At 33.9% G+C, this 72089-nt stretch overlaps 4 protein-coding genes and 5 pseudogenes across 5 annotated transcripts; 3 read left to right on the forward strand and 6 right to left on the reverse strand.

The window, feature by feature from the left end:
* The first annotated feature begins 10 nt into the window (after nt 1-10).
* Nucleotides 11-5434, forward strand: LOC120161321 (annotated as a pseudogene).
* Nucleotides 5435-7371: 1937 nt separating this feature from the next.
* LOC120161053 lies at nt 7372-12094 on the reverse strand (annotated as a pseudogene).
* A 99-nt stretch (nt 12095-12193) lies between these two features.
* Nucleotides 12194-14164, reverse strand: LOC120161314 (annotated as a pseudogene).
* Nucleotides 14165-15663: 1499 nt separating this feature from the next.
* On the forward strand, nt 15664-17598 carry LOC120161054 (annotated as a pseudogene).
* A 586-nt stretch (nt 17599-18184) lies between these two features.
* LOC120161313 (dol-P-Man:Man(7)GlcNAc(2)-PP-Dol alpha-1,6-mannosyltransferase-like) lies at nt 18185-28593 on the reverse strand. The gene is given in 24 exon segments (XM_039171591.1): nt 18185-18419; nt 18502-18595; nt 18764-18829; nt 19515-19614; nt 20158-20240; nt 20452-20520; nt 21072-21139; nt 21253-21339; nt 21424-21495; nt 22023-22126; nt 22215-22278; nt 22623-22694; nt 22859-22917; nt 23887-24004; nt 24125-24180; nt 24541-24627; nt 24748-24793; nt 24911-24952; nt 25040-25125; nt 26857-26951; nt 27429-27590; nt 27888-27930; nt 27933-27960; nt 28180-28593. Coding segments are annotated over 24 exon segments (2013 nt in total). The 5' UTR covers nt 28411-28593; the 3' UTR covers nt 18185-18338.
* A 10708-nt stretch (nt 28594-39301) lies between these two features.
* Nucleotides 39302-62311, reverse strand: LOC120161167 (nucleoside diphosphate kinase). Its single transcript, XM_039171431.1, has 6 exons — nt 62288-62311; nt 47797-47803; nt 40742-40799; nt 40306-40354; nt 39736-39967; nt 39302-39647 (listed from the first exon to the last, which is right to left on the reverse strand). The coding sequence occupies exons 3-6, from the start codon at nt 40790-40792 to the stop codon at nt 39533-39535; spliced, it is 447 nt and encodes a 148-aa protein (XP_039027362.1). The 5' UTR covers nt 40793-40799; nt 47797-47803; nt 62288-62311; the 3' UTR covers nt 39302-39532.
* On the reverse strand, nt 42817-46382 carry LOC120161055 (annotated as a pseudogene).
* Nucleotides 47461-55466, reverse strand: LOC120161166 (protein VASCULAR ASSOCIATED DEATH 1, chloroplastic-like). Its single transcript, XM_039171430.1, has 18 exons — nt 54991-55466; nt 54482-54541; nt 53524-53574; nt 53379-53444; nt 53159-53254; nt 52964-53065; nt 52462-52562; nt 52183-52334; nt 51081-51121; nt 50885-50972; nt 50648-50734; nt 50339-50393; nt 49777-49843; nt 48953-49052; nt 48426-48487; nt 48300-48339; nt 47880-48181; nt 47461-47720 (listed from the first exon to the last, which is right to left on the reverse strand). The coding sequence occupies exons 1-18, from the start codon at nt 55186-55188 to the stop codon at nt 47463-47465; spliced, it is 1926 nt and encodes a 641-aa protein (XP_039027361.1). The 5' UTR covers nt 55189-55466; the 3' UTR covers nt 47461-47462.
* Nucleotides 60413-64962, forward strand: LOC120161165 (serine/threonine-protein kinase D6PKL1-like). Of its 2 annotated transcripts, XM_039171429.1 has the most exons (4): nt 60414-60629; nt 61492-62067; nt 62140-62827; nt 63938-64962. In XM_039171429.1, the coding sequence occupies exons 2-4, from the start codon at nt 61542-61544 to the stop codon at nt 64818-64820; spliced, it is 2097 nt and encodes a 698-aa protein (XP_039027360.1). In that variant the 5' UTR covers nt 60414-60629; nt 61492-61541; the 3' UTR covers nt 64821-64962. The 2 variants fall into 2 exon arrangements, with proteins under 2 accessions (XP_039027359.1, XP_039027360.1); XM_039171428.1 differs by having other exon boundaries at nt 60413-60629; nt 61492-62827.
* Nucleotides 64963-72089: the final 7127 nt, after the last annotated feature.

Here is a 72089-nt window from a genome sequence, read left to right on the forward strand (position 1 = left end):
TCCTACTTCAATGCAAATGCCAATGCATATGCCTTTACCTATGGGAAATGCACCTCAGGTGCAGCAACATGTCTTTGTTCCAGGTCTTCAGGCTCATCAATTGCCACCTCAGGGAATGATGCATCAGGGTCAGGGCTCGGGTTTCTCGCCACCGATAGGTGGCCAACTTCCTCCCCATTTGGGAAGTTTAGGAATGGGTATTGCCCCTCAATATCCTCAACAACAGGGAGGGAAGTTTGGTGTTCCACGTAAAACTACCACTGTGAAGATTACTCATCCTGATACTCATGAAGAATTAAGGCTTGATAAACGGACAGATACCCATGCAGATGGTGGGGCATCGGGTCCAAGGTCTCATCCTAATGTGCCATCTCAATCTCAGCCAATACAATCCTTTGGTCCTCATTCAGTCAACTATTGTTCCAATTCAATGTTTTTTCCGCCACCAAGTTCTCTTCCATTTATAGTAGCCAGATAGCAGTTAATACACAAGGACCAAGATTTAACTATCCTATTAGCGAGGGTCATCAGAACATTTCTTTCATGAACTCAGCAGCAGCCCATGGTTCAGTGCCAGGTAATAAATTTGTATATGTTGCACATGGTACGTCAAATCACCTAATATGGAGCCTACAAATGATGTACATACTGTTTGTCCTCTGTTCCATCAGGTTTGGTACAGGTTACTGTTAAGCCAACCATTGTTTCTGTTGGAGAAAGGTTGTGGATTCCCCGTTGTCAAGTAGCTTGCCTGTTGTTGAAAAGGTTAGGTCCCTCAAACCTTCAATTCCAGCTAGTGAGATTAGCTCATCACAAGCTCAACGAGACTTGGATGCCTGTCAGGGGAGCTCTATACAACAGCCAAAACCTGGAACTGAGTCTTTAACATCCAAGTCATATTCAGCTGCAGCTAAACAACCTGGGTTAATTCCAAAAACTAATTGGATGAAAGCCTGCCATTTAATTTCGTTTCCCCTACTCCAGCTGCCACATCTGAGGAGTCTATGCCAGTTATTGCTAGTAATGACGGCAAGAAGGATAATTTGAGTGGGTTCAACCCCATAAAAGATAATCAGAAGAAAGCCAATCAGGTATTTCTCTTACTTTTGTTTTCTAACAACGTGTTATGTTTTGTTTGTATGTATTTAACTTCTATTTTTCACATTGTTGGACAGTCTACATCAACATCTAGCTTGGCTTCCGACACTGCCGAACATGGTATGCCCTCAGGTTGTGCAGTTTCTAAAACAGTAGAGGCTAAAACAACTCTAACATCATCAGTAGTTGCTGATGTTTTATCACAACATACCAGGGAATTACCAACAGTTAACAATGCTTCACGTCCTTCCTTAGAGCGGAAGGCAGAAAGAAAGACTGAAGTTTAACCTTAGCTCAGATGTTTCTGGTACTGGAAGTAGTGTTGATAGCTTTAACATGGTTCGGCATGCGAAGACAGATGGTTCTTCAATGCTGGATGAACAACAGAAACATGAAATTAGTGTAATTAAGGGTGAAGAAGGAAAAACTTTACTTGAAGAGCAATTAACAGACAATTCTACTCTTGAGATTCCTTCACATTCCGTTCCCCTAAAATCTAAGGAGCTTAAGTCTAATAAAGGATCTGCTTCAAAGGCAACAGCTACCAGCAATGTACCTACCTCAGGAACCTCAAAATATGAGAGAGTCCCTGATAGCAGGGATGGCTCTCCCTCTAGAGTCATTGGCACTACAGATGTTGAAGGTTCTCACATTGAATATCATTGCTTCTGATGCTTCTTTAAGTGTTACCAGTAGCAGTGAAATAACTGTTTCTAATTCTGTTGCATCTGACAAGCAGTTTGATACCATCCCAGTTCTTGATCCCTCAGAACCAACTTCAAAATATGAAATGGAAGGTGTTCAGGTGCCTAGTTCAAAGGAGAGACATGTGCTAAATCTCAATAGGACAAGGAGTAATACAACTAGAGGGAAGAAGAAAAGAAAAGAAATTCTTCAGAAAGCAGATGCTGCTGGAACAACTTCTGATCTCTATATGGCATATAAAGGCCCTGAGGAAAAGAAAGAGACAGTAACACGTGCGGAAAGCAATTTTGTTGGTCAGAATTTGAAGCAGACATCTTGTGAGACCCTCACCTTGATGCCATAGGAAGTGAGAAGATATCACAGAATAAAGCTGAACCAGATGATTGGGAAGATGCCGCTGACATCTCTACGGCAAAATTAGGAACTTCAGGTAATGGTGAAAGGGCCCGTGGAGGGCTTGTAAATCGTGAGAAAGGTGAAAGCAGAAATATAGCGAAGTATTCCAGAGATTTCCTCCTTAAGTTTGCAGAAAAGTGTACTGATCTTCCACCTGGATTTGAGATTGCTTCTGATATTGTAGATGTCTTGATGGTTACCAATGCCAATGCTTCTCACTTTGTTGATCGTGATTCATACAGTGGTAGTGGAAGAATAATGGATAGACAATTTAGTGGAGCTCGACAAGATTGTCGTGCTAGTGGAATGGTCGATGATGACAGATGGATTAGACAACCCGGTTCTTTTGGCCCTGGAAGGGATTTGCGTTTCGATCTTAGTTATGGTGCTGCTGTAGGTTTTCGGCCTTGTCAAGGAGGTAACTTTGGTGTTCTTAGGTACCCACGGGGACAAGCACCTCTGGCATATGTTGGAGGGATCCTTGCTGGCCCAATGCAACCTATGGGTCCACAAGGAGGAATGCCACGCAATAGTCTTGATTCAGAAAGATGGCTGCGAACTGCTAACTATCAGCAAAAAGGGTTTATTCCTTCTCCACAAACTCCTTTGCAGATGATGCACAAAGCTGAAAGGAAGTATGAAGTGGGTATAGTATCTGGTGCAGAAGAATCCAAGCAAAGACAACTGAAGGCCATTTTGAACAAACTAACTCCACAAAACTTTGAGAAACTCTTTGAGCAAGTAAAAGCAGTAAAAATTGACAATGTAGTTACTCTCACTTGTGTTATCTCACAAATTTCGACAAAGCTCTAATGGAGCCTACTTTCTGTGAAATGTATGCGGATTTCTGTTTTCATTTGGCAGGAGAGTTACCTGATTTTAGGGAAGAGAATGAAAAGATAACTTTCAAGAGATTGCTACTAAACAAGTGCCAGGAGAATTTGAGAGAGGAGAGAGAGAACAAGAAGAAGCAAACAAGTTGAGGAAGAGGGCGAGGCTAAGCAATCTGAAGAGGAACGAGAGGAGAAGAGAATCAAGGCACGAAGACGAATGTTAGGTAACATTAGACTTATTGGGGAATTGTACAAGAAGAAAATGTTAACTGAGAGAATAATGCATGAATGCATTAAGAAATTACTTGGTGAGTATGAGAATCCTGATGAGGAGGATGTTGAGGCTTTGTGCAAACTAATGAGTACGATTGGAGAAATGATTGATCATCCAAAAGCAAAGGTACATATGGATGCTTATTTTGACAGGATGGCAAAGTTGTCGAACAATATAAAACTGTCTTCTAGGGTTAGATTCATGTTGAAGGATTCCATTGACCTGAGAAAGAATAATTGGCAACAGGAGGAAAGTTGAAGGACCTAAAAAGATTGAGGAAGTGCACCGAGATGCTGCACAAGAGCGACAAGCACAAACCAGTTGGCATCAATGCTGCTGCAAGAAGAGCACCCATGGATTTTGGTCCAAGAGGGTCTATGTTATCTTCTCCTGGTTCTCAGATGGGTAATTATAGAGCGATGCCAAATCAAGCTCGTGGTTTTGGTGCTCAGGATTCTCGCATGGATGATAGACAGTTTTGAGGCTAGGACTTTGTCGGTTCCCTTGCTCAAAGACCAATGGGTGGTGATGATTCTGTTACTTTGGGTCCTCAGGGAGGTCTTGCTAGAGGGATGTCATTTAGGGGGACCATCAGGAATATCCAGTACTCCCTTAACTGATGCTTCTCCAGCTTCAGGAGATTCTAGAAGAGTGGCCACTAGTTTGAATGGTTTTAATTCTAAATCAGAGCGAGCTACTTATGGTTCTAGGGAGGATCTAATTCCAAGATATGGGCCTGAGAGATCTGCAGTGCCTACTGCATACGCATACTTGAATTCCCAGGAACGGGGCATGAATTTTTTTAACTGGGGTCCTGATCACATCTTTGATAGATCTCCTACCGCTTCATCTGCACGAGGACAAAGACCCAGTTCAACTCAAAGTGTTCCTTCCGAAAAGTGCTGGTCTGAGGAGCACCTGCGTGATATGTCTATGTCTACAATTAAAGAATTTTACAGGTATCTCCTTGGCCCAAGTGTGATTTAGTGTTTTCCTTATCTAAACTTAGTGTTTCCCTTCAATATATTCATGTACAAAGTACAAACACAAACACATACATTTGCATAAGAATGTATATATTCTCTACTTTTAGCAGAAAAATTGATCTGTAGAACTGCATCGAAAAAGTTTGTTTACTGATGGTTAGCTTCAGGATCTCCAATATCAAATTTGCGAGATGGTCTAATGTTCTGACTGAAATTAACATGCCCAACTGTTGTCTTGTCATGTTTTTACATTTAGAAGCAAAAATGTTCAAGTTTTTATTTATCTTTAGATGACTGATATCAAGGTTTTGTTGTGGACAGTATGGTTAAGATATTGATAATGTGCTTAATTTGGGTAAGTAGTACAATCTCGAACGGTAATCTTAGTGTTATAGACATGTTTATATTGTTGTCTATAATTAATTTACAGATTACATATGATTACCTGGTTGAACTTATCAAAGTGCTTGGGATTTTTCTTTTGATTCTTACAGTGCTAGGGATGAGAAGGAAGTTGCTTTGTGCATCAAAGACTTGAATTCTCCAAGCTTCCACCCCTCAATGATTGCTCTTTTGTAACAGACTCTTTCGAGAGAAAAGATGTGGAACGTGATCTTTTGGCCAAGCTACTTGTGAATCTGGCTAGGTCTCATGATGGTGTGCTGAGTCAAGTTCAACTTGTTAAAGGGTATGAAGATCAATCATTTGGTATCAAACATTTTGCTAACAGGTTTGGTAATAATAACCATTTGAATTTGTTTCCTGATTCAGGTTTGAATCTGTTTCAGCACACTAGAGGATGCTGTAAATGATGCTCCAAAAGCTGCAGAATTTCTTGGTCGTCTTATGGCCAAACTAATAATAAAAATGTGGTATCCTTGAAAGATATTGGACGTCTATTATGATGGTGGAGAGGAGCCAGGGCGTCTTCGGGAAACCGGGCTTGCCGGGGACATTCTTGGAAGCATATTGGGAGTAATTAAAACAGAGAAAGGAGAAAGTGTGTTTAATGAAGCTCGAGATAGCTGCAACTTGCGGTTGGAGGACTTTCGCCCACCAGATCCTTACAAATCAAGGTTATTAGAAACTTTTCTTTAGAGGATAATAGTAATAATAATGATTATGATGATGGTTCTCAGTTTTGTATGTTTTTGCTTAGAGGGAGTTGAAAGTCTAGTGCTTCAGGGTTTTACACATGGTGGATTTCTTCTTCTTGGCCACGTTTTAAATTGTTATTTCTTGTAAACGTTCAATGCAATCATGGAAAGATCAATTTCCTTTTGCTTCAAAAGATGATCTTGTTACTTCCACCATTGTATAAACCTTGGATTGAAGGCATATTCAACAACTTAAAATTCTCGGAAACAAAGGTCTTTAGTATTACTTTGAATATACGTATAAACTTTGTTTGCTAAGTAAGAGATTGAGCCATAAAAGGGCCACTAAAACAATTTGGTTACATAAATGTCATAACCCAAGGAAAAGCTTAATTATTATAAATTCTTGGGTAAAGTATACAAATGGTCCCGACTATAGAGTGTTACTTTGTTGAGTTCTTCGACTATTAGAAGTTACAAAATGGTCCCCGACTATAGGATGTTTTGTTGAGTCTTTCAACTATTAAAAGTTACAAAATAATCATTAGACTATTATATTTCAAACTTGTTTTTTTTGTTAAAAAAAATTGACGAACGTCTGAATTTATATTAATTTATTGACTGAGATATAATAAAATCATATTTTTAAATGTCTGTTGGCATCATTGTTTCTTTTAAGCACTATGTTGATGAAATAATATTTCAAGTACTGACTTGATGATATAATGTAAACGGAAAGTCTATTCATAAAATACAATTCAAACAATTCTAGTCGGATTTTATCATATCCCAATCAACAAGCTTATGTCTTGCTAAGAAGACCACCAATTTTTTAATAGAAAAGATAAGTTTGGAACATAAGAATAATCAGGTGATTATTTTATAACTTTAATAGTCAGAGGACTCAATAAAACAATATCATATGATCAGAAGATCATTTTATAATTTTTAACAGTCAATGGACTTAACAAAAGAATGTTTATAGTCAGGGGACTATTTTTGTACTTTACTCAATAGTTTATCATGATATAAAAAGAATTAGTAGAAATATATATTTAAAATTAATAAGATAAATAAAAATTAAACAGAACAATACATCTTCAAATAAGTAAATATTTCTTCTCTTTATTCTAATTAAATTATGCAAATAATAACAAATTACTAAATTAATGTAATACTAACCCTTATTAAATTTCAAACCACTCCGTTCTTACAAAAGGAAAAAAAACAATGTCGCAAACTTTGACCTCAAGGTTGACATGTTGAGAAATTAAACATAACGACTTCACCAATATGTTACAAGCAAATCTGAGTTGAACTTGGAAAGTCATTTCCTCTGTTCCAGCCATTGAGGCAAACAACTAAAAGTTGTACAAATCCTCAGCAGAAAGAAACATGCATTTATTAATCATAGGTGATAATAATCAAGGACGAAAGGTTTTGTATACACACAAACGGCTGGCATGCTGTCAGCTGGGCTCCTGTCAACCCATAAAAGCCCAAAAAAAGGGTCAGAAATTGCAACACATTATCTTCATTTTAGCTTTTTCATTTGTCCCTGTAAGCCAAAAGCACTTTTGTTTCACTGTAATATTCCAGGTCCGATAACTCGAATGAGCCTTCTCACAATGCCAAATTCCAAATTCTAAAATGAACTTAGCTTAAAGGACTTGATATTTTAAAACATCAGAGAGACAATCAGGTCAAAGTTTTGGTTGTTTTACAAGATTTTACCAGTGTTTGTTCTAAACAATGTTAATTAGTTGGCAGGATATGTTGATTCCACATGCATCTGCATTATCATTTTTACGCATATATCAACCTAGCTGCTAAGCATTAGCTTGTTTGAGTACGTATGGTGTGTTTGAAACATGCCCTATACAATCAATCAAAGCACTCTTTTTTTGAGGAAAGGAAACAAAACTGATAAGTCGGAGACACAGGTTTTCCTTAAATAATTGAACATGGGAATATTACCTGCCTCAACCACCACCAAGTCCAGCAGTACTACCTCCTGTCAAAAGCATGGTGACGAGGGATGTAACAGCACCACCAGTAAGGTCACCACCACCACTATCCACACTTAGAATCGCATTGCGCATTGTGAGAATACTCCCCATATGTAGCCCCATGCCCCCGCTCGATGGCTTGGATGAAACAGAATGTCATGGCACCAGTTGATGTAATCTTTGATAGGGCCTGCTCCACAAAGCATTACAATATTTTTTTAGTCTTTGAAATCTAAAGTGCCATCAGAATTGAAGTTTCAAGACATGCAATCAGTTTTCAAGAATCTCACAGATGTATCAGCAGAAGTTTGATCATCATCACAACCACTGAAGGAGATTACCTCTCACCATTTGTTCCCTTCCATAAACCTGATGCAGGACGATGATCCTCCCATACATACTGTCCAACCCTGGACAAAAAACAATGCATCAACTTCTGGTCTTCAAAGTCATCAAAACATAGTTAACCATAAACTAAACGGCCCAAGGATACGAAAAGCTTATGGGTCAACCCTAGACAATAAATAGGTCCTTTCAACACAAAATACACTTTTTTCCCAACATGCAAAACTAAATTTCTTCTCTGTGGAATGGAGATTCTGTTTCTAACAAAACTAGTAGGGAATCTTGATTAAAAGCTAATGGTACATAAGCATGTTCAGCAGCAGCAAACCTGTTCATTCTACAAAGGAACGGTAAAATCCAATACGGTTCCACTATGGCAAGCAATGAGTGCGTGAAGCTTAACCCGTGAGGTAGTGGTCGAACAATAGTTGCATTTATCTCATCATCAACAATCATCCCTTGAGTTTATAAATCCAAAGGACAAAGGGTCTCATCATAACCGTCGACTTCATCACCATTGTAATTCCGTTGCCGTGAACCGTGACCGGAATAGTGAAACAACAGAGAATCGCCAGGTTGACAACCTTGACTAGCCAATATAACGCCATCCTCAAATTATGCTTCGTTGGAAGCCTGTAGGGATCGGTTTCTTCTTCTGCATTGGGAAAAAAATGTTAGCACTTTTAATTATTTAATTCAAATACACAATTAAGAAAGCTTGAGTTAAAACCATAAAATAAATGCATCATACAGAAAGGAAAGATTCCTTGAGGTAGCTATCACCTTTATGGTCAAAATTCGATTTTTAAACCCTAGAATTTACTGCCCGTTCATATATTGATCAATAGAATTGATTCCAATTCGGACAAAAGGTAACAAAATTTAATGATAAAAAGAAAAAGGAAAAAAAAAAAAAGAAAGATTACCGGTGAGCATGAGAATGGAATCTTCGGGTAAACCTGTTGACGAGAAGGTAACGCATGCACTTGGCGTCGTTAATGCAACCCTTGAGCTCGTGCCTCGAGTATCTATACGATATCCCACAGATCACCGCCCTTTTCCGACCGCGCGCGGGGAGGGGCACCGGGAGGCGTGTGGTTAAAGGGGGAAGGGGGAGAAGAAGATGACGGAGGAGGCACGTGAGAGGAAGGAGCAGGCGGTTGAGAGAGGAGGAGGGGTGGATCGAGGGTCGGCGATGTTGGTAACGGCTTTGAGATTGCGCAACGGATGGATCGGGCTCCCTGCGGGAGCTGCAAAGGGGTGCGGCATCCGGAACAGTCAAGCGTCGGCGGTGGGTAATTGTGGTACATGCCTGGCCCTGGCGGCTGATACATCCTCAAAATCTCAGGTAAATACTAAAAGAAAAAAAGAAGAGAAAATTACTTGCAAATTTTGGTGGGGGGGGGGGGGGAAGAAAAAGGAGGAGAAGAAGAAATGAGCGTTGATTGGTACGCAGTTGGAAAGGAAATTGATTAAAAAGACTGCGTTTTTATATTTTTCAATGACAGATATTTCTTGTGCATCGTCTGTCATGCATGCATCCAATATTTCTTGTGCAAGGAAGGGCCAATTATAAAGGAGCTTACCTAATTTAAAATTAAAATATTATGAAAAATGGGTGTGATCGAAACTATGATAAAACATATATTTAAATTGGATTAATTTAAAAAATGACATTATAAAGAATATAATATTTTAACTTGTAACTACAAATGTTATAAAAATATAATATTTTAAGTTGTTTAACTTAAATACTATATTTTTAATAATATTTTATATCGCGTTTATTTATATCGTTTTTAGTCACATCCTATCCGTTGCAAAACAAAACTCCCTAAAGGATGGGGATCCTTGTCAATATGGATGTGAGCCTCTCAACATTTTACTCACTATTTGGAGTTCATATCAATCAATGAATTTTTGGGCAAATAATTCCAACGTCTAGATTTATTTTGAACTGATTAAATTTAATTTTCGTTAAAACTGATTAAACTTTCAAAACATACAAAGTGTATTAATAATTAATACCAAATAACATAGAGCCATCATACTTATTCAGTAGTAGTTAAATTTGAATCAATTTAATTTTATACTGACCTTTTTGTAAATATTTAAAAGTTAGAAGATAAAACTATATATTTTTAAAAAAAATTGTAAGATATCGATACCTTGGAAAGGGATCGATATCTTCTCAAGCTTCAATGTTTCAATATCTATTTTTTTTTAAATTAAGATTGAATACCTTAAGAACACACTTCAATAATTAAAATATATTAAGTACACCAAGGAAAGGATCATGCTGTAACACCTTATACTGCCTAATTTAGCACATCACATGAATCCAACACGAACATGCAAGTTCAAGCTTATATAATTCATAGACCATTTTAGCTAGTTTGCACGAATCAATTTATTTAAGTGATTAAAAGAATTGTTGTTGTTCCTAGAGATTATGTGTTTGAGCACCAGCGACTGCAAGGATGAATGAGTGTTCATTGTCAAATAATTAAGAATATTTAGAACATATATTATTTTATAATCATTAATTTAATAAAAAAAACAAAAAAAATATTAAAAAAAACCCTACTCTCCACCTTGATCGTTATGACTGTCTGGATGATGCAACCTACTCGATCCTGCTTCGAATCCTGTATTTGATAACCTACACCATAAGAAATAGACAAGCCAAATTTCAAAATCAGTGATACTTAAATTACAATAATAAACAAGAACAAATTATATACATTAAAATGTTCTTTCAATAGTCGCAACCAACATCATAACACACTCATTTTAAGACACTATCAAATCGTAGCATCACATATAGCTCTAGGGAATCATTACGCACTTTATTCATTCTTTCTTGCAAGTAGAATAATGGTTTAACCCATTTCAGATGTTATATCCTACTACTATCATAGTTTAATTTGTGATTTCATATTCCGAACTCTTTATGTGTGTTCATTGATTCATATCATTTTTAATCATAGAGGATCATATTGGTTATTTTCATTTAACATGGTATCAGATAATACGACAAAATTCATTTCATACATATGAACATTTATTTTTTATTATCCTTTTTTCACAAATTGATATGATTTCTATAAAGTTACCTTTCATAATCATTTTTACTAGATGTCTCATTATCATATTCTTATCAAGACAGTGATTCTCATGCTAATTTTTACTAATAAATATTCGACATTTCAACCATAGATTTACAAAGTTCACATAAAGATCATAGCTAACAATATTTAAGGCTTTAACATATCTCATGCATTGTCCTCAATACATGAAACATTATGTGAATGGAATGCAATGGCAAAATGTATCAATACTAAAATGACATGGCAAAATTAAAATGCAAAGAAGAATTAAAAACAAAGGGAATGAAGAAACTCCCCTATAGCGTTTGGCGATTGGTTTGTTGCTTCAATCGCGGTGGGCAATGAAATATGGACCGACTTGCCATGGCAACTCCTGATTTATTATTTTAGGGTAATTCTAATTTTATTATCCCGGCTATCAATTTTCTTTCGTTTTAGTCACTCAACTATTTTTTATTTCAAAATTATATCTAACTTTATGTTTTCGTTTCACTTTGGGTCCCCACTATAAAAAAAATTAACGGTGATTGCCACCATAAGGTACTGCACGTCATCATTGAGAATTCTTTTAAAAAAATACCCCATCAGCAATTTTGTTAATTAATTTTGTAACGACGGGTGTCCAAAATAAAATCAAAACATAAAATAAGGTATAATTTTGGGGGGGAAATATTTGAATGATCAAAATAGAAAAAAAAAATTATAGTTACGAAACTAAAGTATAGTTTACCCTTTTTTTCATTATGATGGTATTCCAACCATATAGGTACCTTTTGATATTTGATAAGCAAGCGCCTTGTATTGCTCCCGATGGTGACATCTGCTGCTGCATGAACCACATGACATGTTAGGAAGATGCTCGGTCTCTGTTTCTTAATTTGGACAGGCAAAGGCGCAATGCTTGCGTGTTGGTCAATAATGTTCAAGGAGACAGCAGCAAGCAATGTTGCCTGAATAAGTTAAGGCTCAGCATTCGGCAATGAACGTTTGTCCACACGCACACGGTTAAGGAAAACCAGACCCCCCGTGCACATGAAAGTCGGTCAAATATATGTTGGTTGTACTTAAATTGCAGAAATGTACACTAATACTATCAAATGCATTACATAAATTCTAGATATATGTTCTGCTCAACTACTAATAGGCCATATTTTGAAACGATACATTTTTATCGACATGTCGCCATAATTGTTGCCGTGGGAACCCTACTTTGCCTTACACTGCAGTGCAGCATACCGCATTGTAAGCAGCACCATAGCCAAGTCAAAATCGCCACTGCAGACCAGACAATATGAAAGATAGACTCTCGATAAAGCTTATGTAGGGTCAGGGCTTAGTCTCTCGATAAAGCTTATGTCGGGTCAGGGCTTGTGCATCTTGAAGCCGAAAACTCTGGGGATGTAGCTTTGCGTTGGCTTTTGTGGCATTAGGTGCGGATACGTCATCAGAAATAGATGTGGAAATGTAGTTCCAAAGTAAGCTCCGTCGTTGTCTTGTTAATACGTCAAGGAAATGAGCTGTAAATCAAAGTAATGCAACTATGATTTGCTAACATCATGATTTTCGACACCACCGTATCCGACACCAAAATGCAAAAAAAAAAAAGGAAATTCAAATAAAAAAAAGACATCATTTTTGAATAGATATTGAAGTGTAAAAAAATGACTTGGAAGGAATGTAGTGAAATGCACACGTCCAAATAATGTCAATTCTGATTGTCAGGATAAAAATGTACAAGGGAATTCGAATCACCATATCAACATTCAATACTCTACGATAAAACATTTACGATCAATGCAAGTGCCGGCATGATCTAAGAGACCCAAATGATTATACTATCTTTTCAAGGAATCAAGTAATCATATAAACGCTAGCAGGGATAACTTAATATGCAAGGACAAGGAGGGTAGTGCAAAACAAAAATAGTACATGAAATATAAAGGATACTGCCTTGAAATTTGGATCGAGGGTAATATATATCTTCACACTTTGGACAGTATATTTTCACGGTACTTGAAGGAGGGATATCTGACTGACCAACTGGAAGGCAAGATTGTCCGCAGCAATAAACTCTAGGGCATCTTCCAAAATCATAGTTTCTGTATTTCTCCAACTGAGAAGTTTCGAGTAGAACTTTGAGAACGAGACATGACAAGTCAATAGAACGCAAAGAGAACAGGAAAATCGACGGCAATATTTACCATGGCTGACATTCCCTTGCTAGTTAATATGTATCGTACGTGTATAAGGCCATACAACATCTCAGCAGCCGATTCGCTATCTATATGGGGGTCCCAATTAACGGAACTACCAAAATTAAGTAGGCTGTCTTGCACCTTATTTCCCAGGAAATTTTGATCTACTCTTCTAAATTCTTTCCCGGTCAGAATCTGCATGAGGATCCAAAACCGAAACTATCCAACTCTAGAACCCTTACCCCAGATAAAAGATTTATGGGCAAAGGAGACAAACATTCACTAACAACAGCCTAAATTTCGGAACTCAAAAGCAACTCCTCAAATAGATAAAAAATTATCCAAAATTTATACATGAAAATCAAGTCAGTAAAATGCTTACTGTGTGAAGATTCAACATCCAATATCAAATCAAGGGCGTATTCGTAATACGGAACTTGACTGCTCAACCCGCAAAGATTAAAGTCATCTTGGATGTATTCTTCATCAACTTCACAAAAAAACTCATTGCCCCGCAAACCACAAAACCATGAGATCCAAGACGTGTCATCTCCATCGGAAGCACTAATATCTGATTCTTCACTGTCAGTTTCAGATTCCTCTGCAATCAAGGACAGGAATTACCAGGTATTAGAGAAGAACCTCACATTTTATATTACTTGTTTATATCAATAATGTCTGATGATCTGAGATTGTTAATACAAGCATGACAAGAAAACTGTAAAATTTACCATAAGAATTAAAAACACAATCCTAGCTAAACATAAATAAACAAAGGAATCATATAGCCTAAATCAAACTTTCAAACATGGAAATACAAGTACATTTAAACACCATTGTTCTATCACGTCAAATAAAATAAGCCATTAACAAAGAAGGAAAGTGACTGAAAAGTAACTAACCATAGGAACATTTGGCTTTGGAACGTGAATCGCGATGAGATAGCTGGGATTTAGCGGGGAAGCTGAAGGAACAGAGGGTCTTCCTTTGTCTTTGCTGTTCCTCAAACCCCTCGAAGTGGATGGGGTAGGCTTGTCTAGATGTTTGTCGAACGCATCGTTTATGCGCTTCCGATCCAACGGTCCTCCTCCTCGGTCTCTATGACTATGCATAACTTTCCTTGTATTTCCACAACCCCAAATTCCAAAAGCTCCCGACTTTAATTTCCAATATCAATGCAGAGAAATAAACGAATATTTAATCCACAAAATACAGTTAAAATGATTTTAGGATCAGATTTTATCATATCTAAATCAACATGTTAACATCCATCTTAGACGGTCATCAATTTTTTAACGAAAAAATAACGAGTTTAAAACATACGAATCATCGAATGACTATTTTATAACTTTTTATAATCAGATGACTTAATAAAGTAACTTCTTATAGTCGAGTTACCATTTATATACTTTACTCCTAGAATTATTGGATTCCCATGAACAGCCTCCAAGTACCAAGCCCATAGAAACCGAGCTTTACCTCTAAATTGTTATTAAATAATGTATATGTCACGTACTATAATCATTTTTTAGCCAATGGAAATGAATTGGGAACGAAAACCTATGCAAGGAAGTCAAGTATTCAAGTATAGGCCATTCTCCAAAGGGTCATTTTCAAGTTTCCTTGAAAAATATACTAACTAAATTGAATTGGAGAGTGGTGCAGTTTATCATCTGTGTTGGGGTGGATTTCTTTTTCATTTAAAGGGAAACAGAAAGAGAGGTAAGCATGCTGATGTTGAAGTTGACTCTATCAGTACTGTAGGGTGGGTTTGTAGGGCTGCTTGTTTTACTTGATAACGGTGTGTTGTTGCCAAAAGGAAAAAAAATAGATTGAATCGACGACAGATTGATATAATAAAATAAAGTATTAGATTTCTTAATTAAGTTAAGAGTTTAAATCTTGATGTTTTTTTAATGAAATAACTTAGATTGAGAGGATTGCCATTATTTCTATAGTATACAATCATAATTAATCAATTAATAGATCGGATACCGATACTTATATTAAAAAAAGAGCTGAGATTAAAGCTTAAGACCAAGGAATCAAAGCAAAGGACCGTGACATTCTTTTTCGATATACAATTATCCATGAAATCAGAAGGATCCCGCTTCAAAGCACCGTCTAATATTCTAATATATATATATATATATTTTCACTCGGATCCTAAATCTGTATAAAATAAAATAATTACATCTTTTAGTTCCATACGAATTCAAAACGATGAAATAAGAAGATATTCTAATATTCATGTTTTTTTTTCCTCTTTAAAGTTGACCTTTGATGGGTCTAACTTATCCGACACTATTCCACTATCTTTAACATCTAAATAGTGCTTTGTTTGGTCAAAAAATAAATAAATAGTGCTTTGTACACGCGCTGTCGCTTCTCGTGCTTCACACTAATCAGTATACAGTTGACCTCTAAAACCTATTAGTTTACTATGATTTTGTTTTTGGTACAACAAAAATCCATTATGATAATCAAACATTAGAATTCAATGGAGCCGACGTTCACATTCACCGAATAGCGTGTGGAACTGAACTTAAGTTTTACATTGGAGGATTTTGCCGTACTTTTTGCCCCTCTGACAGCTCAAAATAAAGTGATCCACCATGTCGTTGACAAAGGAGGGAACAAATAACTCAGGCTTGATTAGAGTTTCAGTGCAAACAACGAGTCCTGCAACACCTAGAGCGGCCGCGGCGGTGGCTACACCCCAAACGAAATTCATAAAATGTGTGGCAGTTGGAGATGGAGCTGTGGGAAAGACTTGTCTCCTTATATCTTATACAGGCAACACTTTTCCAACTGTATGTTATGAACATTCCTCTTCTTCTCTTCTCTTCTATGAATATGATCCTACATTTTCATCTTCCTTTTTGTTTTCCTGCATTGAATGTGTTTGTTGAATTGTAGTAATGGGATTTTGGGGGGTACTTTTGTTATGATTTACAGGACTATGTTCCTACTGTTTTTGATGACTTTAGCGCCAATGTAATGGTTGATGGTCTGGCTGTCAATTTAGGTCTCTGGGATACTGCCGGTATATGCTCCTTTGCTTTCATAGTTTCTTTTACAGGTCTAATCGTTCAGCGTGGTGAGCTTAAATATTGCTAGTCTAGATGTTTCGAATTGCTGAATGTTGTTAATTCCTTGTTTACTGGATAACGGGATGGTTAACTGTGAAGTCTGATTATTTCGAATTCTAATATTTGATATATCGGTATGCTTCAGTATGATCACCCAAAAACAATATGAAAGATAAAAATCACAAAGAATATGGAAGTTGAATGGATGAGGTCGTTTTCATTTGACATCCATAGTTCCATTACTTATCTTCTTCAAATCTTCCAATGGCCTTTTGGTATCAATTATTAGTTAAACATGCATCATGAAATGAAGAGTGTCGGGGATGGATCGAGAGGTGTTAGGGGTACGGTCGCATCTCCTGAAAATTTCAAATTCTTATACAATTTAAGTATTTTCTTTATATTAACTATTGATGATTTAATTTCACATCCCTTGATTACCCTCTCCGCCCTTGAATAACTGTCTTTCTAAATATATTTGTTCATGGACTTCATTATATGTAGGACAAAGTGGATTTCATAAAGTTGATGCTATAATATGCTCAGGTCAGGAAGACTAACAGATTAAGGCCTCCAAGTTACAGAGGAGCTGACGTGTTTCTTCTTGCTTTCTCCCTCATAAGTGGACCTAGCTATGAGAATGTATCTAAAAAAAGTATGTTTCTTTTTGTTGTTGCTTTTCCTTTTAAAGTTTAAATCCTCAGTGAGTGACTGAGTTCTCTTCTCCTTATGCTTAGCTCATGAAATGTGTTCGTTACTTGTTTCTGATTCCCTTGCATGTCTTTATGCTCCTTGTTGTGTTGGAGAAGTGCGTCCCAGAGATGAGACATTATTCCCCGTCGGCTCCAATTGTTCTTGTGGGAACCAAACTGGGTGATGGATTCTCTCCCTCCTTGATGTATTGCTTCTGCAGATGGACGGTTCCATATCAAGTCCTTTGCTTATCGATCAAGGTTCAAGATTCTCAGAATAGTTGAGCCATGTCTGATGAAAGGGGAAAAAAAAACCCAGAGCTGAATAATATGAACTGCTCTCTATTGTCTTTTTCCCCACTTCTTACATCTCATAGTCAAAAGATTGCCTTTGCTTTTGTTTCTCTATAATCATTTGTTTTTCGTCATCATATTCTCACGTATGTTCATGATCTTCTAGCTACAGCCTCTATTTGAATATCTATCATGCATGGATTTAATTTTACTGCAGATTTAAGAGACGACAGACAGTTCCACTTGGATTATCCGGGGGCGTGTACTATTTATACAGAACAGGAACCTGTTCATTCTTTCATTTTGTTGCCGGAATCTGAAACTGCATACTACATCTGATAACAATAGAAATTGGGGAAATCATTCATAATTTAGTACACGTACGTTGTAATATAATACTTGATATCTTAAGTTCTGTTGCCAGGGTCTTGAACTAAAGAAGCAAATAGAAGCAGTGGCCATATAGTGCAGCTCCAAGACACAGCAGGTTCTCATACCATCTGTGTTCAAATGGCAAAATTTACCCATTAAGCACTGCAATGCCATTTGATTTGAGATCTTCTTTCTTTGGGTTAAAGTTCATTTGAAATAAAATTAAGAGGTTTATGTATTGAAAATTGCAGAATGTGAAAGCTGTGTTAGATGCTGCTATCAAGGTGGTTCTCCAGCCTGCAAAGCGACAGAAGCAAAAGAAGAGACCAAGTATAAGCCGTGTTCTCTGAACAAATTCCCAGGAGGAGAACCAGTGTGAAGTTGACTATGTGATCTTCCTTTTATAATTATTATGTGCGTTATCTTGTTTATTACATTCTTTTTCGTGTTGATTTTATTGAGTGCTTCCTTCCCTTCTGAAGCAGGAAGAATATGCAACAAAGTGTAAACTCCATTTGTTTATCATCTTCTAGAACTCTTAAGAGTTTGGGTTTTGTAAATTGGCTGCTTTTTACAAGGATTTGATGTGTACGAAAATTGCTGCTTTTTGTTTTCTTTAAAAAAGGTCGATTGCTTGAAAAGTTCAAAATACTTGTTTATATAAGATTAAAAAAAAGGGTTTAGCCCATAAAATGTTACATACCCTAAACTCGGAATGGTTAACTTATAGGTGCAATAGCCATTTGAAAAGCAATGTTGAAATATTTCATACCGTTGGTTCTCTTGCCCATCTGTCAGATAATGAAGAAAGCATAAGATTTAACTGCAGTGCAACTTAGTTTACGAGCATCCGGACCAAGGTCTAAGCATCAGCTCTTCATTTTTTATGTTCCCATGAATATACACTTTGGGCTCTCTATCCTGCACAGAACATTTGGAGTTTGAATATTTAGTGGTGATCTATCATGCTACAAGTTTACTATGCATGATTTGGATTCCTTACCAGGAGGATAGGTGGAAATGCTGGCTGGACACGAAGTCTCCCAAAGCCATTCACATAAAATAAACATTTGTACCCATCAATAGCTGGATGTTCACTGTTAAGGAGAAGTATGAACAAGGCCATGAATTCTCAATGATATATTATTTTGGTAAATATTTCCTGTCTTGGAAATTGGCATTTCCCGTTGATAAATGCTCATTCTTCAGGCAACACATTCTGACAGGAAGAATATTTATTAAAATACTCAAAAGTGGGAACTCACTTTATAAGATAGGTGAAGTTTCTCAGGTAAAATTCCTCGAGGGCAATCTCTTCTTCTTTAGAGTACCTGAATTAATAATTATGTAAGAACATTCCAAGTAAAGAAAGAATGACAAGTCCAAGAAAATAACACAAAATATGGTGCTTTCAGAAGAAATTTGACAATAGAACAACATAGAAGTAAGCTTCTCGACCCAAAGCTTTACAAGTAACCTACCAGATCAAATTTGTCTATATAAGAGGCATATGCAGTCGCTGCTGTTTTGAGGTTACCAATAAGTGAATGACAGAAGCTAAAAAGAAAGTGGGGGAGGGAGGGTTACAGCCGCTTGAGCGTTTTTCCTATATCCATTCAATTTTATTTTAAACTGTTTCAAGTATTCTTCCTTGATCTCAGCAAAATGGTCTAATAACAGTTTTGGAATTAACAGAAGATGGTGCATGAATCAATATTCCTCACAGGTTAGCATTTCCAGTTTAGTAACACAAGTGATGTTATAGCCTTCTAGCACCATAGGCAGCATAAAGCCGTACAAGGCTAATATTGCTAGGCAACTATAATCTCACCTGCAACATAAGCCTATTACTCATACTACAAATTTCACAATAGTGCTTTATTAAGATGATATTTTGATGCTAGACCTTATCTGATGACAGCAATTCCCACTATAGCAATGAAGTTCTATTTTCACATCGGTTAACCTAATTTTATGATTCGTGTGTGACATAAAAACTCATGCAAAGGAAACTACCTCCATGGCAATTCATTTTCACAGAAAAGGGATATTCCATTCATGGCAGAAAATGGATCAATGTGAACCCAGAGTTCGTTGGACTTGTTAGAAAGATGGCCTGTTAGATGATGAACAGTGCAGAAAAAATCAGCAAGCCACAATGAAGAAATATCCAAAAACAGATTGAAGAGGAAAATAAAATGTTTACAGCCAAATAAATTTTAGTTGAATGTAAGGACAACGAAAAATAGAGGGGGGAGGTGGATGTCATCAAAACAAGAAGGATATATAACTTTATAGTCGACTAGCCTGACCTGCACAAAAATTACTGAAATAGACGCGCACACAAGCAGAAACTCTGAGACACATGAAAACAAGCTTCCAACCTCCTCCACTAAACCCATAGCAATACACAAAAACATTGAAGGAATAATGCACAAGCACACAGAGAAAATACTGTTATCTTTAACTACATATGCTTTATAGCCAAAATATATGCCACATTCCATATTTTCTTTATTTTTCTTTTCATATTAGATAAATCATAAGAACTCATCAGAAGGGATAAATCAAGTACACAAGTGGTAAGTAATACAAACACATGAGAGCACTTATGTGCATGAGCGTATTTGCCTTTGAGAGAGAAATAGGAAGCACTCACCAATCTGATGCAACTCTTTTAAAGCATAACCACTGGGATAATTCTCATAGGATGCCATGAAAGTTATGATTGTGCACCCTAGACTACAAAATAAAATAAGTACATAAAATGAACTTAGAATCATATCTCAACCATCCATAATGTGGGTTCCGCAGAGAACTTAATGATACCCAGAAAACCACACGTTTATGGATAAGGACCATAATTGTACAAATCAGTTGTAGTGACATGGTTCTCAACAAGGAAACAAACTTATAATTTAAACAAAAAGAAAAGGGGGAAAAATCAACAAACCTAACTAAAAGTAATCCTAGCATGATTAAATTGAGAAGTTTCCAGAAGCTCTTCTTCCTGTTGTTGTAGCTGTAACAAGAAGACGGAGTAAATTATGTATTTTGCTAACATAAAAACAATTGAAAACAAAAGGAAAATCACATGGTTCACTCATAAAGAAAAAGCATCACCATGCATGACTACCAAGAGCAAGTTAAAAGGTCCTCCATAGTTTAAGTCATAATGAGTTAAAAACTCAAACTAGTACATACACAACCCACCCTGCAATCAGCCTCCATTGACCAGATCAGTTTCCTTTGGCTGCGAAATCCAAAACTTAACACAAAATTTAAAATAGACGCAAAAAGGGGAATGCAATCAATTCAACAATCAGTGTTGCAGGATCATCTGTATCATATCTTTGATTATCCAGGATAACTAAAGCATGACTAGTACCTACAAAACCTTACAAGATTATTATATCTTTACGTACTGTGTTCATGTGCTTGGATTTTTTTTTTCTTAAATACTTCTTTTAAATTCAGAAGGTTCCCATATAAATATGTGAACTATTAACATTTATTCAATTGTTTCCAATAGTTTAATCTTCAAAAAAGAAGAAAAGGAAAAAAACAACATACATTCTGCTTGCTGCAACTGCAGCAGATAAGTTAAAGATCGGAATCGAGCTGATAATAAAACGGAGTTCCTGCACCATTAAAAATATGTGATTAGGCAATTGGGTGGTAGCTTAGCATGTGTGCGTCTATTTTAAATAAATCGGGAAGCAAGCCAACCATGTATAAATGTACATTACAATACCTTGTGAGGAAGCTTAGAATAAAGTACAACAAACGAAAGTGCCGGTAAAACCAGAGGAAGAAGCCTTCTGTCAAGTAAGACCCCAAGCTACAAAATATAAAAATAAAATAAAATGCAGTAGGCTAGAATAATAATGTAGTATAACTTTAATATTATAAGTTCAACTCTCACCATGAAAAGCGGATATGCAGCGAGTAACGAACGAGGCAGAGCAGAAGTAAAATACCAGTGAATGGAATGTGTCTAAATAAAGAATATTATCAAGGAATAGAGATCAAAGAAAAGAGACAGATAAACAAGCACAAGCACACATTATAAGATAATTTTTAAACATTCATATTCAGATCAACAAAAAATTGAACATATATTCAAAAGAAGGAAATAAGAACTAATTGTGCTGATGGCAACCAATAAAGATTAAAGCTTCAAAAACTAGCAAAGCCAATAAAGTAGGTGACTATGCATGCAGGAAGTTCACACCCTTAGCCAATAACATGAGAAAACATAATAATTTCCAAAGAATGCATAGGAATAGACTGGAGACTTCTGTAATAATTGCTACAGATTCCATTAGTGCATGGCAGACGTAAATGTAGAAGATGCATAAAGAGATACCTCGTATCTTCCAACATCTAATAAATTAGAAATTATAATAGGAAAGATGTTATAAGTGGAACTAGTTAACCACAACAACCAAAAATATTGATTTTGCTATTTCAATTTTTTTTTTAAATGGATTGAGGTAAAGGAAAATCTTGAAAAATGGATACACCCCATTCAGAACTTCGATTAAGAACAGAGTTGAACCAAAAAACTTCAAATTCAGGCCAAAGAAACCTCTTCCACATGATTGAATCAACCAATACGGTGAGACCTGAGCTGAGAATAAATTCATAAGTTGATAACAGTTTATAAAACCTTAGTCAGAAGCTTTGATATTTTATAAGAGCAGAACAACTAACCTATACACAAAAGAGTGGTCAAAGTGCAGCACTTTAATGCTCTCCAAAATGAAATTGACTTGGTCTGTCATTCATAAATAGAAATCTTATAGTCAGCACAAACTAAAATAAACAATTAACAACATGATATGAAATCCAAATATATAACTAAAAAAGAACTAAACAATATCAGAGAGCATAATCAATTGATTCATAATAGAGAGCAACGGATAACATGTATTTCTAGTGAAGCTTGTGCATACAGCTATGACAGAAATTGACAAGACAAGAAAACTGTGTGATGCTACACACGTTTTGGACAAACTTTAATCACCATTTCCCAAGTGAAAGTGGAATATATGAAAGAGAAAGAAAGAAAGAAATTGTGGGGGGGGGGGGGGTTGGAAGGTACAGTAAACGACAACCTACCAACAAAAGCTCCAGGCCAAGAGGACCGAGAAGTAAGATTATATCACATCGAAAGATGGTTGTAGCAAAGATCTGTTCATTAAGAATGCAGAGCAAAGTAAGATGATACAAACAAGCCAAAATCGGTAAGCCATGTCCACAAATTACAAGATAAAGCACCTAAAACTGAAAGCAAGTTGTATCAGAGATCATGAAATCAACAAGCCATGGTAAGCTTAAGCAGTCAGCACATATACCAGATAGTTTAAAGCAGCATAAAAATTCCCCTTCAACCAATGCCCGTATGCCAAATTTACTGCATAAAGGAAAATTATAAGTTTCATCAACTTCTTCACAAGAAAAAGAATAGATAAAACTCAAAGAAAACCAGAACAACCTTCATTGTGAGACAGAACTTCTATTTGATTAAAAAAAGTCTTGTTTTGTTTCTTTTTTCTTTCTAAACATCACTTTCAGCTTGTAAAGAACTGAATATTCCAAACCAGAAAAAAAATTCCACCTAACAAACTTAACCATTTCAATCCACATTGCCAATCATAAGTCATGGTAACCGGCTCAGGAAGTATAATCACTCTTAGGTGCATGTTGAAGACAATTAGTCTGCCCAGCCCTCTAGGTAGTAAAACTCTTTTCACAACAAAATACAAGTTCATAATTTCACCAATTAAGTCTTAGTTCAGTGGCCCCATTGCTGCTGCTACAACCCGGAGATTGTGGGTTTGAGCGTGCTTAAGCACACAATTAACTCCAATTTAGCTTTGGAGGGTTATAAGTATTTTAAGCATTGTATCAAAAACAAGTTCATAGTTTCAGCAAATAAATAGTAAATATAGCACAGTGAAAACCTTTTCCTACTTTTTTATAAGTTCTTTTAATTTTTGCATTAATTGTTCACCTTTACAAAGCTAAAGGATTATAATAGCATTTTGAATAAGTGACTCTTCTGACCCAAATTCAACAACTTTAGTAGCAACACTATAACTTAAGTCATAAATCTACAGCAGCAAAAAGTTATATGGTAATACATGCATGTATATGAACCTTTGATCACTTCAGAACAATTACATGAGCAGACATCCCACTTATAGAAATGAATTAACCCATTCTTGTCTTACACATAAGACATAGCAGGGTTCCTTCCAATTATCACCTAATTGACAAAACTATCCAGGACCTTAGGTAAACTATAAGGGTGAAAAGTAAGTGCATTCCTGTTAATAACATAAATGGGTATATAGAAAGTTAAACTGCAGGAAGCAATCACCTACACCCAGAGCTAGAATATTTGGAAGTGCACGAGAGCAATAGAACAGCAGGTGAAACTGAATCACAGTAAATATTACAAAGAACACTTCAACTTGATGTCCAAACTTGTTTTTGACCTGCTTAAACAGAAAATAAACACCAATGATTGGAACTCTACAATGACAAATCTGAGAAAGTTAAACCTAAAAGTAGAACAAGTAGAATAAATGAACAGCATGAGGGAAAAAGCTACATACCTGAATACGCAAAAAACGTAATGTAGATAGTATGATGCAACCCAATGCCAGACGTACTAAAAAATTAAAAAAAATTACATTGACTCAGTAACTGTGGGCAAATATACATGCCAAACCGGCAAATTCAACAGTTGAATAAACACCAAGAAAAAAAAGTTCAAAAAAATTAATAGCATGAATAGAGAACAAATGTTAATGATATAACATTTTACAAGAAAATGCTACAAAATCTTATATTATTAACACAAATATCTCATTGAATGAAAACAAAAATATGTTCCCTTTTTCTTCTGCTAGCTGATCCTGTGATTGGCATCCTTGACATAGCATGTCTTAAAAGAATTATAAGGAATTACAAAATTCAGTTAGAATTAACAAACAAAGATCTATCAGCTAAGAGTATTCAGATGACTAACCAATTATAAGACTATAAATCTTTGGCAACTTCAGCAGTTGCACTGCTAATACAATTGGAGATGCGAAAATTGACACAAGCAATGCCCCTGAGAGAAAAAAAAAAGCATCATACAATGATGTCCAAGTTTATCAGAGCGGCTGATTCAAAGTAGTTTTAAACGCAAATTTTCTTAAACTCACTCATTCTTACAAGCAACAAAGCTTACCGATAAAAGTGCGAGGAACAACACCAGGAAACTCCAAATGATCATACTGATATCAGAATCAAAACAAACATAAAACTAAGCACAAAATTAAGAGATATTACAGAGAAAACATAGTTTTAAAGTGAGAAATAAAGAAAAGAATATATGGAGAAGGTAAACTTACGTTATCTAAACGATGCCGATGATAAAGAATATCATGCATAGCCTTAATCAAAAAATAATAATGAGATTTTACTAGCGAAAATGAAGAAAAAAATAATTCAACGGAAAGAAATCAAACAAAGAAGATTACCTGAATGTTGAAGCTTTCTTCAACTTTAGTGTAGGGCACCATGAGCACATAAAACGCGGCAACAGATCCCAGAAGTAAATCGTAGCCTATCAAAACCAGAAGTAAATAAACTCAAGAAATACGAAATATACGGTTTCTGAAGGAATTTAAAAGCCGAATTTTACTATAGAGCTGTAGAAATTTGGAAGCCATTGTTGCGCCTTGTGCCTGCAGAGAGAAATGGAAGAGACAGATGTCTAAAAGTAATGATGTTGGGTTAGGTTCAAGTTAAAGTACACTCAAAGCTGGAATTGGATCTAGGAATATCTGGGCTTTTATGACCCCAAAAGAATTCTACTCCCCAAAGTGAAATACATAACTGTTTTTTTTACAAAATAAATATCAATAATTTTAATTAAGATTGTAATTACAATATTGACAATGCGCATACACCCTTTAGACACACACAATTATTCGAGTTCAGGACTTCTAACCTTCATTCTTATCACCGAGGTCACTTGATGAATACCAATTAAGGTCGTGTTTTGATACATATATGATGGTTTATTTTTATATTAAAATATGATTATAAAATAATTTAATTTTTATAATTATTATACAGAGAGATGGATCAAAGGGGGCAGATGAGAGCAGTCGTCCTCTTGAATTTTTTAAATTCATATATATTTTAAATATCTTCTTTGTATTTTTAATTAATAATATGTTTTCACCTCTTATAATTGTATAAGTTCATCCCCTCGTAAAATTTTAAAAATTTGCTCCCTAAGATAAGATCTTACGTTTGTCCTGATTATACTAAGGAGGCTAGTTTGACAAACAAATTAGAGAGGGTAATTTGACAATTTTATTATTCTACTAGGGTTAGGGGTGTTCAAACTGTCAAATCGATTAACCGACTGAACCGAATTACCTAAAATTTATTAATTGTTTTTTTCAAAAAAAATTAATCGAATCAAACAAAGTTCAATTAATTCGATCGATTTTTGAATTAACTGAGATTTATAAATAATATATATTATATAGATAGGATCCAATTACGTTGTGTAAAATAATATATTAACTATTAAATATTTCCAATTAATTCAATTTATTCAGTTAATTAATCAATTACAAATTGAATTAACTGATAACCGAAGTTTGAATAAAATCTTTAACCATTAATCGACTGAACTTAAAATTAACAGGCCGATTAACCAAAATAAATTTCGATTCGATTGGTTAATTCGATTAAAATCGAAGCTTGAATACCCTTATTTACTATGTAATTTTTTTCATAATATAATTTGATATATCGATGAAGATAATATTATTAAGAGAGTCAATTATTAATTTTAAATATAAATAGTAAAATGAATATACAAAATTAAAATAAATTGAAACCTAAAAACCAATGCGGAAAACATCCAAACAGCATAGGATGTAAGTGGAGTTGCCCAATTATCTAGATAAGATTGAATGTTATTTCTCTAACATATAAAATGTGAACATTATTTTATAACAAGACATGATTTGGATTCATTTTTGTTTTGTTTTATAGAACTTAGAAATGGCCGACTTATGATTGTCATTTCTCGTATGAAATATATATGCTGCATGCACAATCTAGTGTAAGAAACGCCGGATGCATAAGATAATGACCATCCATTCTGCAACTGTATATTCATCTTAAAAATAACTACCATATATACATACATACATATGTATATGTCAAAAGATATAATACATTATTTATGATATTATAAACCCTAATTAGAAAGAAGTAAAGGCTTCATTCTCAGATGAATTAGAGTCATCAGATGGAGAGTGGTTGTGTCTACCTTCATAGGTTGTGATCACCATTCTACAATCCTCAGACAATCGTTCAACTCTCTTCTTCACTCTACAGTTGTTGTGCGTGCATCGATAATAGCTTCTGCACCAAACAAGACATATGTGAATATAAAGCTATAACCACATTTTGAAATGAAAATATATGATTGAGTGATGGAACAAACAAGTGCGCATGCAGCAGTAGTCAGCTTTTCTTTAACATGCATCTATTTTAAATAGCTTCTTCACACTTCACAGGCTGCTATAAGTCATGATGCAAAAAACTGTGTCAGAAACCCATGCATGTCCATTTGTTCTTTGATTTCTTTTTTTGATTTTATAGGATCGTTTCACATAAATGTTTAAGCGAACTCATTCGTCCCCTCATTCGAATACCGTTGACAGAGTAACGATAAAAACTTAGCAACCCGTAAGTTTAAAGTTATCGTTTGATCAAACCCATTGGAATGCTTAGCAATAACCCTGTACTGTAATCTGAACATTCTCATGGTTTCTGAAGAGGGAATTTATGAAGCATGTAAAAGTGAGAAGGAAAACATTAAAAAAAGCAGTTATGTACCTTGGATGAAGGCTGTTCTTGACAACCTTCTGCCCGTATTTTCTCCACTTGTAGCCGTCGTCTAGCACATCCACGTCGCTTCTCGTCTGGAAACAAAATCTTGGTTCTCTAAGCTTTCTCCTAACCTTCACTTTGTTCTTCTCCAAGGCTGAGCTCCTCCACCTGCCAAAACCCCAAAGCTGCTTTATAAGAGCCACTATCTATTTGATTCGGGCATCAATGCGACTTTCTCATATCAAAATCAAACTGCTACTTGTCTTGTTCATATTGTGTACAGAAAGCATCCCATTAGAAAGCTAGGGCAGATCGATCTAGATTCGGGGAAGATCTTAAAGGATTGTATACATCTAGGGCATAATATGCATGTAGTTTTGTTGAGAAACTATTTCCAGTGCGTTGATACTTGAAAGAGAAGATGACCCATAAAGAGAAGAGAAAAGAGATAAGAAATCAGAATACCATGAGTTATTATTTGCATCCTTGGCGTTACTGGCGTCGTGTACAGCTTTGGAACGGGATCTAAGGTCCCTACCTAAAACATTTTCCCACACCAACAACATACATATATAAGACCAGAAATCTAACACCGCGAATTCCAAGAAAAATCATACAGAAACAGAAAAGTAGACAAAATCCACATATACTACTGAAACATGAAAAAAAAAAAAGACAGTATTCAGCTTAGGGAAGAAGACAAAGGGTTGTGTTTGGTAAAACCCAATTTTCATTGAGCCTAGCTATATACATATACCTGGTCGTTATGGGTGAATCTGATGGCGGTGGGGGAATTGGTGGTATTACTAAAAGGGGAAGTACTGAGAGGCTGAGATATAATTTGATGAGAAGACAGAGAGGGAGCCATGAAACCCATAACTTGGTTCTCTTCAAATTGTATAAACCCAGTTCCATGGATCGCTTGTGGAGTAGTGGAGAACGAGACTTGCAGCGCATAATTAGGGACTCCTCTTTCTCCTCCTTCCATTTGCTTAACAAAAAGGGAAGTCGTCCTCACAAGATTGCTTAGTAATTGTTTGTTTTGTATATAGTAATAGACCGATGGAGAGCTCTTTGGAAACGCAACGCCTGGTCTGGTCAACTAGTAAACGCAACATACAATCTTTCTCCCGGAGGTTATGTTTTTTCTCATCTTGTAGATCGTGCGCCAACACTTGCCCGGCTTTCACTAAAAGCACAGTGAAACCAAATTATTAAGCGGATAGGCAACTATCAAAGGAAAAAGAAGGGAATATAAGAGTGCATATTACTCATGCATATAACTGTAAGAGAGCTGGTTCAATGGGACATGTATATCATTTTTCTATTGACTATCTATATCTTTTTATACGTTTTCTCTTAATTCTTCTTTTCATAGCTGGATATATCAAGATGCATAATTAGAATAAATTTTGGGCCTTGGAAAAAATGAATTTTTTTAATTATCTGAGAAGAAAATATATGCAATAAAAATAATATATAGTAAATATATGCATTCACAGATATATTACCTTAGAATAATATCAATCCAGTTAAAGGGTTGTATAGAGAATGATATAGCAGACGTTTTAATTGATATATATATATATGTGTATGTATGTATATAATGTGTGGCACATTTTTAGCCCTATAGATATAGGGTAGGAGCTGCACTTGAATTTGTTCCTCCCCGACCAACCAATATAAATATTTATTTGACCATATATATATCATGCACTAAAATTTATATGCTCATAGAGATATGGAAAATGTATGAAGAAAGCACTTGTTTTATCACATAGCCTAAACTTTTTTATTACTTTTTTTTGTATAACTAAATGGTGATATGTGTCAAACACTCAATTAATCTAAATAAAATTAAAGAAAATAAATTGACACATTTGAGGTGAAGAGAACCAAACCAAGGATTCCTTGCCATTAAATTTTATATTTAAATTTGTTAAATAAAACTAAGAAAATTTGGTATTAAGTTACAGAGAAAGGGGATTCCATAACCTTTTAAACTTTTTATTATTATTTTATTTGATAAACATAAGTTTAAAATTTAAATTTAAACTTCGATGAATTATAACAAATTTCATACTCAACTTACTGCCTAGGTGTAGGAACACTATTTAAGAGGTTTCTAGATCAATTATCTTCTCCCAAAATGTATCGATTTATTTTTTATTTTATTTAAACCAATTGGATGCTGATTGGGTCACTTTTTAACTGGTATGAATAAAATTAATAAGAAATAACACTTCAACCTTAAAAATTGATTAAACAATATTAATGATGCTTTTACAAAAGAATAGTTTGATAAATAAAAAGGAAAAGAAAAAATAGGTTAATGATATTAATGTAGTTTATCTTAAAATTTATAGATTTTTTTTCATAAATTCTAAATCTAATCCTAATCTTATTTAGAGGAAAGAGGAAGGGAAGTGCTCATCGTGAGTATAGAATTCATAACCTAAAGGATTATATGGAAACAAAAATAAATAATTTGGCCAATGCATATAATACACTGAAGAATGAAATTAATTAGTGAAATGGGTGTGCCTTAATTATGTTATCTTAAAAATTATTCATACATTTAAGCAAAGGTGTACAAGTGGGTAGGGGTAAATAAAACTTGATTTTACTCGACTCGATTTTTTTTTTAATTTTGAGTTATTTGAGTCGAGTTATTTAAGTTATTCGAATCATTTCAATTTTTTATTCGATTTTCGAGTTCCAGTCTAGTTGAAATTTGAAAATTTAAAGTCACTCGAAAACTAAAAATTTGGATGAGTATTTTGATAGTTTTGCGATTTAGTCCATGATTTCCTTATTCCTTCAATTTCTTATTCATTTTAAGTCCATTTTTTACCAAATTTGAACCACATACTCCTAAATCATCGTAGAATATACCTGTCTTTTCAATTACTCTTTTTGATATTTTATATTTTTCAATTTAATCCCTCAACTTTTAATGATTTCTTTATTTCTTCAATTCATCATTCATTTTAAGTCCTCTTTTGACCAAATTTGAACCAATGCAATATACCATTATAGAATATCCATATAACTTCAATTCCTTTTTTTACTAAAATCGCACTCCTTTTAAATTTAGCTTTTAACTTTACATTTTACTCAATTTGGTCTTTTGGCTGCAATTGTTTGTAAATTCATTCTTTCCACTAATTCTTTGACTCATCTATATTATCATCTTTACGTTACTCTCAAAAAAATTTCTTTAAAATATAATATTGTAAATATATTTTATATTTTTAGATTGTATTTGAGATATTAAATAACATTATAATATGAAAAAGAATATGAAGAAATATATATATCGTATATAGTTAGAAAAAGTTGAAGATTAGAACCGATCCGTATCATAATACTATAAATAATTATAATTAAGTTTTTAAAGAAATTTAAACAACTCAAAAAAAATTCCAAGTTAATTTTAAGTTAAAAATATAACTTATCAACTCAAACTATTCAAAAAAAAATTAATTCTACTCGATAAAATATTCACCCATATATATATATATATACACACACGTGTGAGAGAGAGAGAGAGAGAGAGAGAGAGAGGTACATGAGAGAGAGGCTTTCAAATCCCAGCCAAATCAAATTCCAATATGCAAACACATGAGTCACATTATACAGGGGGCATAGTATGTCTATTCGGACCAACCTTTCCCTAGGGATGATCATTATTCAGTTTTAAATTAATTAATCTATTAAATTAAAATTTAGTTTAATTAATTAATTGGTTAATTTAATGTTAAATTGATTAATGCTTAATTTTTAAAAAAGTTTGATCATTATTAATTATTTTAAAATCAGTTAATTAATCAAATTAATCAACCTAACCAAAAATATTGAAAATTAAGTAAATTATATATATATATATATATATATATATATTAAGTTTAAACCTTATAAGAATTAAAATCAACTATTTTATAATCGTATTAGATTTATTAAACTTTTAAGATTCAATCAAATTTTAATTCAAATGAAAAAAAAACTCTATTATATTTAACTATTCTCACTAAAAATCATAATTTTTTAATTCGATCACATATCGAATTAACCAAATTTTATTTAGTTAGATTAATTATTTTAAAAAGATAATTTGATTAAAGATTAAAACTTTGATTAATTTAATTTTAGATAATTGATCATTCAAATTAATCAGCGATGGAAATAATTATTTGAAAAGACAAGATAAAAAAATGTATAATAACCCCTACATGGCCATTCCCATCAGCTGTTGTTTCATCCACAGTATCCTCCCAAGAAGAGACCTTCTCAACGCCCTCCACAACAACAACTATTACTATAGTATTCCACTTTCTCCCAACTACTTCTAGAAAAGATGTAACTTCCGTTTGCGCTTTGCAATCGCAAAATGCAATTTTTGACCCTTGCGTTTTAACCTCATCATTAGCCACAAGGATAACCTTAGTGATGTAATCGTATAATTGAACGAGTTTTAGATTTAGTCGTATCAAATTAGATACGGATTATATCAAGTTAATATAATAATTTAATTTGAGTAAGATCGAATTTGAGTCAAGTAAATGAATCATTTAACAAAATTAGTTTAAATAAAATAATTAATAATTTAAAATTATTATTATTAGTGATATAAAAATATAAATGATTTATCTATTATATTTTACACAAATAAAAAAACAAACTTATTAATCTAATAATACATAATTAAACTTATTATTCTAATGATCATAATTAACAATTCGGTCATGAATAGATTGAGTTAATTATATGTCAAATTGATAACAGGTTTGGTAAAATAAGATCTTAGATCGTTTCAAGTCGGTTATATTGGTTATTTATCGAGTTACTCTTGGGTTCATATTCATATCAAATCAAATGTAGGTCGGTTTTAATTATCACATTATTAAGTTTAATTCAAATTTGAATTATTCTCAGATAGGATGTAGATCAAATTTAGATCTTAAATAACCAAATGTAACTCGACTTTATATCAATACCAATTCAAACTCAACTTCATATCAATATCAATTCAAACTCAAATTAATTTTGAGTCAATCACTTCGAATCACAAACAATTAAAACTAAAATCGATTTTAATCTATTTATTAGATTGTGTCAATTTTTTACACGCGTAGATAACCCAACTTCACAAGCTTACGCGCAAGTTTGCTTCCGTAGCTTTGCTAAGACCACCTCTCCCTTTTCAACTGTTCATATCAAATAATATATGTTAATAATTTTCTTAATAAATGGACAACACATTCTATAAGCGTAATTATTTGAATTTAAAATTTTTAGAAATAACAATATTTAATTTAAATACTAAGATCATTTAATAAGTTTATTTTTCCTAAATAATATTAATCTGACTATTGCAGATGGTCGGTTCAAAATATATATTATCTATTCAAAGCATATTATTTTGTTTCGGAATAAAATGATTAAACCTTGTCAAAAAATGATCAAACGGATTAATATAATAGAAAACAGAAAATAATTTAATTTAAATTTTAATATTATACCTATAGTTTAAGTTTTTTCATAAAAATAAACGATATTATAATTACATTTTAATATTATTTAAATATGCGATTATGAAATGATTACAGTATTTAAAATCAAATAATGTCATTTTGTCTTAAAATATAAAATTACGAAAGCACAATATAAGATTGGAATACCCTTAGGTGGCGTTTAGTTCGCTGGAATGTTTATGAGGGAATTAGAATCTGTGAAGGAATTGAAATCTGTCAGGAATTGGAATCCAATTCCATATTCTGTTTGGTTGGCAGGAAATGGAATTGGAATCTAATTCTATATTCTGTTTTGGTTCGCAGACATGTTAGATGAATTTGATTTCAGTAATATAAAATGACAGAATTGCCCTTCTTATTTTTTGCTTTATTTTACAACTTACATGTAGTAATATATTATAAAAAATTAAAAAAATATTAAATTTTCATTTTATTGATTGATTATTTATTTCAATAAATTATAAAAATCATGCTAATAAACAACATAAGTTAAAATCATCGCAATCAAAATATGTTAATAAGTTATCAAAAGATAGAGTAATATTTCGATACATTCCAATCGGAGTATGTTAATTAGTTACAAAAAAAATATATCAAAAACTATTTTTATTCAATATATGAATTAGAAACTCGACCCGACCCGACACAACACAAAATAATAAAAAAAATTATTATTTTTCAATAAAAACATTGACTTAATTGAAAAAATTATATATAGAGGGGTATTATTGTAATTATTCTTAAATATATAATGTAAAATTATATATGTCCGGTTTTTTCACCCTAAACTCGAACCCGATCCGACCCGAATATCACACTTAAAAAACCCAACCCGACTCGACCCGAATATCACACTTAAAAAACCCGACCCGACCCGAATATATGAATTAGAAATCCGACCCGACCCGAAATAATAAAAAAGTATTTTTATTCAATAAAAACAGTGACTTAATTGAATATATATATATATATATATATATGTGTGTGTGTATTATTGTAATTATTCCTAAATATATAAAGTAAAATTATATATATTTTTGGGTCGGATATTTTTCACCTTACGAACTCGACCCGACCCGAATATCACACTTAAAAAAACCGATCAAACCCGACCAAAATAAAGTTTCACCCGACCCGACCCAAAATTAAAAAAATATTTTTATTCAATATATGAATAAGTTACCAAAAGATTGATGAGGGTAGTATGATCAAATTTCAATTCCATCCAACAAGGCACTTTCTCTCATTTGATGGAAAGTTGAAGCCATGAGAGATTCTAATTCCCTTGAAAAACTTGAATCAAACATGGGAAAGTGGTGAAATTGGATTCAAATTCCCCCCAATTTCAAGGGATTCCATCCAACCAAACGCCACATTAATTCTTGAGGCATATATATCTTTTTTCACTTTTTTCTAAATGACAGTAAAACAATTTTTTTATAAAAAATAATCATAGTTATAATAAGGGGCAAAAGTGTCAAAATAATGATGTGGGAATTTTTAATTCCCAAAGTAATGTAGTCATCCGATTAATTCTTGATATAGGGTGTTTTCTACAGGGTTTTGGGATTTCTCGACGTTTTCAGGGGTGTTCATTGTTAGATGGATTTTTAGGCGTCTTTAATAGGATTCCAGGAAAATTTTTTTGGCTATTTTACACAAATATTACCTTAACAAAAATTAATTACTTATTAGGCACTGTTTAAAAATATTTTACGGATCTAGCATATTTTTAAATACTTTCTATAAAATTATTCATGCATTAAATTACATAATACAATTATATCTACCAATTACCACTTGACACTTTCTGATGCGTTTTTGACCCTTTCAAAATCCTATACGTATAGTATATTCTAGGAAACTTTGAGGGTAAGTAATTTAAAATATAAATAATTTTATAAAATATTACATATCATCATCATTTTGAAAATAATTTTGCAGAAAGACGCGGTACATGTACTGCATAGGATTTTGAAAAATATTTATAAAAATTTTATAACTAATATTTATTTTTTAAAATCCTATACGGTGAATGTGTCGCGTCTTTCTGAAAAATTATTTTTCAAAATCCTAGAATATACTATACGTATAGGATTTTGAAAGGGTCAAAAACGCATCAGAAAATGTCAAGTAGTAATTGGTAGACATAATTGTATTGTGTAATTTAATGCATGAATAATTTTATAGAAAGTATTTAAAATATGCTAGATCTGTAAAATATTATTAAACAGTGCCTAATAAGTAATTAATTTTTGTTAAGGTGATATTTGTGTAAAAATGCCAACTTTTTTTTTAAAATGCTAAAGACGCTGGGATTTCCACAATTGAATTCACCCAAAGACGCCGAGAAATCTGGTCCACCCTGAAGACGCCGAGAGATCCTAAAACCCTGTAAAAAACACTCTATATCAAGAATTAATCTGGTGACTACATTACTTTGGGAATTAAAAATTCCCACATCATTACTTGGGCACTTTTGCCAATAATAAGGTAATATTTATTCATATTTTTTCTTAATAATTGACAATATATACAGACTCTACAAATGTAACTGTTTAAATCCAAAAATTTAAAAAAAAATAACATTGTCTTTAACTACTGAATCTACTCACTGAGTTCCATATTTCATTAAAACAACTATTTTAGATGGTCGGTTCAAAACATATCTTATCTGTTCCCTATTCTTTTTGCTATCCCATGAGAATATCTGACGACAGATATAAAGGTTCAGAAATATTGAAACTAAGGATGTCTGATACAAAGTCAAGGGATAATGAGAGAAGAAAAAAACGGATATTTGCAAGATTTGAGCTGCTAAAATGGAAGCATGTACCATGTTGCTTAGTCATATCATGTTTCAGCAACTGTGAAAAGCAATTGAAATCAACTGGATCACTGTAATCTATAGTAGAGGAATCTATCTTTGATAATTCTTGGCTCCTGTTTATTGCATCTTAATGACTGCTTTTTTTTTCGAGAGAGAGAAGACGTTAAACAAATGGAACACCTTTGATCCATCACACTGTGCGTATGGTAGTGGAAGCTGACGGTCTGTTTTCCCACGCAACAAATTGAACACCTTAACTCTTGTTGATCTCGAAATAATCCAAGAGGTTGCTGCCAATATAACACCATTGATTTTGGTTTTATATGTGAATGAACAATGTACAAAATTTGATATTTTCAGGTTAAAATCAATGTAAAGAGTAACAGAAGCTAAGTATAGATGGATGGTGAATGCCCCCACTGTGCCTCTGCTTAACAATGATTGCAAAATTTGTCAGATATTCCTCAGCCATATCTACAATGACAGCATTCTCTGATGCAGATTCTACATTTATTTGTGTCTTTACTTTAAACCCAAAGTTAGAAATTAGTGTGTGACAATAAATAACATGTTAAAAGGTTGGAGGAGCTGAAATGGCAAATTTTCACTTCAAATCCATAAAAAAAAATGGTTGAAGCAACACTTAAGCATAGCAAGGGAAGCGACATGTTCATGATTTCTACATTGAAGATTCAAAAGCGTAATAATTAAATGGTCACAAAAGGATTAGAAATTGAAGCAATGAGAGAGGAAGTTTCTGCGTGTGAATTCCATGCAATAATGATGGCATTTTCCAATCAATTCTTAAAGTGTTGCAGAACTCATGATGATAGAGTGAGGCATCAGATATTTGGTGGTCCCCTTGATGTCTGCATCTATCCTATTCCCTCTTTGATTATCATTCATGGGTGTTTGAAACTTGAGGGGAATGTTGTTACAGCTCAAACTTAACCATCCTTCACCAAACTTTGTTATCATCAATTTTCATTTATCCTTTTTGTTTCTCAACAAATCTCAGTTCATTTATCCTTTTGTTTCTCAACAAATCTCAGTGCTTGAATTTACAAATGCCCACATAGCCAAAGAAAAAGTGAAGAGAGACCCCAAGAAAGGGGCAAGGAAAGAGTTCACTGCACTAAACTTTCTGAAATTGTGGTTCAAATTTTAAATTGAACCTCAAACTTTAAAACATTCTACTTGAATTCTCAAACTTTAAAACATTCTAGTTACCTCCTCAAAATATCAAAATCGTTTCAATTAAATATGTTTTTGTCAAGTTAACCATAAGCTTCCGCGTTAAATGCTAGCTTAGTTCTAACATAGGGCACATTTAAAATACACGACTTAAATTTTAAACATTGTACACCCAGTGCATGGATAACTTTAATCTTATATGTTAAAAAAATAACCCTGAAAGTTTTATTGACAATCTTCCTTTTGAAAATGTCATTCAAAATGTCCATGGTATGCCCATATGTATAAAATCTGATCCATCTAAATATATTCTATGTTAGATCCAAGTTGTCATTTAATGATCAATTTAAAATCTAGACGTAGTTTGGGTCATCTAGTACAATTAATTCTTTCAAATATAATGATGTGTGAAACACAGTTTTTGAGTGAGAATCGTCCTCTACTACTTTGTGAATAAAAGCTGACCCAAATTTACTTGAGGCGTGTTCTTAATTTCTTTTTAAACCAGCTATTGGAACCAAAAACACTTGGATGTAACACCCTTGTCCGTCCCTGATATTCTATGGAATATCAGATGCAACATTTAGTGATCAGGAGAGTCATTACGAACAAGTAAATGAATATCATAGTCATAATTGTAGGATTTAGAAATCAGAGACTAATTCAAAATATTTGATAACTGTGAAAGGGTACTTATCACTTTTACAACTAATTGGAAATCAATTAACTAAATGGTGTCTTACAAAATAGGGGTATCGATAGTAGGATAAAGGTATTGATACCCTTACTGTAACAATCCAAAATTTAGATTCAACGTTTGTATGTTGACTCGAATTTGTGATAATCCGAATGGTAAGCTCAATTGAGCTTATTCAGCCAATATTAGTCTTATTTGAATGAGAATTGGACTCGAGTAACGTTAAATGGGAGATTTTTAAGCTAAGGATAAAACAATGAGAGTTTATGAGGAATTTTACCCATTTGTGGAAAAACAAGATTGCACAAGCACAACTAGGGGTGTAAATGAACAGAGCATTCAGCGAATTGTTTATGAACTGTTCGTATAATGTTCGTTTATGTTCATTCGTTAAGCTAAATAAACGAGTATGAACAAAAAAAATATGTTCGTTTGATAAACGAACGAACACGGACGAAAGTATATTTGGTTCGTTTATGAGCTCGTTTATAAGCTTGTTTATCGACTCATTCATTTATGTTCATGAATAAGCTCGTTCACATGGTTCACTTTTTTCTTTTTCTTTTTTTACATTTTAAATATTGGTGAAGATAGAGACAAATTGAACACATGATACAAGTTGAGATTTATATTGTGGATTTTAAGGAGTTTAATCACCGGGGGTAATCTCATCATTTTTCTTTAGCTTTGCAAATGAAAGGGTAAAACTAAAAATTGAATATATAAACGAATGATAAACAAACACTAAACGAATATGTTCATAAACACAAAATGAACACGTTTGCGAACATGTTTTGCGAACATTAAAAGAACATGTTCGCAAATAATAAACAAAGAAACGAACACGAACATAATTTTATTCGCTCAAGTTTTATTCATTTACACCCCTATGCACAACTAGTTTGGGAATACTTCTGAAAATGGAAAAGTGATTTTTTCACTCATAAGCAATACTAAACACTTAAAAAATAATTTAAAATTATGATTATAAAAGTGATTTTCAACTTAACCTCAAAATCTCAAATTTGTACGGTGAAAAATCACTCCACATTTGGAGTGATATTTTATTTTTATCCTAAATTATTTAATTTTAATTAATTTTTAAATTAATACACATACAAATATAATTATTTATTAATTGTTTTATATTAATGTTCAGATTGATTGGTAGATATAAATTTATAGAACTTTATTTATTTTTTTATGTATAATCATCTATATATTTTCATTGAATATAAAATATTATAATTTTATAGTATTTATGTCGAGTATACAACAATTAATATTATGATATTATTTGATTCCAATTTAAATAATTTTTATAACCATATACAATACATATATATTTTTCATATAAGATATACATAAAACATATATAGCGGAAAGACTAATCTTAAAAATCAATCCATCGATTACTAAAAATTTCAAGTTATTCAAGTTGTAGTTTATAACTCGATTTGAACTTAAAAATATTCGAGCCAAGTCAAGTTTATAAAATTATAACTTGAAGTCAATTCAAATCAAGTTTTTCAAGTCGAGTAAAAAAATTATTTTTTCGGATCGAATCGAGTTTAGTTGACCCCCACTAACAAATACGTATAGAAGCCACTAATGACTAACCATAAAATTCAAACATGTTACCAACTGAAATTTTATTCATACAAACCAAAATACCCAGTTGCTATAGAGTTTCAGCACTTGATTCATGATACATGGAACTTTCTAGTGCACAATAATACTAGCATCAAACAAATATATCTTATAATGTAACCAAAGGTAATTAACTTAGTAAAAAGTTGACTAACAAGAAACAAACATGATGATGCCATGATCTGCAACAGCTTATAGTCAAAATCTACTCATAGATCCAGGGGTGAACACTGCTCTGCCAGTTAACAGGGCTTTCTGGAAACCACAAACCAATTTCCTTCCTTGCACTCTCAACTGAATCACTTCCATGAATCACATTCCTGCAGAAAGGACAGCAAAAAAATCAGCATATTGATATGAATTATTGCCGGATCAAGGAAATAACAAAAATGATATGCCTAAACGAACCTGCCAATGTCGATTGCAAAGTCACCACGGATTGTTCCAGGAGCAGACTCAGCAGGGTTTGTAGCTCCAATAATCTTTCGACCGGTGGTAACAACATTCTTACCCTCCCAAATCATAGCAACAACGGGACCAGAGATAATGTACTCTACGAGACCGTTAAAGAAGGGCTTTGCGGAAAGATCCGCATAGTGCTTCTCGGCAAACGATTTATCCACAGTGATGAGTTTCAAACCTAAATTAGGCACATCCGAAGTGAAAGGTAAAGATTCCACCAAAAAGCATATAGTGCAACTAATCTCAGGAAAAGAAAATTCAATTTGTCTGTTGAATTCAAGTATTACTGAATTACTGTGAACATTGAAAGCATCTCTACGGCGCTTAAAAACCAATTCTTGGAAACCAAGGAATAGCAGAGAGAAAACTATCAGGAAATTGACGAGTTCTGGGATTTAAATGAATAGCAGCCATTATATAGCACCGCAAAATGCAACACAACTGGCCGCAGTCGTAATAAACACAACGCAACCAAAAATACGACAGCAACCGCCAATTTAAATCCCTGGAGTTTACCTTTCAAATAGAAGCCTTTCTTCTCAAATCTTCCAATGATTTCACCAACCTGAAAGACAAAAATCTCGTTAAGAAATACAGTTTTCTTCTTCTTTTTTTAACCCGCAACCCATTTTTTAGTCTTAGCATGCCAAAAAAAAAAAGATTAAAACAAAACTAAAACAACATTCGTATGCTACCCAGTAGAGAAGATTAGCCAAGTTGGACATATATTCTCCCTGGATACATTAGATCTACGAACTTAACTAAAGAGTTGACTAAGTTGCATACAACTGAAATCGAAAATGAGTTGTTCTAGTTAGAAAATTCAAAAATCAGTCCACCAAGGTATTTTCTTATTTTTTTAAAATTTATAGCAGTTAAGGGAGTTGAAGATTCGGATAAAATTAGAGGTGGAAGAAATTAAAATTGAAAGAGCGGAAGTAGAAGCATTTACCAAGCCCCTTTGGACGCCATCAGGCTTGATCATGATGAACGTTTGTTCCATCTTTTTCCTTTCTAAACGTCTCAGTGCTGCTGCTTAATGCTTATGCGAGAAACAAAAAGTTTATGGTTTTATATAGTACGCGGCCGCAACCCAAGTTTCGGCCACACTTGCATCTCAGCCCTAAACCTTAACTTGGGGTGTTTTGTGTCAAAGTGCTGCTGTAATTATTTTTGTTTGGGGGTAAACTACGCAAACAGTCCCTTGACTATAGAATAAATTTTTTGGATCTCAAAAAATTATAAAATAATCCTTTGATTTAATAAAATTAATTATTTTCTATTAAAAAATAATTAGTCGATTTTTTCAAAGAGTTAATCGATCGTTTTTATGCATAAAAGGTACGTTTCCTTAGAATTTTGGCTTCTTTCGTCTATTACGAAAAATATCCCACTGTTACCTACCGTAGGAGTTTGAGTTGTGTATTAGTCCCAATATGGCAGATCATACTCTCAGACCAGCTACTTATCATCGCCTTGGTAAGTTATTGCCTCACCAACTAGCTAATCAGACGCGAAATCCTCTTAAGGTGGATTCCTCCTTTTGCTCCTCAATCTACGAGGTATTAACAGTCGTTTCCAGCTGTTTGTTTCCCTCCCAAGGGTAGTAGCTAGTGAGCCGGTCTAATTTTTAAAATGATCAATCCCTTGTATCATAAATGTTGTTTCTTTGTAGATAATATAGAGAATTCTAATGAATTAGAGTAATTTTTAGTGTGAATGCTAAGATAATAAACATATATTTCATTTAGAAGTTGTACCAATCTAAATCGTCGATACGAAATTTTCCATCTTTCAATTACTTTCACTATAGCTTTTTAAAGGTGAATTAATATTTTTTAACATATTTAGATCGATCAAAATCGAACACGTTTTTTTAGGTTTTGTGGATTGTTGTGTAGTACAGGTGTAATGTGCTAAGCCAAGAAAAGAGAATGATTAGCAGACGTAATATATCCATAAAAGTTTAATTCTGGAGTCGAAGAAAAAGCCTTAAGCACTAAAGATTTAAGAACTCATAAATCATGACGAACCTAAATCGATGAACAATCACCATAACAACACTCGAAGAACTCATAAATCATGACGAACCTAAATCGTGACCAATTGGGTGCTCGGCCTTTTGCGGAAACAAGGGGTTTTGGTCGTAGGTGATTGGTTGAGCACACATCATTGGATGATTGACCAATTGACGATGGTGGTTGTAGTTACCGTGACAAAAGATTGAAGTTATGGGTTTTAAAAGTTTTTGAGTTTTTTGTAATTTTATAAAATTTTGGGTTTTTTCTTTTAAAAATTATAATTTTCTAATTTTCTAATTTAAATAAAAATTTTAAAATTTTATAAAGATGATATGAGTTCTTTAACCGTAAAATTTAACGATTGTTCTAGAATGATAACATTTATAACGTTATATATAAATTGATCGAAAAAAAATTAAAACACCATTTAAAAAATAATATATATATAATTTAAACACTTATTTTTATATTAAATAAAAATAAATTGAGAGACAACCTAAAGACGGTGAAAAGCCGAAACGGAGAGAGACAATAATTAAACAGCTCAAAGGTCATCACCCAACACTGAGTTCATATCGTTTAAATTACTGGGATAATGTTATATTTGGTACTTATACTTTAAAAAAAATATTCAATATAATACGTATACTTTTAAAATGTATAATTTGGTACTTGCACTTTGACAAAATATCTGATATGATACCTGTACTTTTAAAGTGTTTGATTCAAGCTTAAGGGAACAGCAATAGCCATCATTCTTGGAAGAAAACCCAACTATTCCAGAACAGAAGTGAGCAGTGAGCAACAACGGTAAGATCACAACATAACAATAGGGGGCAATGCCTACAAAACAGGGAACCCTGAAATATACATGAAACATTGAATTCAGCGAGATCCTTTGGCAATAGGAAACCAGATCATTCGATCTCATTTCCTGCCTACAATTTAAAGAACATAAAAGTCCAATAAAACCCATGGAACTCATAATTGGGGTTCTAAATAAATCTCACTGGCTCCCCAGAGTTGGGAACTGCCCAGGGTCTCCGATGGATGGTGTTTCAGCATTTCTTACTGCACCGTCTCCACCAAACCCTTTTGAACCACGACCACGTCCTCGTCTACTTGGATTATAGCACCTCTCCCCTTCAGCGGGCTTCAAAAATTCATTAATGCTGACAGGCTACCACCACCATAAGAATAGGGACCATCAGTATTCAGTACATGCCAGAAAAGACATTACGCGAGCAAGAGATAAATTTCCACAGAGCAGTAAAAAGAGAAGGGAACACATATGCAATCTTTTTTAACCATGGGATGGAAGAAAATAACTACGGGGGAAATCTTAAATCATGGAAGTTTGAAAACAATATAAATTAAGGTTCCCTAAATACAGAATATCTGCACAGTTAAGGTGCAAAACGTGGCACGAACCAACGAACTCCAATAGTCTCTCGAAAACTGGAAAAGAAGGAAAGCTATAATACAAGTCAATAGAAAGTAAAAATACCTTTTTGCTGTCTCTTCCTTCTCATACGCCTCTTTTCTTTTATCTTTATCAGATCCCTAGACAAGGCAATTATAGGTAACTAAAGACTAATGCATGTTTCCCACAAATATGCTGAAAATCATTAATGATAGACTTGTAAAAGCAGATCACTGTCTCTTACCAATTTGATGAAGACCTCATCGTTACATTTCTTGTTTGAAAGCTGCTGCATAGACTCGAACTCCTTGGCATCTACTTTTCTTTCCTCAGTCTGCAGAGCCTTCCGCTTCTCTTCGAGCACCTTCTCATACTCCTCAAGAGTCATCTCCTATAAAAATACAATATCAAGAGTAGCACAAAGTAATAGCCAAATTAGTAGCTTTCATTTATAATTAACAAAGGTTGCAGACATCAATAACCATTTACCTTATCATCGGGCTCTTTTTCCTTGGGTTTGTTTGCAGCACTCTCCTTGTTTGCATCTCCTCCCTCCTCTTCTTTTGCTAGCTTTTTATCACCTAAACTCCTCTCACCTTCATTGGCAACTTCTTCAGTCACCCTGAAAAACAAAAATACAATATTTCACTTCATTTAATGATTACAATGAGGAAAGAGGAATGAAACTAAGTGATCTTTATTTGATTTTACAATAACATTGAAAGTTTTGATTGTAACTGTTCAAGATGACTTACTGAGCAAGTTCATCAGACTGAGTTCCCCAATTTCCACGACCAGAGTTTCCCGTTTGAGTACATTTCTGCAGACATTTAAAAAAAGCAAAAACTATCAGTTTGTGTACTTGGCTAAATTACAGACGCATATATCAAAGCTAATGTCAGACAAGTTTTTTTACCCGCGTCGGGTACCACTATGGCGTTCGTACAACCTGCGAGGCCGCTCCCCATCCATTATTGGAACCGCCACGGTATGGTCTAGGACCACCATAGCAAAGCCTTGCAGAGGGTTTTACACTCTCTCCATCTTCAGGTACGTCACTATTGCTGAACGAATTCTCTTCATTGGCAAAATCACGTTTATATCCACGGCCACCACGAGCACCTTCATGCTTCGCCTCCCTCAGTTAAAAGACAAGAAATCCCACACATCAGTGCTAAACCCAAGAGACCTAATAGCATCGATTTGAACACAGCTCAAGAGACACAACAGAAAATCTTCAAAAGCAGAACTTTGAGCTTTACATGATTCAAACTATATAAAAAAAGAAACTATAATCGACTATTAGGCATAAATCCATGTTGAGTAATTGGGATAACTATGAGATGAGATCAAAGCTACCCTGAAAACAAAACTTCATAACAATGCATAAACACTTTGAAAACAAAACACAAAATTGAAGGAATGCCAATTTACACTTTCAAAGAATATAACGGAAAAGACAACGTTCCCCACTGCCTTGTATCAAACTACAAAAAACGCCTCAAGACTTCATAGGCAAGGTGAAATATTTAATTAATTTAAGATATGATCATTTATTTAAATAAAATAAATTAAATAATTACTCAACCTAAACCATTAATCTATGTTATTTCCACCTAAATTATATGTGGATTAAAAAATGAGGAAACTATCTAACTGATCGTTTGACTTCATTAAATTAATCTAATCCTTTTTAACTTACCTCGAAAATAGTAATCAAATGAAATGACACGATTATGAAACAGAAAAATTAGTGTTCAATGAAAAAAGAACGTTTCAGAGGTTGATTGCTTTTAGGGGGAAAAGTTTCAGAGTGTTGTATTTTGTGTGGGGAAAAATCAAAACATCTCAGAGGAAAAAAATCTATTCATTGTCGCTGAATATTCTCTATTGGAAAAGGTGTTACAGAAGACTGTACTCTTTGTGATAAAAATAGTTCGTTTTATCTAGGTAAAATCAAAAGTTCTTGCGGGAAGTTAAGAGTGTCTAGGGCTCTTAGTTTATGGCATTTTTCACGGTTAGGACTCTTTACTTGGTTGAGGTTCTTTATACGATTAGAGTTTCTTTTCTGTGGGAGTATGATAAGCATGTATTTTGTTTGCATGCTATATTGTATCTAAATCATAGGAATGTAATCAAAGATACAGTGTAATAAACCGTTTGCTTCTTCGAGAATATGGGGATAATGCTATGTTTGAACTGTTTCTTCTTCTTCTATATCTATAGTTTATTTGTTTTGTTTTGTTTATATATTATGTCGTATTTAAAGCATCCCTGTCTGTTTGTATGCTATGTTCTTTAGATTCTTTTGTTTATGTGCTATGTTGATTAAACTTATAAAAAATACCATTGTCTGCTTGTATGCTACTAAATTGAATTGTTTTGTTAATATGCTATGTTGATTAAATTCATAGAATATATCATTGTATATTTGTATGCTACTAATTTTAATTTTTTTGTTCGTATGCTATGTTGATTTAACTATTAGAAAGTAGTGACAGAGGAGAAGAGATAGAAGTTTAGGAAGAAGTTGAAGATGATGATGAAATTGAAGAAAATAATGATGTAAAACAACTTGAGGTTAATAATAGTGAATTAGGGTTTCTAGAAATGTTTCAAACCTTCCTTGATATGAAATTTCTCCAACTCAATGCTAAGATTATTCATTTATGGGAGAAGAAGATAAGGGAGAGGATGAAGGGAAGGGAAGGGTGGGTGGAAAGCTCATATTCGTCCCCTTCAATCCACGGCTGACAATGACATAACCAAATCAACCTCAATTTCCTCCAATGGGTTATTTGCCCAGTCAGTCCTTGTACATCTAATGAGATTTAACTTATCTCAAGAATTCAATAATGCACCTAAGCCGACCCAGAACTATAGAATATTAACTCTCATAAGTACACTAGAAAATTCAGGGTATTATATAATATGTTTTGCATATAAGACAACGATATTTAAATATTAATGCAAAGTTTGATTAATATTGTTGAAAAAATTATTTAAAAAAAAATCTTTTTAAGTATTTGTGAATATTATTTTTGTGATGAGATGAAATGTGAAATAGTTGATATGGCTGAGGACCACCATAGCCACGTAGGGGTTGCCACTGTCTCCATCTTGAAGAACGAATTCGCATCATTGGCCATATCCCCACCACGAGCACCTTCATCTTTGCCTCTCTCACTTAAAACAGAAGAACATCACTGCTAAGCCCAAGAGAGATAATAGCATCGATTTGAACATAACACAAAATCTTCAACAACAAAAAAAAACTCAACTTTCAGTACCAGTGGATTTCATTTTAGGAAAGAAATAAGTGCAGCAAATCAATATACTTTTAGGAATCTTTTTCTCTCTTCACTCTAAGAAATAATTGAATAAAGATAAACACTCTCCGTGCCAACCAAATGATGACTCACACCTACGAATTTAAATAGCTTATTATTGGGGAAATAGGCGAAAGTCTTTAAAAAAAAACCTAATTTAAGGTTAAAAAAAATGATGGGAATAGATACGATAAAAAGTATTATAAAATTGGACGTAAACTAAAATATTATATTCTTCGTAATATTTTAGGTTTAACCGAAAATGTTACGAAAAATATAATATTTTTTGTTGTCAACCGAAAATGAAAATATAATATTTTAAGTTCAATCAAAATATCATAAAAAAATAAAATTTTAAGTTAAGTTCAACCTAAAGTATTATACTTTTCGAGTGTGCCTACCTTCGTATTTCTCAGCCTTAAATTATTATGCTCCACCACATAATACCCAGGAAATAGACGATGCTGAAAGTGATATCGCCAGAAGATATTTTTCAATAATAAATAGGAATAACTAAAACCAAGTATCTCCACGTTGCATTTAGAAACAAAATTGAAAAGAATTTTATTTAACCATAATTCTTGGTTGGGGGGGGGGACTAAGTCCATTGCTTCTATTTTATATTGAAAAAATAAGAATGAAAGCGAAAATAAATATATCGAAAACAAAATTACGATTGAAAGTTAAACCTAAATTTGAATAAAACTAAAACCATAATCGCCATTAAATTCCAATGCCCATCTCATTCATTAGCATTAAACATATCAAGCAATCAGTTCATTGTAGATGATTTCAGTTACAGGCTTCTATGAACATATAGTGATTATACGAAAGAATGTACTGATTTTCTGATTTACTATGAAGATTTTCGTTCTGAAAAAAAAGTGTACAAATAAGATTTTATCTATTATGCTTCTTAGGCTGCCCCATTTCTTTTAACTGTGCTTTTAAAGTAGCATGCTCATGCCACATCCTCTCTAACCGAGCTTCAACCATCGTCATCTCTTCTTTAAGGTGATGCATCCGCTTCTCCAACCAAGCCACTGCTTCAGCTCTGCTTTCTCCGCCTCCACCACCACCCATCATGCTACCCATGTACTCTACTGGGTAACTCACATGAACGTGTTGCGGTCGGTTTAACAGCACAACAATGCTTACCTGCAGTTAGAAAGCGAGCTGTAAGGATCCAACGATATGAGAATGATAAATCCGTATGGTAATGACTAATTATTACAGACAAGCTATGGAGTGCAACTATATAAAGCACTTGATTAATGAATTAAAATTAAGATAACAAGTTAACTGCAAACCACGAACCTGCATCAGGAAGATCACAGCAAAGGCAACGGTTAGGACCAGTGAAATATGGCCCCGGCGTTTTAAGTATGTGTAGGATTTCCTCAAAAGCTCTCTTAACAAAGACACGATGGATGAAGCGCTAGTCAAACTTTCTTGCAAAATATTCCCAATTTGTTGGCTAACATCCTGAGAATCGGACATCTGCAATGTCCTTACTGGATCACTTGTATTATGAGATCTTTCTGAAGGTTCCGGGGTAGCCACTGGCCTTTCAACTTGGACTTCACCATTTTCAGTTGAGCTTCCAGAAGGATCTACCCCTGCTTGAAACAAAGGAGCTTAGGTCAGTACTTCTGATATCTGCATCACTTCCTAGATCATAAACATCATTCCATGAAATTCTTCACACGCAAAAGATCTGATGGTCAGAGTTCGAACCTCCTTGTTTATCAGTGTTCTGCTTCAGCAATTCATGGGCCTGAAACATTAATGATATACATTCTTTCGATCAATGTTCAAACAAACTTCACAAAATAAACATAAAATTCGGGAGAAATACAATACCATGTCTATCCATGTTGCATAAGCCTCTCGACACTCTTCCAGAGTAGACTGCACTATTTTACCTGTACCATGTGATGGCATCAGATTCTAAATATAAAATCAAAAGGTCCACTACTTGAGCTATTCAAGAAAAACATCTTTAAAGAATAAAAAGACTGCCAAATTCACAAGTTCAAAACAATTTTGAAGCGACACAAAATGGTTTTGCAACTGCCGAAAATTCTCTGTTTCTTGTCAAATAGTTCCTTCCTCTACAAACCATAAATAATTTATTTCATTCTAAATCTCTTTGGCACTTCTGCAATAAAATTGCAGGTGCAATTATAATACGAGACATGTAAATGCATGTCTGTCATGGCTCAGGGCGAAGAACTAGGGATTCAAGAGAAAATTAGAAATAAATTCTTTGTATCTGGAGACACAACAGCGACTCAGCAAATCAAAATACAAAGATGCAGCACAAGAAATGCATAACCATAAAAACACCCTATCAACAAGTGGTTCATCATCAGTCAGCTGAGGCAAACCTTTCCAAACAGTTTTCTTACTAAAAGCCACATTAACATAAACCCGTAAAGCGCAGCCTTCTTGTGGGTCATCACTGTCTCTTTCTACATCCCAAAGCCCCTGATAAAATACAGGGAAATTTCAAGCACATATCAGGAACATTTTTGACCCAAGCTTAAAGTGTCATAAACAGAACAGAAACAGATTATGCACAAAACAAGGGTTCTTTCAGAACAAATAAAATTAGAACTGTTATTCACGACCTTTTTTTCATGGCTTAGAACTTAGAAGTACTCACATTAAGCATCTTCACAAGTTTTATTATGTTATATAAACTCAAACAGAGAAAGTGGAGCTCCTATACCCTCTCTTCCACTCTCCATCATATAAAGCCCAATATGAAGAATTCTAAAGCAGATTAATTTTTTGAAAAACAAATACACACCAATTAAGTTAAAATCTTACATGCCAAGTGCGGGTATATTTAATACCATGATTTAATTTAGAACATTGACCAAACCTGGGCAAACAATGATTTGGATCAAGAAAGATTACCAACCTAAACATCTTGAAAAAACCTTCTTGAAATGCAATGGACAAGTTTGTCTCCAATATATATTGCATAAACATAGACCAACTAGACTTGTCATCATGCTTTTGTTTTGAGTTCTCAATTTGAAGGGCTAGAGTACAATTTTCCTCTATGTCTGAAAATTCTGACCCATAATATTCTCAAGAAATAGCAGGATAATTAATGACCAAAAGTGACAAACAAAAGAATGGAGAACAGTAGAACACTTCGCACATTCAAGCATGTTTAAGGGAGCTTAGGTCTAGCTTGTACCTCTACACGGAAATAATCTCCATATGGTACATCCTTGATCTCTTGTGATGTCTCCACAACCAAATGACTGTCCAAAATTAAAAGTGATATTGCGAGGATACATAATAGGATAAAAAGGAATATTAAAGATCTCAAGGAAAAAAAACAAGGCAGCCAATCGAAGAATGAAAAGTTAATGCCTATTCCCAGGTGGAACATTGTGTTTAAATGCATAGAAGAATAAACTACTTAGAGAAATGTAAGGGTAGAAAAATAATAGGGTACATCTTTAGTTTTAGGATAAGAACAAGAAACAACAATATTTTACTCATTCAGTGCATCAAGAACTGCAACTTCAATAATATTTCTCATTAACTGAAACTATAGACACACTAATGGCTCTAGTTTTAGAATATATTTACACCTTCAGAGAAATAATATTTCATACGTTGTTTTAGACTATCAAACATATCAAGAGTAAAAGGCTCATTCCAAAGATGCATTCTTCCAGAGAAATAACAATAACAAATACAGCGTCTTCAACTATATAATAGCATACAAGGCACCACAAAATATCATCAACCTGTTTCTGTAAATGCGAAATTTCTGGGCCTCCTGGCAGCTACCAAATTTTGCACCTTGGTAAAAACAAAAACCGTTAACACTGAAAGAAAGGCAGCATTAAACTGACTTCATAGTTAATCCAGTATTGAATAAGTCAAAAGAAGAAAGAAGAAAGTTTTTTTTTTTCCATTAAGATTTTTCTTATCCTTATTTCAAAATAAATAAACAAATAAATAATGACAACAACACTAATATATAAGACATGATGCTAGCCTCAGCATAAATAACAATTCCAGGACAAAATGATGGCATAAAAAAGGACTAATACCAAAGTATATTTTAATTGGATGTTGAAACGACACATCACGGACATGTCCAAATTCGTCATGAGGGCGCCATGAAGAGCACCTAAATTCTGTAAAAATAATCATTTATTAATCATAAAGGCATATGTGAAATAAGTGATCACTTTTATGATATGATATAATCCAAAAATTAACCATGAACATAAAATAAAATGCACATTTGGAAATTATATAATTCTTGAAAATTCAGAGCAGAATACCTTTATCTCCACACCTTCTATGAAAAGATTCAATGAAATTAACAGCATTATCTGAAAAAAACAAATTGAAGAACTCCTCTACCTTAACCTGCAGCCCAAGAAACATTACTCTCTTCAGAATAAAAAGAACATACCAATGTTACAAATATTTTGCAATATGGTAGAAATCTAGGAAATTGAGTTCACAATTTATTACCGGGAACTTTGTTTCAGCAACTCTGGTAAAACATTCAGCAACTGCATAACCAAAAAAAAAAGAAAAAAAGAAAAGGTTGCAATGACATTTACAAAAAAGGAAGCGTAGTATCCTATAAAAAATGAGACTAACTAGATGGTACAAAAAAGGAAGTGTAGTATACTATAAAAAGCGAAGAATCTATGGCCTCGTGTCTGTATATGAAAAAAAACGTGTGTTTTAGTTTCCTCCCCCACCTGAAACTTTCTATGACCAAAGCCCACATCTACCTTCTATTGCCACATATACCCTCATTTGCCAACAAACAGATGACGATTCTGCCTATTTCTACAAGAAATGATGAGCTTCCATAATCAGTCCTTTAGGTTTACTTCAACCCTTTAAGAACCATTAAGTCATGACTTTGATTTATTTAGGGACAAAAAATTATGTTGTAATCAATGTTGTAAGAACCAAACTGGAGGCCAAACAGGTCTGACTACCGGTTTCCGATACAATAATAATTAAATAAAATATTAAAATAAAGAAAATTTCATTAAAAATCATAACCAGTTCAACCATCAGTTTTTTTGTCCCAGTTTTCGGTTTTATCAGTTCATAATGGTTCGCTCAATTTCCGATTTTATATCACCACTCAGACCATAAGTTCCTGGTTCAACCAACCAACCAACCAATCCTATTGCGAAAACACTGGTTGTAATCTTCTAAGGAGCTTTTGGAATTATTGATACTTCAAGCAATTTATCCCGAAAATTTCTCTCAATAGCACTTTCTTCCTCTATTGTTCTCCTTGACCCCCCGGTTCTTTTTTTTTCTTTTTCTTATTTCAGTCTACCACTCTCTTTATCTATTCTCACTTTCCCCTGTTGCTATCTCTCTTCTCCCGTCCATGGCACACCATAGTTCTATATCAAGATCATTTGAATCACTCGTCTAGAGTAGCGCAACAAGTGAAACCCAATCACACATACATTAAATACATAATCAAGGAACTTGCTATGTAGCAAAGTGTGAAATCAGACAGCCACAAGTCGAAATGATGAATTCAAAATGAGATAATATGAACATGAGAAAGCTACAATTCAGAACTGCAGTAACTTACCCTTTGGCGCATCACAATCCTCTGGCTTCCATGAATAAGTATCTCCAGATGCTGATACCCCAGCATTTAAAACTGATCCAGGACTAACTACTGCATTTGTTTCAGAAGTGGAAGGAACCTTAGAACCACTGGATGTGGGAACGTCCTCATTCCTGTACGGAAAAATACACTTTAAGTAAATAATTCACAGGTTCATATCCATAAAATAAAATAAAATTCAAAAAAGCCTTCAAGGAATTCCCAAGAAGGTTCCCAAACCTTTCTGTTCACAAAGAATACCTGTCTGCAGATTCCATGTCATTTACTGGGTTTTTAGAGCTATTGATATTTTCAATTGCAACAAAACCATTCTCTTGGGCACTGGACTCAGACATGGAATCCTAAAAGTAAATGAAGTTAGAAAATAACCAATTGGAATAAATACTCAATTTGCTATTACTAAACTATGATCCTCAGTTTCTAGAACATCTGGGGAAAATGTCTGAAATTTTATTTAATAAAATGAAAATTTTCACCGAAATCCTTACACACAGATAAAGAACAAGACCATGAAATCAGCATATGATACAAAATACCTCTAGAAGAAACACAAGCAGTGAAAATCAGTTGTTCAAATTTAAGACATGCATGTATGCTGTATCTACAAGGGGTATTAAATGATTTGGTTAACATTTCCTGCATAACTAATGAATTGCTTATAGTAAGAAGCAGAAAATCTTCTCCAACAGTAATCCTAAGCTGTCATTTCTTTTTTCAGTAGACCAGCTGTGAAAAATAAGACCTGTTGTTCTGTAATTTCTTGGGCTCCATTACCATGCTGCACCCATCCATCATTAATGAGCTTGAAAGCTTCATCCCGAGATAGGAATGATGCAAAGAAGTACTGCCAAATCAAAAGGCCGAGTCAGATAGAATGATTAATGAATGCACACTTAAACAAGCACATAGAAGAAATATGCATAGCAAGTACTAGTACCCTCTTTCCTCCAACAAAAATTTCTATTGCATTAGGAAAGATTCCGGCAGTCTTTGCTCTGTTAACACTTGTAATTTCATTGAAGGCAATGATTTTCTGCAGAAGGAACTCATAAGATATTCCAATATCATATCATTCTTACATAGAAGATAAAAGAGTTGACAGGGAAACAAGACACTGGAAACCAAACTAAGAATAAAAACCAAATTCTGAGGAATACCTTTGTTTCAAATCCAAATATATTGGAATAAAAGCAAATGTAACGGACAAACAGGTACATGTGACCCTGCAGCAGAGTAAAGAAATCATCTAAGTAAAGCATGCAACTTCAAGGCAGTAATGGTCATTGTAAAGATGTAAATTACCTGAAGAAGAATACTTTCCTGGAATGCACAATTGAAATCCTGAACAAGGAACTGCAGCAAAGGAAAAAAGAAAATGTTTAAAAACTCTTTTTTCAGATTTCTAAAATGCAAGATGCTGAGAGAATTTTCAAATAAAGAGCAATTCAATTAGAAAGAATTTTCAAAACTACAGCCAAAAGTAAAACTAAAAAAATGGAATAGCATCCATGTGATAAGAAAGTTTAGGTATCACGCATTACTTGCATGCAATGTGTTGTTATTTCTGACACACTAATCATGAGAAACAATGCATGTGTTTACAGAACAAAAAATTCAAACGAGGAGAGTATCAGAGATCTGCTGACCCATGCTAATCATGAATAGACTTAACACAAGGAAACTCATCTATTTTTTAAGGCTTAATGCAAAAAAAAAGTGCCCAAACTATACCCAAAGTTAACTTTAGGTGCCTAACGTTTCCAATGTTACACTTTTAGGTGCTTACCGTTAAATTCGGCCTTTAAGTGAAACGTGTTGGACTTATAATTTTTTTTTTTTGAAATTTTATATGCCTAACATGTGTCACTTAATGGCTGAATTTAACGATGTTAACGGTCCAGGCACCTAAAAGTATAACGTTGAAAACTTTAGGTATCTATTTTTAATGAAAAATTCTTTAGGCACCTAAAGTTAACTTTAGGTATAGTTTGTGCAGTTATTTTTACATTAAGCCATTTTTTAACTTAGAAAAAAGGTACTACACAAGAAAGTTTAACGATAACAATAGATACCATTTAGACCAGAAGTAAAACAGAAAGCATGAACAAGCATTTAAAATACAAAAAACTCTCAGTATCTTCTCTCACAATCACAAGAATCAATTTTTGCAATTAAAAGACAAAGAATGCCAAAAACGAAATACAGAGGCAATAGGAGAACTGCTAACAGCTAGTGATTGTGACTCATTAGAGACGCTCACCTCTTCAGGTGGAAGCCTGAACAGTTGGCGGTATTCTTCACTTCTCAATGCTGACGGAGACTGAAATTCAAAAGCATCAGATTTAGCCATAGTGCGAGAAGTTTTCAATCGTCTATAACTAAATTCTCAATATTATATAATTAGTCCAAGTTCAACAACATTGTTCAACATCGTATTTTCTATCTCTTATTGGATAAAATATTTTCAAATCATTTTTTTCAGTGGCTAGTTTACGAATTTGACCATAAGAACAAAAAGGAGCTTCAATATATTTCTAAAACAGAAAGTTAGGGGAGAGCAACCTTCAAAGAAAAAAGTTATGTGAAGGTAAATATCACTAAATTATGTTGTAATTTCTTTAGAACGTGGGCGTAATAATCAAGAAGTAGAAAAAATTGAACTCAAAAGTCAAAACATAATCCTAATCTACTTTCTCTCTTTTTCTCGGGACAATTGTAATGGGAGCGGAGAAATGAATTAAGCTATTAGAGAGTGAAAGAAAATGGAACCTGAATTTCAACATCTTTGTAGCTAGGGTAGGACGCAGAATTGGAAGGATCGTTGCGATCGGGAGTGTCGGTGGGAGACACGTCGTTTGGCGAAGGTAAAGAATCAGAAACGTCGTCGGATGATACTTTAGAAAGAGAACGATCCATAGAAGACCTCGGAAGATCGATCCTCTCTGCGGCAGCAGAGGTCACCGCCATAGCAGGGGCGAAGAGCTGATAGAGATGGCGGAGATCTGAGTTTTCTGTTTTTTTTTTTTTTTTGGTGGAAGAGTCCAAGGGGGTAGTTGAGAGAAACTACGTCGTTTGACAAACAGGGACTGATTCTGAAAGTTGAAGCCAACAATCTTGCGGTTTTGCAGTCTATTTCACTGCCACGGCAAGTCTTTCAAGGAGAGACGTTGACTACTTCAAACGTGGCGTATTATTTTGAGCAGAGAAAAACGACAACCGTACGGTCCTCCTGTGGACTCTACCACGTGCCGGAGTCAAACCATTCATTCAACTCCATCTTTTATTGGGTGTCTATTTTGGGCCGATTTAACCAAGTTTTTGTTTTGGCGCAATAGCATGCTTATTGGGCTTTTGATTACTATTATTCAAGATGAATTACCTGCATGGTCATTCAACTTTTAGACTGTCAACGTTTTTTTTGGTCACACAAATCCTCTCAATTTAATCCCTCAACTTTTAGACTGTAAACTTTGAAGACATTAAAATTTCAATCACTCAATTTTTAAGCATTAATATTTAGAATTTTAGATCACCTAAATATTTTTTAGATAAACCATCTATTCTGCCACTCATATATTCTAATTTTATGTTTTGATCACTCAACTATTATTTTTTTAAAATCATATTTAAAGTTATGTTTTGTTTCTATTTTGGTTATATTCATTAGGTTTGACCATTGACTTAACGAAAATGATGATGCGACATGATATAATAACATTTTTAATCCTTAAAACTTATACATCATATAAAATTGATCCTAAATTGAAATAATTCGATAAATCATCAATATTTTAAAATTCTATTAATTTAATCATGTTTTAATTTGAAATAATTTCATAATTTAATGGTGGCGATGAGTTTGTGATGGATATTATTTAGAGTGTTTAATAACCAACGAGGAGGCCAGACTACGCATGTTACCTGGAACAATCAGCCTGCGCCAAAGATCCCGAACTGCAGTGTTAAAATATGTAGAATTGTCTCAGCAGAAGCACCGCACACAAGGCAGAGGGGGTCATTAGAGTCTTCGCTTGGTTTGTTCTAGTTTGGTCATTAATTTATTCTGGAAGATCTTCCAGATAAAGAGTCTGATACGTTGGGGGATTTGCAGGGACCAAACAGACTTCCAAATGGGATTTTTCTCATTCCCCGCCTACCAATTGTTCGTATGCAGATCCCACCGTAAAGGATAGTTTAGGATCCCATCGCCAGTGGCAACTATATGCAGATGTAGCTAATCATTGTAATCACTTTTCAACCTTCTTACCTTTCTCTCTTTTTTCCCATCAACTTATTTGACTAAATAACGGTGAAGCAAATCAATTGAATAAGCAGCTTTTTTCCCCCTCTCCACTCCAAATTCGGCGAGTCCAAACAGTTCCCACCACTGTTTATGAACATGGAAAGTGAACCTGGTGGCTGGTGAATGCAGTGAACAAAACCTAACCGGACAAGTGGATGGTTGAGGCTGGCCACTCATTCAGGCACTCAGTGGCTTCATCTTCGTCCTTTGCTTGGCTGGTTATCTGCCCGCTCTGGCCTAAATCAGCACCCAAATCCCAATAAATAACACTCATTAAATGCGTTGGACATGGATTTAAATTATGTTTATGGTCACCTTGTATTTATCGTAATTGAGAATATAACATGTACTATTATGATAATTGTGGATACCACAATTACGGAATAACAGTTCGAACGACACCGCTATCACTATATAACGGGCATTATTAAGTTAGCATACTGCAATTTAAATCTCTGGCGTTGGCCTTTCAATTATTGAATGTCACGGGAGTGATCGACATTGATAGAACCATTCACGCGCATGCCTCGGATGTTTACATTTGTGGCAAACTTTAAGACAGCCTTTATACCTTCAGGATATCAGGTGTTCGTAATTGGGCAGCGTTGGCGACAGTGAATCTTATTGGTTCGTTTCCCATAATTGATCAAACATTTCGTGTTTTTTTTCTTTTTTTCCAACTCGGAGGTTTGGACTTTGGATTTGACAACAGAATGGAGTTTGAGAATGAAACTTTACTGATGTGTTTGGTGTTGCGGATACAAAATGCTTACTTATTGTTGGCCATTTGGGAAAAAGTATATAATTATATGGTTGAATTATACAAGAATATGATATAGCATCGGATAATGAAACCTCAATCATATGAACAAAAATAAAACAGAGACTTCCATCGGATTAAAGAAGTCGTCGACATTAGAGGGTTAAGGAGGAGTCGGACACAATCGAATTTTATATTTAAAATCTGTTTCATTTAAAAATATATATATTTAAATTATATATTTTTTTAAGTGGTTAACTTTTTTTATATATATTAAATCATGTGTTTGACGTTACATTCCATTATTTCTATAAATATTTTCAGGCCGTTCCTTAAAAAAGTATTTGTTGTCATCCATTGATAATTCAATTTAGTAAAAAATAAATTGATTTTTAAAGCAAATCAAAATAGTTTATAAGCACATAAATTGTACCATCAAACGTTTAAATAATTGTCTAATAGTTTGGGGACTGTATAATTTAACCTTTCAAAACTATCAAATAATAACCTAACATTCTTAAATTTATTTAAATAAAAATAGTTAATTGCATCACATGTCCTCAAAAAGTATAAAATTCATTTTAAATTGGTCTCTAAACTTTAAAATATTTTAATTCCATCCTTAAAATGTGACTATCGTTTTAAATTAGTCCTGAAACTTTAAAACAACACAAATCCATCTCTAAACTATGACCTTCATTCTAGATTAGTTCCCAAACTTTTTGAACATTTTAATTTCATCCCAAACTATACTTATGTGCTAATCACATCCATTATTAATAAAATCGTATTGAGAGAATAAACTGACACCATAAAAGATAAAATTGCATCTCTTCACATTAATTAACTCAAGTATTAATCTACTACATTTATTACACAAAATCACTAGCTAACAGATTACAAAACTACATTCTACCTACCTAACTAACATTAATCCACCTAACTTATTACCTACTCAACACTCTCCCTCAAGTTGGTGAGTAAAAAACATCCTTTACTCCCGGCTTAGATAACAAGTAGTTATGTTGGGCAACTCCCAAAGCTTTAGTAAAAATATCAATTGTTTGCTCTGTTGTAGCCACATACTCAATCTGCATTAATCCACCTTGAACCTTCTCCCTAACAAAATAATAATATCTCTATGTGCTTTGTTCTTTCATGAAAAACTGGATATGTTACTATTTAAAGGGCTGCTCACTATCACTTAGAAGTTTGACCCGTTGCTCTCCTTTAAATCTAAGCTCCTTCAACAAACCACTTAACAACACTATTTCTGATGTTGTCATTGTCATACTCCTATAGTCGGCCTCTGCAGAATCTGAATATCTCTATGTGCTTCGTTCTTTCATGAAAAACTGGATATGTTACTATTTAAAGGGATGCTCACTATCACTTAGAAGTTTGACCCGTTGCTCTCCTTTAAATCTAAGCTCCTTCAACAAACCACTTAACAACACTATTTCTGATGTTGTCATTGTCATACTCCTATTGTCATTGTCAATTCTTTTACTTGATTGAACAGAGGTTGAATTTGCTCAAATAAATGTTTTTTTACGATTAACTTTGTTATTATTTTTATCTTTACGAAAGATGTGGTATTAAAATTATTTGATAAAAAATAATAAAAAATGTTATCGAAAAAGTTAAATTTTTTATTTGAATAGATTTAAAGATATTGAAAATGTTCAATTATTTTGAAATATTAAATATATATTCGTTTTAATTTAATTAATTTTATAATTTATTAATTGAACTTGATTAAGTTAATTAAATAGTTAATTTTAACTAACAATCAGTTGGTATAATAGGAAAAAAATATTAGATTTCTTAAACATGATCAGAGGATTCAAACACTGACATTTATGAATGAAGTAAACTAGATTAGAAGTACCGCCTCTATAATATATCTCTATAAAATCCGATCTAAACTAATCGATTAATAAATTAAATACAAGTGATTAATTCAAATAATTAAATTTTATAGCATCGGTAACGAAGTGAATCCTTTGAACCATACCAATAGCCAATAGGCCACGTCTTTGTGAACAGTAGTGATAGTAACTGAAGTACTACGTAAGACCTACGGTGAAAAAGATAATCAAAAGCCATAAAAAAATAGTATACCAATTACTATATAATTAATTTAGAAGTGGGTCGGCCCTACCTATTACAATATCTATGTTATTTTGACATCATGACCCATCACTGGAACTTTACAAACTAAACTAAACTAAAATAAAACAAAACAAAATCTTATTCTATTTTTATTATCTAAATTGATTTTTTTAATTTAATATTAAATTATATTATATTAATATCATAATCAAATTTGATTAAAAATTCTAAATTTTTTATTATTCAACAATCCATTCCCTTCCGTTATCGTTTTTAGGAGCGAGTAAAATTTGATTCAACTTAAAAAATTGAACTTGACTTGAGGTGATTTGATCTAATTTGAAAAAAATTTAAGTTCAATTTGGGTTTCAAATAGAAATCAAATAACTTAAAATTTTAATAATTATTAGATTATTTTGAATTCAACTCGAGTCGGTCAACTTTGCATGATATAAATCATATCGTATATGAAAAAAATATGAAGAAATATATATGTGAATCGTATATGATTATTGAAAATCGTTTAAATTAGAATCAAATAGTACTATTATATTATAAATATTTACAATTAAATTTAAACAGAAACTCAAACAACTCAACTCAATTTGACTCGATTTTTCTTAAATAAAATGCAAATTTCAAAATAAGCTCGTCAATTCAATTTTTTTTAACTCAACTTGATTAAATACACAATTATAACCGTTTCTGATTAGATGATATATGTGATTATATGAAAAAAATTATAATTAGAATGTTTATTTTATTTAATGAAATAATTAAAAAGGTGTAATCATTAGACCATAACCATAATTTGTACATCCAACGCTCATTTAAGAATGTTAAACATATCATTCAGCCTTTGAAAAGCAATGCAGCTTAAAGAAGTAACAAACGTGGGTCCAGGCTTTAATGCGGACCCCAAACGCGCCTCTCTCAGTCGCCCGCTGAATCTTATAAAGCAATTTAAGCAAAAACACCCTCCCTCTCGATAAAAGCAAAAGCTAGTCTGCCATTTCTAAACTAGCACAACAACAAAAAGCTTACTTACTTGCAAGTCGAGACAGGGAGGGAAGAGCTTGGGCACTACCGCCTCAACAAGAAGGAGCTGCTAATTTGGCATTTCTTTTGGAAATTTTTTGCTATAGAGAAATTCGAGTCCGTGGACTCATTGAAGGCCGAGTTCGAATCTCTGTTTACTCATCCTTTGATTATTTTTTAAAGTTCGCACAGGTTCATGTTGTCATGCTATTTTTTGGGAGTTGTTATTTTTCGCTTGAATGTTCCGTATTTTCGTTCCGTTTACTTTTTTCTTTTGTTTTGTTAATATGAATTTTAAGATCTCTCTCTGTGTGTATATTTTCAGAGTTGGAGTTATTAGAGAATTTTCTCCCCCATCTCTCTCTCTCTCTCTCTCTCTCTGCTTGACAAGAGACAGAGGTTGAGAGGTTTTGGAGGGTGGAATCGAAGGGTTTACGTTGCTAATGTTCCGACAATGGAATAGAAGAGATGTGTGGATCTTTAATTTGTGATTTTATCTTCTTTTCTAAAATAAATTAACTAGGGTTTCTCTAATTCCATTTTCGCGGCATTTAGTTGATAGCAACTCAAATTCACAGATTTCATGAATTATTTCATTGATCTGTTTTTTTTTTCTTTTTAAATTTAGAAGTCAAGTATATCTTTTCAAGCGTTAGAGGCTTTGTGAGAGAACTTTGATTGCTCTATTCTTGTAAGTTTTATATGTTTTTATTGTTAAAATGTGCGGGAAAAACCTGTTTTGGTTAGAAAAATATAGGAAGAGTACATGTTATAGATGATACGTTAATTTTTTAAAATAAATTTTATATTGAAGATTAAATCTGGATAAGTTGCAATGGCAGCGAGTGAATTTTGATGTTTGTTTCCAATTGGTTAGTGATCTATTTTATTTTGGTGTGCTGATAAAGTGGGCTAAAATCTGAGAATATCATTGTTAATTTATTTAATTTTGGTTAGACAGTATAGGAAAAGAAATGGTTCATTAGATTTATTTTGAAGTCTAAGCAGAAAAACTAGACGAATTATTGAACTCAATCTCTACCTCATTTTGCAGGGTTGCTTTGCTGTTAAGATTACTCTATGTAAGGTTCGAGATTTCTCGGAATGGAAAGGGTTCCAAAATTGAAGTTGCTTGCTAGGGAATTGCCCGCTGTGAGTTCAGTGTCAAATCAGCATATAGTCTTTGAGGGAGAAGGAGGTCTTATGTTGAATTTTCAAGCTGTACGCTCTGGAGATAGAGTGGGTAGATGTAATGTGGGAAACTCCCAATTATCGGAGTCAGCTGAACCCGTAAGAACATGGAAAGGGAAGGGGAAAGACTCCTTGCTTGAAAGGGTAGAAATCATGCCTGATGTTATTACATTCAATTGCGACAGTGATTCATTGGAGGAAAGTGGACTGATTTCTTTTTCTGGAGCTAGTCACCCCCCTGAACCTGTGGACATGGATCCAATGGGAACTTTGTATGTACCAATCAGTCAGAAGAAGTCCGATCCTGGGTGTTTGATAAAGAGCATGTCAGTGAAGGGACCTTTTCTAAAAGATCTTTCAATCAGGGTTCCTCATAAGAAACCAAGTCCTGCTGTACTTTCGCCAGCTGAAAGTTTGGTTGAAGAACCCAATGATTTAGGTACGCTACTTTCTTCTCCATTTTCAGGTCCACGTGCATCAAAGAATGCTGATAATTCTCACATTCATCTAGGTTCAAATGAAAGAGAATGTGTTTTGGATGCTCTTTTACTTCCAAGTGATAATGTAAGCCCACATAGCAGCATTGACAGCACCGGGATTGCCACTGCTATGAGCATTGTCAATAGCACTGTGAGTACGTGTAGGAGTGATGCAGTCACAAGTGATGGTATGGAGAGGAATTGTAAGAGTACAAAAGGAAGTGTCAGAGCAGATTCACTTGAGAGTGCAAAGACTAGTGTTAGCCAAGCAAGTGACAGCAGTGGCCTTAGTGATGACAGTAACTGGAGTAATATTACTGGAAGCGCTAATAAGCCTCATAAAGGAAATGATCCAAGGTGGAATGCCATCCTTGCTATCCGGGCTCGAGATGGAATTTTGGGCATGAGTCATTTTAGATTGCTTAAACGGCTTGGCTGTGGAGACATTGGTAGTGTATATCTCTCAGAGCTGAGTGGTACTTGTTATTTTGCAATGAAAGTAATGGACAAGGCATCGCTTGCAAGTCGTAAGAAGTTGAACAGGGCTCAGACTGAAAGGGAAATTCTGCAGCTGCTGGACCATCCATTTCTCCCCACTCTGTATACTCATTTTGAAACTGATAGGTTCTTGTGTCTAGTCATGGAATATTGCCCAGGGGGAGATCTACACACATTGAGGCAACGACAACCTGGAAAGCATTTCTCAGAGTATGCTGCAAGGTATGGCTTAAATACTATAAACATTCTCCTTATGTATAATATTAGCATCCTTGAAGGGAAAAAATTTCTGTTGAAAGGTTTCTTTTTTATCTTACTGTTATTTATCTTCCTTCCTGTATTGTCTCTAATCTCACATTGACTTTCATGATAGTTTCCTCTGGTTTCTCAGAAGTTTACTACCATGACCACGAGGATTAGTTTGTTGATCCGATTTTCTTTCTGTTTTGCGCATGTCTCCTACTGTGTGGTAATTGTTTTTCTATGTTAGAATTATGGGCAAGTTAGTCCCTAGTTATTGGAAGGGTTGCACTTGTACATGTTTTGCCTTTTATTTTGCAAGCTCTTACCTAAATGTCATGCAAATGAGAATGCGGTTTTCATCTCTTTCATACTTTTCCACATGTTGGGAACCTTCAGCATATTTTCAAATCCACACTGTTGATTTTCTCATCTTTGGAGTCATGGGTCAAATAAAACCAAACTAGTTAACTGAGTCCAAAGATAGTAGTTCTCTATGCAACCTTGGGCCATATGTCTAGTTTATGAATGTTGGTCTTCCCCTCATGCTGCTAATACTAGGCAGGGAGATGCTTTCCATCCTTGTGGACCTGCTAGCCTGTTTATGTGAGATAAAATTGTAAATGCAACTAACCAAAGCTTTTATTTCCTTCTATAAGTCTCTTGTGTGAACTGGAGTCTAGAACTGTTTATAGCAAGGAGGCTATTGAGACTGAATGTGATGGGCATGGAAATGGATTCCTTTTAAATCCCTAGTTTGCTTAGTTCCCTTAACTCTGTAGGTGCCATGGACTGATTGTTATCTGTTTATGTTGAATTCCAAAATGGTTATCAGTTTATGAGGTAATGATACTTAATATTTCCTTGGCCCCACAAGGAAGTACTTTTTGGAGAACTATTTAAGTCACTGTCCAAGGAGGTTATTGCATGTATCTAAATGCATCACGTTTCAGGAGTTTTTTTTTTAATATGAAGTTGGCATAAGCGCATTGCTAAAGGTTTTGTCATCATATAGTCATAAGCAAAGGTTTTTGGCTAAGATCAGTGAATTTCAGCTAGAAAGTTACAAACTTGTCTTTCTTCTTAATGCAGATTTTACGCTGCAGAGGTTCTATTATCTCTCGAGTATCTCCACATGCTTGGTGTTGTTTATAGGGACTTGAAACCAGAGAATGTTCTAGTCCGTGAAGATGGCCATATAATGCTCTCAGACTTTGATCTTTCCTTAAGATGCGCAGTTTCTCCCACACTGATCAAAGCCTCAGCATTCAATTCTGATCCTTCAAAACGTGGTGCGTTCTGTGTTCAACCTGCCTGCATTGAGCCTACTTCAGTTTGCATTCAACCTGCCTGCTTTATCCCGAGGATATTCCCTCAAAAGAACAAGAAGAAAACCCGAAAACCTCAAGTTGAATTTGGGGTGCCTTCACATTCCCTCCCGGAGCTTGTTGCAGAGCCTACTGCAGCCCGGTCTATGTCCTTTGTTGGAACCCATGAATACCTAGCCCCTGAAATAATCAAAGGAGAAGGCCATGGAAGTGCTGTTGATTGGTGGACCTTTGGAATTTTCTTACATGAGCTGCTATATGGCAAAACCCCCTTTAAAGGCTCAGGAAATCGTGCTACACTGTTCAATGTTGTAGGGCAACAGCTGAAATTCCCCGATTCACCTGCAACCAGTTATGCTAGCCGTGATCTAATCCGCGGCTTGCTGGTTAAGGAGCCACAACACCGGCTAGGGGTGAAGAGGGGTGCAACTGAGATCAAGCAACACCCTTTCTTTGAAGGTGTGAATTGGGCTCTAATACGATGCAGCACCCCACCTGATGTGCCAAGACCAATGGAGAGCGAGTTGCCTAGGATGGCCAGGAAACTCGGGCCGGTGGAGCCAGTAGGAGTTGGTAACAACAGTAAAAGGATGGTAGGGACAGACATGAAATCCGAGGGTAAATATCTGGACTTTGAGTTCTTCTGAGGATATACGATAGCTCAGAGTTCAGTGCCTCTTCAAAGAAAATATCATGTTAGTTTAACAAAAGAAAATTAGTGGCTTATATTGAAAGGTATGCTGCCGCCTTTTGTGCACAAATATTGATAATTCAGACCGAGTGTTTGAATCGCCAATTTCATTATATTTCTTGTTATGCAATTCGTGGCAGATATAGTCCTTATGTATGTTGCTAAGTGTGAGCCTTAGAACGATTGATAATTCGAGTCTTTGTAGATAAGAAGAAGAGCATTTAGAAAGCTTTGTCCTTGTTAAAGATTCTGATCTGACTCGACATGAGAGAGAATTGGGGACAGCAGAGGGTCTCAAATTAGAAGGAAAGATGTATGCAGCTTTTAGAATTTGATGCCTCCGAAGATCGTATGCTGAATTCTCGGGATATGCGATCCCCCAGCAGCCTGAAACCTTTGCTGAGCTTAGGATTTATGTATTCATCATCACAATATCAATCTATTAATCCAGACTGCGTGTGAGTTTATCAATTAACAACAGATGTCTTCTTTGCACTGACTTCAAAATTTGGTGAAAATCAACAAAGTTTGTAATGGCTTTCTTCGTGGGACAGCAAAGCGGGTTATGTAGTAAGGTGGGAACAAAAAGAGGCCCTTTTACTTTAAAAATGAAAATAAATGTGATAAAATATCAAACAATGTGGATTGGTATTGGAAGTAGGACAGGCATAAAATTTTATGTTAAGAAATGAATTTCTAAAATTTTAAGGGATAAAAATAAATTTTAAATAGAAAACACAAAAAAATTTAAAATATATAGTAATCTTAATTTTTTAAATAGAATGATTGGTCCTCCATGCCCATGCCCTTCGGTCCATACTTGAAGGGAGGCAAATTGCAACAATTTTTTAATTCAATAATCTGAGCAATTTCCTATACAACATAGTTGAGGATATGAGGAGCACAAAAAGAATTCCATAGTATTTAAACATTTTAAAGAAAAGAAGTAAAACATAAAAATAGTAGTATATAAGAATCGATGTATTCATCTATTAGATATGACAAGAACGGGAGCAAACCGAGTCAGGAGCTTCAGTAAACAAGGCAGAAAAGCCGATGAATGCTTGGGAAACTCCCGGTAAGCCCGTTTGAAGATTATTCAGTGTCTTGTAACCTCTACTGCTTTTGCATGCCTTAGCATTTCTATGATAGGCTGCGAGCTCGGGGATCAAAAAGCTGCCCATGATCAGGAAGTTGGACACCAACCATAGAGTATGAGTGGTACAACTTCCCTTCTATGTTGCAGAGACACAATTCGGTTTCAGTTTGCCTCTTAACCTTCAGATTGTTTAACAGATATGACATGGACAACATTGATCAAACTTTTGATAGCTTCGGTTTCAGGGAGTCGGTCAAGAGCGAGCTTCCACTCCTCACAAAAATGTGTACACGTTACAAGGCTCTGTGTTGCCATCAACATTGTCATTGCTGACGGGAAGAAGGGTGAGCAGATCAAATACCAAGTGGCAACTTTGTAAATAGGGTTGGTGCAGGTTATTCCTAAACTGGCTTTGAATCAAAATATTTTCATACTAAATTCACATTTCTTGTCCTAAATCTAAATTTTTAAAATAAAAAAACTAATCTTATTAAGTCAGTTAAATGCTTATCATCCCTGTAATAGATCCTAGCTTTGTTTTTCTTTTAAAAAAGTCAACATTCAAAAAGGTGGGGTTCTGTTGTGCAGCGGGTTAAGACGCGACTAAAAAACAGCGAAGTTAACGGGACCAAAAATATTATCAAAAAGCATAATATTTTAGGTTAGACACATTCTAACGTTAATCTAGCTATATGCTTCAACATTAAATATCAACTTAGATCTAATATGAACATATTTAAAATATGTAAACCAGATTTTGCACACGTGCTCACATCATGAACAATTTGAATGACATTTTAAAAAGCATATTGTCATTACATTTAATAGGGTTATTTTTAACATATAAGATTAAAGTTACCCATGCATAATATTTAAAATTTAAATCACGTATTTTAAATATACTAGGCACTTGAACCAAGCTAACATTTAATGCTGAAGTTTATGACTAACTTGACGAAAAGATCTTATTGAAACAATATTGGAAATTCAAGGAGTTAATTAGAATGTTTTTAAAATTTGAGGATCCGATTAAAAAAATTTAAAGTTTAAGAAACTAATTGAAAACTTTTAAAGTTTAATAATCCTGTTAGAATATATAACATTTTGAAAACCAATTTAAAACTTAAACCACAATTTAAAGATAATCAGCGCAATTAACTCTTTTTGAAATGTGAAATCGGTAAATTGATGACCTTGTTGATTGGACTTTGGAAGTAATGAAATTCAGGCCCTTATCGCAACCATGTTGCTATGGCGTTTCAAATGAATTGGCTAAACTAGAGCCTAATCCATTGGATTGCAGGAAACATTAGTCCTGCAAACTTTAGTTCCATCAACCCTCCGACCCTGCGGCCACAAGCAGGATGGATCCAGAGAGGACCAACAGGAACAGTCATTTTTCTAAATTATTAAATTATCTTATATTTTAAAATTCTCTGTATATTTTATATTTATTTTTCTCCTTTAAAATTTTATAAATTCATTTCTAACATAAAATCTTATTTTAATTTTAGTCATAACTGCGTGCAAAGCGGCAACACACGCCTGGGACGGGACTAACCAAATCCTCAACAAATGGATTTATATACATATTTCAGTGATGGTGGGTTCCATTTCGTAGGAGGAAATTGATTAACATTTTGCTTTTGTGTTTCTTTTTGTGAACTTTGGGTCACGTTTCATTGGCTTTTGTAATTTCTAAATTTCATTCTCTTGCCCTTTTCTTGGGGTCTCTCTTCACTTTTTCTATGGCTACGTGGGCATTTGTAAATTCAAGCACCGAGATTTGTTAAGAAACAAAAAAGATAAATGAAAATTGATGATAACAAAGTTTGGTGAAGGATGGTGAAGTTTGAGCTGTAACAACATTCCCCTCAAGTTTCAAACACCCCTCAATGAATTAACAGATTGATGACAATGAGGTGTAGAGTTTGATTCGAATTCAAAATGACGCAATTAATTAATATATAAATTAGAAAAAATAATAAACATAATTTAATTAAAAAGTAGAAAACTTTATTTTCGTTTTCCAAAATCCTCTTATATTCTTCTTCTCTTCTTCTATCAGTGGTTTTTCTCGAAAGGGTTTTCACGTTAAATCTTATTATGTTTTTTCTTTTTACAATTGTTCTACATTCATTATTATGGTGCTTTCATCATAACAAATTGGTATCACAACTTTTCGAGTTAGATTCAATTATGATAATGGTGTCAGTGAGATTTGAAATTTTATTATTGGATCGCAACACTAGGTTCTCATTATGATATGAATATTCAAGATGTTCTTGCATAATTAGACTTAGATGATGCATTGGAAGAGTTTGATAAAAAGCATCGTCATATTAGACGAACAAAAAAAGTAAGGATTGTAAGACTCTATCTCAGATCCATTTACATTTATCAAACCAAATCTGACAAGATGTGTTGAAATAAAAAATGAACACTTCTTTGTGGATGAAACTGGAGTAACTATGCATGAAGAAAATATTGACTAGTAAGTTGCACCTGTAGCATCTTATATACTCACATAAGTCGATAAAAAGTTCGTCACTTGAAGACCACTTGGCTGTATTTGAAGAGATCGTCTCCGACCTTAAGACTATGTATGTAAAGTACGACCAATAAGACTTACGATTGATCTTTCTATGTTCATTGCCCCTTCTTACTTGTCTTTTAGAGACACCATATTGTACAGTCGTGAAACATTTACTCTTGAAGAAGTGTATGATAACATACATTCGTATAATAAGATGAAGCATCTTGTATTTAGATTAGAGTTCAAGTAGAGGGTCTTGTAATGCATGGATCCTCAAATATCAACTTTGGAAGAAAAGTAGAACATAATTCTAGAGGTAAAAACAAGGGCATGTAAAAATCCTCAAATCAAAGAAAAATTTTGTAATTTTTGCGAGAAGGAACACCATATTAAATCAAAGTGTTACAAATTACAAAATAAAATCGAAGGAAAAACTGCAGAGCAGAACTGTAAAAAATATGGTGAGGCTGGTGCAATGGAGAGTACGATTCCGGAGAACTCCTAGTTGCGAACGACCTTTATACCAAATGATGAATGTATACTTAATTCTAGTAACAATTTTCATATGAGTTCCAATTGAAATTGGTTTGCGACGTATAAAGTCGTGTCTATAGGTGATAACAGTTATGTGAAGCAGAGAAGAGTTTAATTTCGTGGGCATAACGAATTTGAAAAGTAAAAGAGAGTCCAATTAACTACAATGATAAATAAGAAAAAGGATGAAATTGTCATTATTGATCGGGATCATGTTATGTATGATATTGCCCATGGTGATAGATTTGTTAGCAAAGTTAATACTTATGATAACCATGCCTATGTGAAGACTAAATTAAAATTAAGCTTGGAATCACTCAGTGTTCATTGTTGAAGAGTGCCACTTTAACGGGTTTTGTGGAATAAGTGGAGAATATGTTCTCAAGGTGGAGAATTTATTTGTTAAAGTGAATAATTATTTTTTGTTGAGTTTGGGTGTCTCATTTTAATTTAGGTATTTTGTTTAGAAACTTTTGCATTTTCAAAATTCGTGTCAAGGTGGAGACTTGTTTGAATTTGACTCAAATTTAAAATGACGCAAATTAATTAATATATCGATTGAGGAAAGTAATAAACCTAGTTTGATTAAAAATATAATTTTTTTCATGTATAAAATCTATTTTGAGTATATTTCTACTTTATATATTTCTCTTCTTATACTCGTGATTTTTCTGGAAGGAATTTTTTACCCTAAATTTTGATGTTCATTCTATTTACTATTGTTCTACCTTCTTTGTTATCGTGTTTTCATCATAGCATAATATTGAGGAAATATGATAGATTCAAGTTACGATACATCAAGGGGACCACCAAATACCTGATGCCTCACTCTATCATCATGAATTCCGGAAGACTTTAAGAATCGATTGAAAAATGCCATCATTATTGCACGGAATTCACACACGGATACGTCCTCTCTTATTGCTTCAATTTGTAATCCTTTTGTGAGCATTTAATTATTACGTTTTTGAATCTTGAATGTAGAAATCATGAACACGTCGCTTCCCTTGGTATGGTTAAGTGTTGCTTCAACCAATTTTCTATGGATTTGAAAATAAAGATTTGCCATTTCAGCTCCCCCAGCCTTTTAACATATTATTTTATTGTCAGAGACTAATTTCAAACTTTGGGTTTAAATTAGAGGACAAATAAATATAGAATCTGCACTAAAATGCTGTCATTGCAGAATATGGCTCAGGAGTATCTGACAAATTATGCAATCATTGTTAAGCCGAGCCGCAGAGGCACAGTGGGGGCATCCACCATCTATCTATGGTTAGCTTCTGTTACTCTTTACATTGATTTTAACCCGAGAAGATCAAATTTTGTACATTGCTGAAAAGCATTTTGGCTTCATTTGCCATTCACAGATATAACCAAAACCAATGGTTTTATACTTTCTTGGATTATTTCGAGACCAACAGGAGTGAAAGTGTTGAATTTGTTGCGTGGGAAACAGACCATCAGTTTCCACTACCATGGGCACCACTGTGATGGATCAGAGGTGTTCCATTTGCTTAATGCGTTACTCTCGGAAAAAGGTAGTTATTAAGATGCAATAAACAGGAGTCAAGAAGTATAAAAGATATATTCATGTACTATAGATTACAGTGATCCAATTGGTTTCACGGTAGCTGAAGCATGATATGACTAAGCAACATGGTATATGCTTCCATTGTTGCAGCTCAAATCTTGCAAATATCCTTTTTCTCACTATCCCTCGACTTTGTTTGTATCACACATCTCTACTTTCAATATTTCCGAACCTTTTCATCTGTCGGGCGATATTCTCATAGGATAGCAAAAGAATAGTGAACAGATAAGATATGCTTTGAACCGACCATCTAAAATAGCTGCATTAATGTTATCTAGGAAAAAGTGAAACAACGTATGTTTGGTCATACAAATTTTTGGGTAAAACTATTCATATTTTTTTCAAAATCATCTTTTTTGTTGAAAAATTTGTAGCCGTGAGAGTGAACGTTAACATGTTAACTTTTATGTGATAAATTTTTTATCATAAAACCGTTTGAGTTATATTTTATGGATTGACTCTCTAATTACATTCTGTCGCCAAACTAGTACTTCAAACATTATGTCGACGAATTAATACTTGAAAGTAACGACAGTGTCAATGTAAATAAGTAAAATACGATTTTATCATATCCTAATCAATAATTTAACGTCTAATTTAGATGATCAAGTGATAATGACCGTCTGAACAACTACCATGAATCATCGCATGTAGCACTTTGTCCAAATCAAAAGAAATAAAATCGCTTATAACCACGGCAACTCAAATGTAGCCATCCAACAATTTACTGACTAATAGGTTTGTTTATTCCTAAGGTAATCATGTTTCCCTTCAATATAAAACAATTTACATTCCTTCAAAACTCAACAGTTGAAAAGGGGAGAGCCAGCATTAGCAAAGCTAAGCAAGCAAGCAAGCTTGTGCGTATATTAAAACACAAGGGTCAAAAGATTCATTTTGTTAAGTGCAAAGTGCAATCGGACGTTACATCTTCACATTGCTTTTCTCCAAGTAGTTGGAAGAAAATGAAATACTATAGTAATAATTGTTGTAGTTGATGATGTTGTGGAGGGGGTTGGGCAGGTCTTTTCATGGGGAGGATACTGTGGATGAAGTAACAGCTGATGGGAAGATGTAGGGGTTATCATAATCCTTTTTTATCTTGTGTGTTTTTTTGGCAGGGAAAGGTAGGTCCGAGTGGACATATTATGCTCTCCTCTACAATGTGACTCATGTGATGCCATATTGCAATTTGATTTGGCTGGGATTTGAAAGCCCCTCTTTCATTTTTCCCATCTTTCAACTGCTTTCCACTCATTGCCTCCGAGACCCAGCTCTCTTTTTAATAAAACTTGGCATTAATTTTTAATTATCATTTATTATTTGAATAGATTACAAAATAATATAATTTATAATTTTTTATTTATTGATAAACATATATAACTTATAAATATAATTATTTAAATTTAAAATTTTTCAAAAAAATAACACTCTTTTTAATCATCAATATTATTGAATGAAT

The sequence above is a fragment of the Hibiscus syriacus genome, unplaced genomic scaffold (assembly GCF_006381635.1).
Source record: "Hibiscus syriacus cultivar Baekdansim isolate YM2019G1 unplaced genomic scaffold, ASM638163v2 tig00111398_pilon, whole genome shotgun sequence".
NCBI lineage: Eukaryota > Viridiplantae > Streptophyta > Magnoliopsida > Malvales > Malvaceae > Hibiscus > Hibiscus syriacus.

Coding starts and splice junctions, on each gene's coding strand:
- LOC120161166 (XM_039171430.1), bottom strand. CDS start 55,188: ATGGCGGTGACCTCTGCTGCCGCAGAGAGGATCGATCTTCCGAGGTCT. Junction 50,973..51,080: donor TTGCTGAAACAAAGTTCCCG/GTAATAAATTGT, acceptor CTTGGGCTGCAG/GTTAAGGTAGAGGAGTTCTT. Junction 48,182..48,299: donor GAACACTGATAAACAAGGAG/GTTCGAACTCTG, acceptor TGTTTCAAGCAG/GGGTAGATCCTTCTGGAAGC.
- LOC120161165 (XM_039171428.1), top strand. CDS start 61,542: ATGGAAAGGGTTCCAAAATTGAAGTTGCTTGCTAGGGAATTGCCCGCT. Junction 62,828..63,937: donor TTCTCAGAGTATGCTGCAAG/GTATGGCTTAAA, acceptor TTCTTAATGCAG/ATTTTACGCTGCAGAGGTTC.
- LOC120161167 (XM_039171431.1), bottom strand. CDS start 40,792: ATGGAACAAACGTTCATCATGATCAAGCCTGATGGCGTCCAAAGGGGC. Junction 40,355..40,741: donor ATGGCGTCCAAAGGGGCTTG/GTAAATGCTTCT, acceptor TTTGTCTTTCAG/GTTGGTGAAATCATTGGAAG. Junction 39,968..40,305: donor GAAAGGCTTCTATTTGAAAG/GTAAACTCCAGG, acceptor TGCCTAATTTAG/GTTTGAAACTCATCACTGTG.